Source organism: Trichechus manatus, unplaced genomic scaffold (assembly GCF_000243295.1).
Source record: "Trichechus manatus latirostris isolate Lorelei unplaced genomic scaffold, TriManLat1.0 scaffold00209, whole genome shotgun sequence".
Classification (NCBI taxonomy): domain Eukaryota; kingdom Metazoa; phylum Chordata; class Mammalia; order Sirenia; family Trichechidae; genus Trichechus; species Trichechus manatus.
In genome coordinates this window covers 2,582,412-2,645,276 of record NW_004444145.1, presented here as the reverse complement: position 1 = coordinate 2,645,276, position 62,865 = coordinate 2,582,412, and the positions used below count along the sequence as shown (strand labels likewise).

General features: G+C 40.8%; 3 protein-coding genes across 13 annotated transcripts in view; 2 read left to right on the top strand and 1 right to left on the bottom strand.

The window, feature by feature from the left end:
* Positions 1-28,709, top strand: part of TFCP2 (transcription factor CP2) — a 65,343-nt gene extending 36,634 nt beyond the window's left edge. Inside the window, exons 2-15 of one of the 3 annotated variants that reach the window (XM_004388333.2) lie at positions 12,725-12,876; positions 13,362-13,438; positions 14,905-15,010; positions 16,804-16,910; positions 17,980-18,132; positions 19,719-19,829; positions 20,086-20,174; positions 22,042-22,090; positions 22,475-22,568; positions 23,501-23,591; positions 25,283-25,395; positions 25,831-25,973; positions 27,783-27,834; positions 28,273-28,709. In XM_004388333.2, the coding sequence (XP_004388390.1) occupies positions 12,725-12,876; positions 13,362-13,438; positions 14,905-15,010; positions 16,804-16,910; positions 17,980-18,132; positions 19,719-19,829; positions 20,086-20,174; positions 22,042-22,090; positions 22,475-22,568; positions 23,501-23,591; positions 25,283-25,395; positions 25,831-25,973; positions 27,783-27,834; positions 28,273-28,310 (1,375 nt within the window). In that variant the 3' untranslated portion in view covers positions 28,311-28,709. Of the gene's footprint in view, positions 1-12,724; positions 12,877-13,361; positions 13,439-14,904; positions 15,011-16,803; positions 16,911-17,979; positions 18,133-19,718; positions 19,830-20,085; positions 20,175-22,041; positions 22,091-22,474; positions 22,569-23,500; positions 24,362-25,282; positions 25,510-25,830; positions 25,974-27,782; positions 27,835-28,272 lie in introns of those variants that run through there. The other 2 variants (XR_002825881.1, XR_002825882.1) reach the window with 2 other exon arrangements.
* A 5,749-nt stretch (positions 28,710-34,458) lies between these two features.
* CSRNP2 (cysteine and serine rich nuclear protein 2) lies at positions 34,459-50,298 on the top strand. 3 transcript variants are annotated; one of them, XM_004388331.1, is made up of 5 exons: positions 34,459-34,793; positions 39,576-39,812; positions 40,930-41,189; positions 44,564-44,860; positions 46,811-50,298. In XM_004388331.1, the coding sequence occupies exons 2-5, from the start codon at positions 39,662-39,664 to the stop codon at positions 47,732-47,734; spliced, it is 1,632 nt and encodes a 543-aa protein (XP_004388388.1). In that variant the 5' UTR covers positions 34,459-34,793; positions 39,576-39,661; the 3' UTR covers positions 47,735-50,298. The 3 variants fall into 3 exon arrangements, with proteins under 3 accessions (XP_004388388.1, XP_023598177.1, XP_023598178.1); XM_023742409.1 differs by lacking the exon at positions 34,459-34,793 and having other exon boundaries at positions 37,788-39,812; XM_023742410.1 differs by lacking the exon at positions 34,459-34,793 and having other exon boundaries at positions 37,788-39,812; positions 40,930-40,988; positions 46,811-48,437.
* Positions 45,600-59,163, bottom strand: LETMD1 (LETM1 domain containing 1). Of its 7 annotated transcripts, XR_002825880.1 has the most exons (10): positions 59,024-59,151; positions 58,298-58,449; positions 56,293-56,408; positions 55,457-55,539; positions 53,987-54,173; positions 53,768-53,869; positions 53,517-53,669; positions 53,086-53,230; positions 52,735-52,831; positions 51,772-51,812 (listed from the first exon to the last, which is right to left on the bottom strand). XR_002825880.1 is itself a non-coding variant. In XM_023742412.1 (9 exons), the coding sequence occupies exons 1-9, from the start codon at positions 59,143-59,145 to the stop codon at positions 46,787-46,789; spliced, it is 1,077 nt and encodes a 358-aa protein (XP_023598180.1). In that variant the 5' UTR covers positions 59,146-59,154; the 3' UTR covers positions 45,600-46,786. The 7 variants fall into 7 exon arrangements, 6 of the variants coding, with proteins under 6 accessions (XP_023598180.1, XP_004388386.1, XP_023598183.1 ...); XM_023742412.1 differs by lacking the exons at positions 51,772-51,812; positions 53,086-53,230 and adding an exon at positions 45,600-46,851 and having other exon boundaries at positions 59,024-59,154; XM_004388329.2 differs by lacking the exon at positions 53,086-53,230 and having other exon boundaries at positions 48,455-51,812; positions 59,024-59,163.
* Positions 59,164-62,865: the final 3,702 nt, after the last annotated feature.

Sequence of the window (62,865 nt, the reverse complement as noted above, 5' to 3'; positions counted from 1 at the left end):
TACTATTTAGTTAGTTGGTAAAGTACAGGGTCAGTGAAAAAGAGGAAGACCCTCAACGAGATGGATGGACACAGTGGCTGCAACAGTGGACTCAAGCATAACAATGATTGTGAGGATGGCTCAGGACTGTGCAGTGTTTCGTTCTGTTGTTCATAGGGTTGGAACCGACTCGACGGCACCTAACAACAACAACATCTAGTTAGTGAATTCCCCTCTCCTTCCCTCCCCACCCTTGTAACCATCAAAGAATGTTTTCTTCTGTGTTTAAACCTTTTCTTGAGTTCTCGTAATAGTGGTCTCATACAATATTTGTCCTTTTGTGAGTGACTAATTTCACTCAGCATAATGCCTTCCAGATTCATCCATGTTAGGAGATGTTTCTCAGATTCATCGTTGTTCTTTATCGTTGTGTAGTATTCCCTTGTGTGAATATACCATAATTTGTTTATCCGTTTGTCCGTTGATGGGCACCTAGATTGTTTCCATCTTTTTGCGATTGTGAACAGTGCTGCAATGAACATGGGTATGCATATATTTATTCATGTGACGGCTCTTATTTCTCTAGTATATGTTCTAAGGAGTGGGATTGCTGGATCATATGGTACTTCTATTTCTAGCTTTTAAAGGAATTGCCAAATCGATTTCCAAAGTGGTTGTACCTTGTTACAATTTTTTACCTTTATGTATGTCTGAAATATTGCCTAATAAATTTAAGGGAAATAATGTCTACCACATAATCTATTGTTGGCTAGCTTTTTTCATCTTTTTAAGTTATCATTATCAATCTGTGTCTTTTTACAGAATGTTCATGGATTTTTTTCTTACATTATTCTTGTTGTCCTCTAATTCTTATGGAAGATGACCCACAAACCAACAATGTTGCCATTCCTTCCTCCTCCCACTTGGTTACCTTCGCTTTCTTTTTTTCTGCCTCCTGCAATCCTACTCTCATTCTTTATCTGCCTTTTTCATACTTTCCATTTGTAGTTGATAGTTGATTCTCATTAAGCCTCAAGTTAGAATCTGGGAGGAGAAAAATGTGGGACTTTGGATACACAAACTAGTGTTCTTATTTTCCTTTTATCACCAATTCATGTTTTGTATGCACAGCAAGTCCTGCTTGATTCACTCATTCCTTAAGCAGATATTTTTTCATTCATTCAACAAATATATGCGTGCCTGATACATGCTAGGTTTTGTGAAGCTTGATTCTGTAGCTTTGAGTCTTCACCGTATGCTCTCATTTATAGGTGCTGTGCCTCATGCTATAGTGATTAAAAGGCAAATCAAACAGACTTCTGTCCTCCAGTTGCTTACTGTCTAGTAGAGAAGATAAGGCATGTATACAAATATGATACAGGCTAGAAACTGATGTGCCCAAAACACTTATAGATAAAGTGCTATAGGAGTTCATAAGATGGAAAACTAATTCTGCCTCCTCAAGGTGGTATCTGAAGGAACGGTTAGATATGACCATGCAGAAATGAGGAGAGTAGGCATTGTATCAGTGTAGTAACAAAGGAATTGCTGAATTATGGGGTTTGTGCATCTTTATACAAGATGAGTATCTCCCATCTTAAAAAAAAAAAAAGTCTTCTCACATCGCCCTTCAACTATTGCTGCACTTCTCTGTACTTTCAGAGCTAAAATTCTCTATCTATACTAAGTTGTTATTCCTGGTCTACTTGGAGTTTAAATGTTCTGTTTGTTTTACATCCTAGCCAATAATTTATTTAATCGGTGTTTTTCATTTTTCTCAATCTAGTGGGTATGGACTAGTGTTTTACTGTGGTTTTAATTTGCATTTTCTGATTTCTTATGAGGCAGAGTATCTTTTCATATGTTTATTGGCCATTCCTGTCTCTCCTGAGAAGTTTTTTGCCTGTTTTTCTATTGAGTTTTTTTATCTTTTTCATATTAATTTATAGGAATTTTTAATATCTTCTGGATAGTCATCTTTTGTCATGTGTGTAGCAGGTATCTTCTCCCAGTTTGTGGCTTGTCATTTTACTCTCTTTATGTGTCTTTAGTTCCAAAGTTATTAATTTAGTGTATTAGAATTTATCAGTCTGTTCCTTTATGGTCTATGATTTTTATGTCTTATCTAAGAAATTCTTTCCTACTCTTAGGGCGATAAAGATATTCTCCTATATTGTCTTTTAAAAGTTTTATAGTTTTGCTTTTCACACTTAAGCCTTTAATTCACTTAGAATTGATTTTTCTGTTGGATGTGGGTAGGCTCCCATTCCATTTTTCCCCCATTTTAGAGATCCATTTTTTTCTGGCATCATTTATGGAAAAGTTTATCCTTTCTCCACTGATAACAGCTGTCATAAATCAAATTTCTGTATAGGTGGGGTCAATTTATGAGTTCTTATTTCTGTTTCACAGGTTAATTTATCTGTGCCAATACCATGCTGTCTTAATTACTAAAGCTCTTATGTAATTCTTGATATCTATCAGGGCAAATACTCTATCTTCTTGTTCTTTAGGAGTGTCTTGGTTATTCTTGGCTTCGCTCATTCATGAAAGTTTTAGAATCAACATGTTGAATCTGTTGGCTTATTGATTGCAATTGGATCTAGAGATCAATTTGGGGAAAATTGACATCTTTATGATATTTAATCTTTGAATCCTTGAACATGATATAGTCTATATTTAGGCCTTATTTTGAATTTCACTCTCTGTGTTCCTGCTTTCAGTGCTGGTTCAGATTCTCATTTCTTTCCTGGACTGTTGGATTAGCTTTCAACTGATCTCTCTACTCTTTAGTCTGCTTTTTCAGATCTTTAGTCATAGTATAGTCGTAGTGTAGTCGTAGTATAGTAAGACCAGGAACCAAACTTAGGAATTTGAATTCTAGTGCCATCAGGTTTGAGCAAGTTATTTAACCTCTCTGTGCTTTTCTTTAAAATGGAGATAATAATAATACCTACGTCATGAGGTTGTTTCGAAGATTAAATGAGTGGAATATGTGTAAATTAACTACAACAGTGTCAGGCAAACGGTAAATGCTCAATAAATGTTAGCAATTATTACTACTGTGATTCAAGTTCTGGTAGTCCAGAGCTTGCCTTCTTAATTCCTGTGCTTTACTGAAGAGAAGATGAATTCAAGATGTATTTTGTAGATAAAAGTCATAGGACTTGCTAATGGACATCCTCATGGATGAGGGAAAAGAATCAAACTAGTTTGAGCATCTTTATGGGTGATGTTGACATTTATTGAGAAGGGGAAGACTGGGCAGGTTTGGATGAAGATTAAGAGTTCTGTTTTGGACCTGATCTATTTGATATTCCTGTGAGACATCAAAAAGGCAATGTTAGGTAGGAATTTAAATGCAATCTAGAGTTCAATATAAAAGTCTAGACCTACTAGATAAATTTGGGAGCATCAGAATAAAATAGTATTTAAGTGTCTAGGGAATTAATGAGATCACCTGGGAGTGAGGAAGAAGAAGAGCCAAGATCAAGCCATGAGGTTTTGTAGAGGAAGGGGGTTGCTACAATGGGAATGAGAAGATGCTGCCAGTGAAGTAGGAAGAAAATCAGGAAAGGGTATTCAGGATGCCAGCAAGGAGAGTGGCAAATTTAGGAGTTATAGCTGTATTGAATGCTGCTGAGAGTTGAAGTAAGATGAGCCTTAAGAAGTGACCACTGAATTTGCCTACATGGATGTCATTGGTGACCTTGATAAGCACTCTCTCCATGTAGTGGTGAAGTGAAAGCCTGAATGTAGTGGTTTAAGGAATGAATCAGAGATGAGGAAATGGAGACTCTGAGTATAGGTAGAGGATTTTAGTTCTGAAACTGCAGAGAAATGCAGCAGCAGTTGAAGGGGGATGTGGGAAGATTTTTTTTTTAAGATGGGAAATACTCAAACATGTATGCTGATGGGAATGATCCAATAGAAGGAAATTAATGGTATGTACATTGGAAAAATCAAGGGAGCAAGGTTCTTGGGAATTGATAAGTGCACAGGGAAGGATCAGCCTTTCATAGGAAGAGGAACTTTGCCTTCATTGCATCAGGAGCAAAAGAGAAGATGAGTTCAAGGGGTAGGTAGGATTGTAGATTTGCTGTTGGAAGATGCTTAAAAATGTTGTATGAGGGATTTAATGAATTAAATTGTATGTGGAGAGGCAATTGCAAGTAACATGGAAATACTCAGGAGCTCTCACAGGGGTTGTAGACAGCCAAATGCCCAGTATGAATTTAATAACAAATGATAGCATTTTCTTGGCTACTAATCCACATGTGTGACCTAGACATGTTTGCTGAGTTGCCTAATTATAAAGACCCAGATTTTCTAATGGGCATATTATTATTATATTTTTAATCATTTATTTAAACTGTGTTTATTGAGTACCTACTGTGGCAGGCCTTGTTAATACTGGAGTGACCAAGACAAATAAGGTCCTTGTACTTGTGGAGCTTACATTCTTATGGGGGGAATGGGAGGCAGAGACTGAAAATAGAGAAACAGAGAGAGAAAGAAACAAAGAAGGAAATTGGAGAAAGAAGGGTCAGGATGGGATAATAGGTTAGAGAGCCATGGGGCTAGGTGTGTTTGTAGGATCTCCTCTAGGGAGAGACCAGCGAAGGTCTCTTCAGAGGTGACATTTGAGCTGGGACTTGAATGATGAAAAAGCACCAGCCTGCAGACATTTGTGGAAATTGGGCCTTCTGGGCAGAGGGATCAGTCATTGCAAAAGCTCTGAGTTCTTTTTGAGTCCCTTTAGTGAAATCAGTTAATTGATACTATCATTCCATGAGTATGGATTGCACAGATAGTCATGTACAAGTGTTGGAGTGCACAACCTTTAGAAATATCTTTGGAGCATTGACTGGGAGCTTTTGATGATGTCTTTTTCCTCAGGAATGTTTTTTGAACAGGTGCTGTTTTATGCCTGGCATTGAGTGATGATGAAAAACAAACAAAAAACAACCAAACCCATTGCTGTCAAATCAATTCTGACCCGTGGCAACCCCATGTGTTACAGAGCAGAACTACTCCATAGGGTTTTCTTGGCTATAATCTTTACAGAAGCGGATCGCCAGGCCTTTCTTCTGTGGTGCCGCTGGGTGTGTTCGAACCACCAACCTTTAGGTTAGCAGTTGAACACAAACTGTTTGCCCTACCCAGAGACCTTTAATGATAACACAGAAGTATAAAAGTTGGATAAAATTTGCTTGTTTACTGTTTTGCCCATTGCCTAAAACACTGTCAGGTACATCGGTGTTTACAAAGTATTGTTGAATGGATGAATAAATAAACTTGGATTTATAGCTGCTATTTACTAGCTTTGTTACCTTGGGCAGGTTATTTAACATCTTAAATTACTTGGGCCTCAGTTTCTTCAACAGGAAAACGGAGAGGGAGGGAGAATTCCTCCCACCCCACAGCATTGTTATGTGGATTGAATGAGAGTTTTTGTTTAAAAACTCAATGGTGGTACTTGAGTGAGGGTGGAGGGTATCAGGTGGACCCAAGACCTGGGGTCCAGGGAAAGGAACTGCATTTTTGTTGTCTGGAATTTTAAGAAGGGAAAAGAGATGGGAAGTATAACAAGAGTTGGGACTGGAAAGATAAGCTGAGTCCAGTTTTTGAAGGGCCTCAGGAGGCCTGTTGAGGAGCTGGTACTTCATCGTGATTGCATTGGGAGGGCACTGAAGCATTATTAACAGAGAAGTGACATATTTAGATTCACTTTTTAAAAAGATTACTGTGACCGAAGATTGGTTGATAATGATAAAATCATTATCATTTCCGGAGAAGGTTTGAAGCTTAGGGAACTGGTATCTTCTGTCCTGCATAGCCTTAGAAATGCAAGTTCGTTCTCTAGCTATTTGTCTATAAAAGAAGGGGAAATAACTGTTTTGCTTTGATTGCATCATCAGGCATCTTCAGGGGATACACTGGCCATTTTAGAAAAAAGAGCTTTCATCAAAGTTGTTGTCTGAAGGAGGAGGAGGAGGAGAAATTTTCATAAACGCTATCATTATGAGCATAAAGGAGGAAGGGAAGGCTAAAGCCTGTTTACCATTTCATAGGACTAGTATTCTGGTACTTCTAGAATTTTCCCATACTTATTTTTATTAACACCTGCCTGTTTTCCTAGAGTAGTGAAAGCCTTAAAAATGGAAAGATGCTTGTCTTTCAGTGCGGGGAGGGATGGGAGACTAGGGAGATTGTCCTGCTTTGGAGCCAGGCTTGGCAGGGGGTATGCAATGGGCAAGGGAGAAGAACCGCAAAGGGTAGAGAGGTGGTGAGTGATGCCTGCCAGTGAAGAGGGAAGCACTCTGGGAGGAGGGGGATACTGGTAGACATTTTGGAACTGAAAAGACACGTTGAGGCTCAGCACTGTAAAGGACTGAGTATGGTTTCCCTTAGTCACAGAAAAAAACAAGACAAAAAAACTTCTGTTGGTGTTTCCTAGTTAGCTCATACTGTGATGGAAGGTATCAGACCTTTGAATACTGAAATGGGAGTTCTGCTTTCTATATTAAAATTGTCAGATCCCCCAAGGATATATAACCATGAATATTGTTGCAAGTTACCATTTATCACCTAAATGGGAAGAGTCGGTGATTTCAGATATTTAATAAAAAGCCTGGTACTAATGATGCCACAGGTGATGTTTTCAATTAGCAGTGTTTTAATGAGATTTGTAGGCTGGTAAGAACTAATCCTGTAATGTATGGAAAAAAACTGAGAAAGTAGGCCTAAATCTGGCAAATCTCCTGAGGTAGGGCTTTGCTGATTCAGATTTCTCTGATTAAACTTCTATTATCTTAAAAGCTCTCTGGAAATGAATTTGTATTGGACATTAGTGAGACACTTTTCAGCTTCCAAAATAAGTAAAGTCTGCAGATAGGTTTGCAATCAGAAGTTCTTGGTACCTTCCTAAGGCTAAAGAAAATAAAAAAGACATTGCTTATAGCAGTAAATAAATGTCATTTGGCAAATACTATTCAGTAGAATGGAAAAGTGGGAAACTAAAAAAAAAAAAAAAAAAAAATCCAGCTTCATTTTGGAGGAAACTTTGAAATGGACGTAATGAATGACCACCTGTTCTAATTTTAAGCCTCGGTCTCTCATAACTGTGCTGAGGAAATAGAATGACTTACACTCTAGAAGCACCTTTTCAAAGTACTTAAAGAACATTAAGCCCAATTTTGAAATCTGGAAAAAAGTCCCAGAAACAGAATTCCCAAAGAAAGACTGTCAGATAACCAATGTCTCTATCAGGGCAGCATAAAACCCAGATATGGTGTTATTTTTGTCTACTGCTCACTTGTGTTTTGGTATCATGCTCAGACAATCCATGTTCTAGGTTTGAAGTTGGACGGGAGTGGTGGGAGTAGAGTTAAGCTGCTCAGGGCAGAGTTGCATAAAACACCTACTGGAAGCATACGAGGCCCTTTCGAGTAACATCATTTTCTCTACATATTTTTAAATAATTCATTTATGCTTCCTTGAGCATTAGTAATAGTTAAGGACAGTGAATTGGAAAAAGAACAAAGGAGAAAAACGGTAGACGTTTGCAGAATAATTTATTATAATTTGTTGCTGTGCAGAGATAAAAATTAAGATGACAGTGATTTGGAAAACATCAACATCTTAATAATAAAAAGACAAACAAGCCAATTAAAAAATGGGCAAAGGATATGAACAGACACTTCATCAAAGAAGACATTCAGGCTAACAAACATGAAGAAACGCTCATGGTCATAAGCAGTTAGAGAGATGCAAATCAAAACTATAACAAGATAACCATCTCACCCCAGCGTTACTGGCAATAAAGAAAATAACAAATGTTGACGAGGTTGTGGGGAGATTGGAACTCATACACTGTTGGTGGGAATATAAAATGGTGCAACCACTATGGAAAACGGTATGGTGCTTCCTCAGAAGGATAGACATACCATATGATTGAGCAATCCTACTCCTAGGTATATACCCTAAAGAAACAAGAGCCATGACACAAGTAGACATATGCACACCCATGTTCAGTGCAGCATTATTCACAATAGCAAAAAGATGGAAACACCTAAGTGCCCATCCACAGATGAATGGATTAACAAACTGTGGAACATACACACGATGGAATACTATGCAACGATAAGGAATAATGATGAATCCACGCAACATCTCACAACATGGTTAAATTTGGAGGATATTGTGCTGAGTGAAATATTAAATCACAAACGGACAAATATTGTATGAGACCACTATTATAAAGTAACAACAAAAGGTTTACACACAGGAAAAGATAGGAGAAACATTCTTTGATGGTGACCAGGGCTGGGAGGGGGAGAGAGGGGAAATTACCAATTAGATAGAAGACACATGTTAATATCGGTGAAAGAAAAGGCAATACGGGAGAAGTTAGCACAGCATGACCAAGGCAAGGGAGGATACGGAGAGTAACACAAGAGGATAAAGGGCAACTTCAGTAACTACTATAGTTTAGACAATCCTGCGACAATAGTATTAACAAACAATAATTTATGAATGGATAAATAGATAACTCCAGCAGGTGTGGGAGGGTGTAAGGGAACACACCCACCGGCTGATACAGGTTTGGTGGTGAATATTTCTACATACATGACTGTAGGTGGGGCTCATGTAAAGCACACAAGGGGTACAGTCAGGGAAACCTCTTAGGCATAACCAAACACCTTGTGGGATGAAGTTCATAGGCTCAGAGACAAAGGACCATAGACTCAGGGGACATCTGTGTCAATTGGCACAACATAGTTCATAAAGACAGTGTTCTGTATCCTACTTTGGTGAGTAGCATCTCGGGTCTTAAAAGCTTGCAAGCGGCCATGTAAGATACAACTATTGGTCTCTTCTCGTCCAGAGCAAAGGCGAGTGAAGAAAACCAAAGACTCAAGGGAGCAATTAGTCCAAAGGACTAATGGACCACATGCACCACAGCCTGCGTGACCTTGAGACCAAAAGAACTAGATGATGCACAGATAGCGTTACCAATTGCTGTAACAGGGATCACAAGAGAGGGTCCTGTAAAAGTGGGAGAAAAAAGTAGAACAAAAAATCAAATTCACAAAAAAGACCAGACTTACTGGTTCGACAGGGACTGGAGGAACCCCTGAGACTGTGGCCCTAAGACACCCTTCTGACCTGGAACTGAAGCCATTCCCGGAGACCACATCCCTCCAAATGATAGACAAGCCCGTAAGATAAACAACGATGCTCAAGAGGAATGCACTCCTTAGAATAATCAATTATATGAGATCAAAAGGGCAATATTTGCCCAAAAGCAAAGATGAGAAGGCAGGAAGGGGTAGAAAATCAGGATGAAAGGAAATGGGGAACCCAGGGTAGAACTGGGGAGAGTACTGACACTGGGGAGTGAAACCAAGGTCATGAAACACTTTATGTACAAACTATCAAATGGGAAACTAATTTGCTCTGTAAACTTTCACCTAATGCGCATACACACACACAAAGACAATGATACTGTTCTCTGTGAGGGGACCTTATCTATAATGTTTATTGCTGTATCTCAGGCATCTAAAATAGGGCCCAGAACATAGTAGGTGCTCAAAGACTATTTGTTGAATAACTGGAAAAAAGATTTTCAAAGGATTTACTCACCCAATGTCACGCTGTGTTTCCCCCCTGTAGTTGTGATGGGTATGCACAGACCTGCGCAAACCGGCTCACCCTTTTTGGTCATGTTTCAGGATGGCTCACTGGGACCTCTTGGTCTTGGTCATCCTAGATGACGTAGAGATCAAACCTGTTACCTCGCCTTACTAACACGTCAGAAAACCAAAAACCAGACCCATTACCATCAAGTCAAATTTCTGACTGATAGCACTGCGCAGGACAGAGAGCGACTGCTCCATAGGGTTTCCAAGGCTGTAAATCTTTACGGAAGCCGACTGCCACATCTTTCTCCCATGGAGCAACTGGTGGTTTCGAACTGCGACCTTTTGGTTCGCAGCTGAGCACTTAACCACTGCGCCACCATGGCTCCTTTACTTTTTGGTTAGCAGCCGTATCACAACCACTGTGCCACCAGCGCTAAGTAGTTAAGCTGACCAATTATTCCCCGCCCCCCCATTCTGATTTAATAGGCATGGGATATTGCCTGGGAGGGAATTTTAAAAGCTCCCCAGGTGATTCTAACGTGTAGCCGTGGTTGTGAGCCACTGCTATTTATATGCCTTCCAGACAGCCCGGACTTCAGTGTAGTAGTGCGATCTACAAGCACAGCAGAAGAGGACTTGAAAACTATTTCCAGATATATTTTCTGACTTGAAAAGCAGATTCTGGATTGTAGTTTTTAAGACAGTCTTTATTATGAATGTTGAATTGTGGATTTAGGAGCATTCTTCCTTGCTTTGTACAGGAGAATTTAAAAATGAGAGGACCAAAGGGGACCCAGTAAGGATAAGTCAAAGGCAGAAAAGAGTCACTTTTCTGGCATGGGATGGGCAAGGGAAAAGAACCTCAAAGATAGAGAGGTGGTATGCAAAGTACCATCTGTGTAATTATTGGTGTGAGTCTCTGTGTTTATCTATTAAAGTAGATAATATCCCTGTTCTTAGTAGCTGAATTACACTCCGATCTGGAATACTTGGCCTTTTGTTATGTTAGTTTTTTTGAATACTGATCAAGGGATTGTAAATAAGCTTTAATTTAGTACAAAGTTCTAAGGGACAAGAAAGATTAGAATAGTGTTTTTCAAATTGCAGTTTGTGGCCAAGATTTTAAAAAATGAAATCAAATAGAAAATACGAAAATGCGTTACATGTAGTGAGAATAAGTGTTGTTTTGTGAAAGTTGTTTCAGTTTTGTAGACAAAAACATGTGTGTGTATGTGTCCTGGGTCATAATGTAAAATGGTTTTTTTAATTATGAGTGGTATTCAAAGAAGTTTGAAAGCCAGAGGACTAAGAGCATATAATTGAGAAGATGAAGGAAAAGAGCTGGTTGTCCTATCATTCCCTTTATGAGGCCAGATTGATTCTTATTTGCATTTATATTTTCTCACTCATGCATTTTTTTTTTTAGTGTGGTTTTTTTGGTTGCTTTTTTTTTGATCTGGTCATATTGTTCAAATTCTTATTACTGTTTCTTTACCTGAAGAGTGAAAATAACTATATTTTATTAGTAATGTAGTTCAAGGTTTTATAGCATTAACTCGTTTTAAAAGATAATACAAGTAAAGGTGAGTTGTCATGCTGTATCTGAAGTGTTTGTGTGTTTTGTTGTTTATTTTTCCTTAAGCACCATACAGTGGCTTTTGAAATGTACCTTTTGTTTTGCCTTTATTTTTTTTTAAAACATAGCTATTCTAAGTAAAGATGATTTAATATCTTCATTTAAATATTCACCATTACTCTAAAGTTTTACTGTAGAGCAAAGAGTTCTTTAGAAGCTTTGGAATGGGGGACTGTTTCATTGTCTATTGTTGTTTAACAAACTACCCCCAAAACTTAGTGGTTTAAAATAACAGTTTACTACTTCTTATGTATCTGTGGGTTGACTGTGCAATTCTGCTTCATATGGGGTCAGCTGAGGCTGCAGTCATCTGGAGGGCCTGGGCTGGAATGGCCTAGATGGCTCACTTACGTGTCTAATGCTGGGCTTACCTGGAATACTGGGCTCAGGGCCTTTCTTTCTCCACTTACTTCCTCCATGTCGTCTCTCTAGCAGGGTAGTCAGACTTCTTACCTGGTTGTTCCCCAAAATGCAAAAGTAAAAGCTGCCAATCCTTCTTAAAGATTAGTTCCTAGGCCAGAACTGGTACACTGCTACGTCCTTCACATTCTCCTTGTTGAAACAAATCTCAGGGCCAGCCCAGACTCAGTGTGGCAAGTGGCTAGGAAAGGGTGTAAATAGCAGGAGATGCTTGCTGGTAGTTAGAGGCCATCTTTGGAGGTAGTACCACGGGGACATTTAGCAGCTGAGTCATGAAATCTCATGCAGTTTTTATAGTGTATAAAACTTAAGGCTACATTTGGATTTTTGATGTCCCTGGGTGTTGCAAACGGTGAATGCACTCAGCTGCCAACTGAAAAGTTGCAGTTAAAGTCCACCCAGGAGTGCCTCGGGAGAAAGGCCTGGTGATCTGCTTCCACAAATGCAGCCACTGAAAACTCTATGGAGCACAGTTGTACTCTGACACACATGGGGTCTCCATGAGTGGGAAATGATTGCACAGCAACTGTTAGTTTCTAACTTCCTTTGACTCTACAGACACCTGCCTACTTGCCTCTCTTACTCAAAGGAGAGCTCATTAAATCTCCCTCTCTCCCTTCTCAAGTCACCTTCTGGTAGTCCTGAAGGGAGAAGGTTAAACCACAGTTCTGAACTAGTAGAGACTATCCAAGGGGCTACCTTGTCTCAAGAGGTTAATTTATACCTCAGGGGACCTTAAGACTGAACAACTCTTAATGGAATCCCAGTTTCATACAGGAAAGAAACCCTGTCTGTGATTCCTAGAAATATTCTCTTTGGACACTTATGGTGGTCTTGGCAGTGAATATCTGTCATCACCCACATTGGTATGGTCAGGGGGATATCATAGCAGGTAATCTGAACTGAATGGTCTGGATGATATTCCACCCAAGTGACTTAAGTTTATGGTTTTTCAAAGCAAATTATAGTTAAATTGTTTTAACAATAAATCTGCTCTTGCATCATTATCAGATGTAAATGTAAGTCATTTGTTTTATTTCAGTGATGTCCTTGCATTGCCCATTTTTAAACAAGAAGAGTCCAGTTTGCCTCCTGATAACGAGAATAAAATCCTACCTTTTCAATATGTGCTTTGTGCTGCCACCTCTCCAGCAGTGAAGCTCCATGATGAAACACTGACATATCTCAATCAAGGTTAGATGCTCCCTTTCATTGGTAGTATTGCAGACTGGCTGGATTCATGACATTTTATTAGGTACACTTAGATGTACACTCATCTTCTCTAGTGTGATCTGGAAAGCCTTACCAGAAGCCTTACTTTAGACATTTGAGTTTTAATGTCATGTTTGTCATATATTACTGGCTTATTTTGTCTACCTGCTCATTTTTAGGTTCCATCTCCCCATTTCTAATCTATGTTCCCCAGACACCCCCATTGATTACTGTCTGAGAAGTATTACCTAGCTCTGTTATTTACCAGTTGTGTAAAAATGAGATTGATAATACCTTAGATAATGTATGAAAACACTTAGCACAGCACCTACCATATAGGCTTATAAATGTTGTTGTTACTAATAAGTGTTATGCTTTTGTATATTCAAATAATTGAATTTTATTCTTTCTGAATCTTACAGAGTTAACTTGTGATGACTATAATATGTAATTACTTTTTCTTCTAGGACAGTCTTATGAAATTCGAATGCTAGACAATAGGAAACTTGGAGAACTTCCAGAAATTAATGGCAAGTTGGTGAAGGTAAAAGAAAATGAGTAAACCATCCCTCTGCACAATATGCTTTTATTGACCCTTATTGGATATTTTGGATAATATTCTTTTGCTTCTATAGAGGACTTGATTGGAATCTCTTACTTGCCATAGTTTGCTGGCATACTAGTAAACTGATGTGTTAATTCCTTGGGGTCAGAGCAAGCCCCTCTATTCACATGGATTTTTCAGAGCTGCACAAACAGAAGATTATCATTCCATGTCCAGGGTAGCCTCCTGGCTCAGTGAAGTTCTGTTTTCGAGAAGCTCCAGTGTCTCTTTGGATACTTGGTCTAGCAGCAAGGAAAACAGACGCTACTGTTGATGAATAGCAGTTCTCTTAGTCTAGACTGACAGTAATGACTTTGAGAATTCATAGCACAATTGGGACAGAGGAGTGTTTTTAGCAGCTGCAAAAGGTGGCAGGAGGGATTAATGGACACCTCCACAAAGTAAGAGTAACAAAAGCAGAGTCAATGGAAACAAGTCCTACCTGTCATCAGTGTTTACAGGTTATATGGTGAGTTAACAAGTGGGGGACTTGATGAGTTTTTCTTATGCATCTGAAGAACTTAGTTGAATATTACAAGATAATAGTAGAAGCATGTAGAAATGCTTCTCATAGGAGTCCTTTATGCCTGGTTACCATCAGGAATGATGTTTTGGCCAAGTTTTAGACAATTGTACCAGTTAAATATAAAGATTACATCTAAAAAATTATAAAATTTACCTTGAAATAGAGCTTGGTATGGTATGGGTTTTAGAGTGAAACAGGTCTTAAGAAAAATAATGTTAGATTATGTCTAGAAACCAGTTGGAGGTGACTCCTGCTGGTTTTCCTTGTCAGCACTGATTTTCAAGGGATCCTGTTATAATGTCACTTTGTTGCTTCTTCTTTTTTACAGTGCCCTTTATTGCAGTGTACAAAAAGTAATTTTTGAGAAGTGATTAGAATAATAAATGAAATTGTGATTTAAACCAGAAAATTCAAATACATTAGAGCAGAGTTTACCTTGCTGCATTTCAGAGACCACTGTTCATTTATGACCAAAAATAAGAACCATAGAGGGCTTCAAGTTTGAATAAATTTAGGAAATGCTGCATACAGTAGACTCCTCTAGACATCACATTAAAGGCCCTGAGACGTTCCATAGAAAAGAAACCAATCCAACCTTCTCCAAAATTATTTGGAAAACGACCTGCTTTTTCTGTGGTACATCTTCTTGCAAATATGATATATATTCAGGGAGCATTTTTTTTAATTGTGGTAAAAATATATATGACAAAACATTTGCCAATTCAGCAATTTTCACATGTATAATTCAGTGACATTAATTACGTTCATCATGTAGTGCAACCATTACCACTCCTTTTCTAAATTATCCCACCATCATTAACAGAAACTCAGTGCTCCCTAAGCTAAGATTTATTTCACTCACTTTGTTGCTTCTTTTTAGAGTATATTCCGTGTAGTGTTCCATGACAGACGGCTACAATACACTGAACATCAGCAGCTAGAGGGCTGGAGGTGGAACCGACCTGGAGATAGAATTCTTGACATAGGTTAGTTAAGAGAATCTGTTGCTCAGGAAACGCCTCTAACTATGAACTGAGAGTTGATTTTCTTTACTTGACGTTTACTTGATTCAGAATGCTTCAGCAACTCAGTTAGCATGAACCTGGAAGTGGTTATTGACTAAGCATAAAAAACTACTTGTAAGATACCACAATTGAAGTTGGAATTGTAAACACTTCATTTCCATAGTAGTTGCAGCCATTACTTCAGGAGGATGTTTTGTTTTGAATAGTGTGTAAAAGAGAACAGGTTTTCTCCCAATATATTGCAAGTTCCTTTATTTTACTAATGCTTGAGGGCCAGTTAATGATATGTCTTACTGAAGTGGGAGACCTGTGACTAGAATCTCTATCTTTCGGTTTGTAGTTCAGGTTTTTTTCTGTTTTGCTACATAGAGTAGAATTTGTTTTTCCTAAATCATACAGCATAAGGGAAAGATCTTCACCAACACACCCACAATCTCTCTTCATGAACATACTTTTAATCCTGGTATCTGTGTACAATACTCCAAAGTTATTATCTCCTATTGGCAAACATATTTGTTAAGCAAATCTGAGTAAGTACTGCTAGTTTTACCTACAAAAAAAAACTGTGGTTCTCATATACCCATTGCCATCAAGTCAATTCCGACTCATAGTGACCCTATAGAACAGAGTAGAACTGCCCCATAGGGTTTCCAAGGCTGTAATCTTTATGGAAGAAGACTGCCACATCTTTCTTCCACAGAGCAGCTGGTGGGTTTGAACTACCAACCTTTTGGTTAGCAACTGAACACTTAACCACTGCGCCATTAGGACTCCTTCATTCTCATGATAATATCCTGATACACATTTGATAAACTGACCTTAGAATGAGTCCAACACAACTAACACTGTGGAGTGGGACCCACTTAATGCTTTATTGTTTGAGTCACTAATAACTAATAGTAGTATAGTTATAGCACAATATGATAATAAATGATATCAGCTTGGCCTTATTTCTTTAGTTTGAATATTAATAGAAGTCAGGGAATGACATTTGAGTATCTGCCATGTGGATTGGAAAGCAGAGTTCTGCTAAAGTCCATTAATTTTTGTTTCCCTCTTGAGTATAAGATTTGCCTCTCTGTTATAGGATTATTTGGTGACTTGATAAGTAACATCAATCTTTGTGATAAATTTTGCCCACTTCTATCCTTGATACGGAGCCCTGGTGGTGTAGTGGTTAAGTGTTCGGCTGCTAACCAAAAGGTAGGCAGTTTGAATCCACCAGCCACTCCTTGGAAACCCTATGGGGCAGTTCTGCTTTGCCCTATAGGGTCGCTATGAGTCGGATCGACTCAACAGCAGTGGGTTTGGTTTCTGGGTTTTATCCTTGATACAGTGCTTTCTGTTTTTATTTGGACTCTCTGCTTCTCCTTTCTACAGTAATCCTTTTAATGTGCTTCTAGCAGTAACACTAATCATAGGACTGTAAGTGATGCACATTATAAATTATAGCTTTCATGTCACTAGAGCTAGTGTGTAGACTTAGTCAATCTTTAAGTAGAATTTTGACAAATTAAAAGGAAACTGCTTTTAATTGCCTTATTTAAAAAACCTTTTAAAGTAGAAAAAGGATACTCAGAAGGAAAGTACTTAGGTCAGTTTTAGCTCTAATCAAAACCTTTTCATTGGCAAAAAAAGAAGTGTGGTGTATGACAGACAAGACTCTTACACTCTTAGGGGCCAGGAATATAAGTGCTTTCTTATAATCCCAGTAGCCCGTAGCATTGTTCAATGATTACTGTTTTGTTTCTCAGATATCCCAATGTCTGTGGGTATAATCGATCCTAGGGCTAACCCAACTCAGCTAAATACAGTGGAGTTCCTATGGGACCCTGCAAAGAGGACATCTGTGTTTATTCAGGTAAGGCATTGCAGATGTGGTTCCAGTTATGAAGAGCATCTCTTACTACCAGCTTGTTCCTTTAAAGGATAAAACATGTTGATTATGAAATCTTTACAGGGCATCAGCCTGACTGTCAAGTCCAGGCACTTCAGCATGTACCTAAGAGCAATGAGGAGTTCTGAATTGCTCTTCCAATTATCCTATTTTATTTATTTATAGCTCTCAAAAATTCTTGCTAATGCTGTATCATATTTCATCCTTTGGATGTACCATAACTTACCTAACAATTATTTAGCATTTAGATTGTTCTAATTTTTCATTATTTTCAGTAAAATTATTTTGACTCTTTATACTTAAATTTTATTTGCATATCTGATCATGTCCTTTGGGTAGATTACTTGAAAATCCTTATTTATAATAAGGATAGTTGCCAGTTTATTGAGTGTTTACCATGAGACAGTCATTGTGTTAAGAAAACACTTTCTACACATGATTTTATTTACTAAGTTCAACAATAATCCTGTAGAGTAGAGGCTTTGAAAGTGTAGGTAACTTACCCAAGCTAGGAAGTGGTCAATCAGGCAGGGTTCCACCATTAAGGTTCACCAAGGTGTTAGACTTTATGCAGTAGCCATGCAATCCTTTTTCCCTCTATTGCCTGTGAGCTCATATTTAGTATTTTCCCAGCGTGAATGGTGCCTCCTCTTTCTAACATCTACCTTGAAGTCCAGGAAGCCTTTTCTAACAGAAATCATTTCTCTTTTATGTTAACTCTACCTTCTCTGAAATAGCTAATGTATTTAGTTCCCCACAGTAGCTTATGTTACATCATATCTGTACATTTACTTTGTTTGCATTTGTAAATTAGTTAAGTTTTTCTCATTTTCTTCATCAGACTCTAAGTTCTTTAAGATCAAAAAGACAGTAAAAGTGTTTTTGTAGCTGTTCATAATGCCTATTAATTAGTAGTAATAATACTTAGTAGTTCTTAGTAGTTAGTAGTTCTTAGTTCTCAGTAGCTCTCAAAAAATGTTGCTGGCTGGTTTGGCTGGCTGGCCTTACTGGAGCCGGTACATCTTCTTTCCAGGTGCATTGTATCAGCACAGAGTTCACTATGAGGAAACATGGTGGAGAAAAGGGAGTGCCATTCCGAGTACAAATTGACACCTTCAAGGAGAACGAGAATGGGGAATATACTGAGCACTTACACTCAGCCAGCTGCCAGATCAAAGTCTTCAAGGTATTCCTGGGCATTGTGCTGGCCCTCCAATCCTTTTTCCTCATCTCTCTATTTTAACATTAGTCACCAAGTCAGAAAGTTGACTTGTCTTTTTTCAAAAACTCTGAAAACTCAGTCTAAACTAGAGTCATTGAGCTAATTGCTGAGATGCCTGGTAATGAAGTATATATGGGGATGGTGTAGGAGAAGGGGAACTTGGGGTCGGGAGCAGAAACAGATTCTCCTTGAAAGCTCTTGGAGCCTGTTGAAGTCACAGACACTTGTAAAAGCCCACAGAAATTATGAAAAGTTGACAGTTTGATTATATTTGTGCTTGATTTTCTTCCCTTATTTTGGTCTTTATTTTATCATATGTGATAAATATGTTCTCATTGCAAAAGATTCAGCAATACAGAAGTGTTCATAGCACAATACTCAAATCTCCTTTTACCACTCCCTTTTCCCTGAATCAGCATCCCCTCCCCAGAGGTAACCACTGCCATAATTAGGTATGTGTTCTTCTAGTCTTCTCCTTACTATGCTTTTATATACACAGGTACATAGGTGTCTTAGGCTGGGTTCTCTAGAGAAGCAAAACCAGTAAAGTGTATATATATATATAGAGAGAGAGAGATTTATATCAAGGAAACAGCTCACGCAATTGTAGAGGCTAGAACACCCCAAGTCTGTGGATCAGGGTAAGAACCTCTCCCAAATCACGCAGCCACAGAAGCTGGCAAGCCCAAGATCGGCAGGTTGGAGAGCAGGGCTGCCGCTCACAGGCTGTGCAGATCGATGAATCCCAAGTTCGGCAGATAAGCTGACAGCTCAAGTCCCAAGAACTGGAGATGAGGCGAAAGGAGGCAGCCACAGGATCCAGAGAGAGCAAAAAGCCAGAACGTCTGCTTATATTCAGATGCAGGCCACACCCCCAAGGAGACTCCCTTTCATCTGATTGGTTGCTCACAGTATATTCAATCATGGGAGTGATTACATTAAAACACTGAGAATCATGGCCCAGCCAAGTTGACACACAGTCTTAACCTTCACAATAGGCATACATTTTTTACTTTGAAACATAAATAAAATTATATTTTATAAATTGTTCTGAGGCTTGTTTTTTTTTAGTTAACCATGTACTTCAGAAGGACCCCTGGTGGTACAGTGGTTTAGCACTCAGCTGCTAACCAAAAGGTCGGCGGTTCGAACCCGCCAGCTACTCTATGGGAGAAAGATGTGGCAGTTTGCTTCCATAAAGATTTACAGCCTTGGAAACCTATGGGGTGGTTCTGCTCTGTCTTGTAGGGTTGCTTTGAGTGGGAATCGACTTGACAGCAGTGGGTTTGGTTTGGGTTTGGATGTACTTCAGAGATCTTTCCATAGATAGCTATCGATGAATCTATAGACAGTCACTATAGGTCTGTCTCTTTCTTTTTCAACACTATCGATTATTTAAATTTTCCGTTTTCAGACTTACATTCAGTGATGCAGTCAGCATCCTTGTATACAAATCTTTGTTTCATATGTGGATATTTAAGTTTTTAGAAGTAATATTGCTGGGTCAAAAGTGAGTTCTTGAGTTTAAGACACAGTATTTCTCATTTCAGCCCAAAGGTGCAGACAGAAAGCAAAAAACAGATAGGGAGAAAATGGAGAAACGAACACCTCACGAAAAGGAGAAATATCAACCTTCCTATGAGACAACTATACTCACAGAGGTAAAAGGATTTCTTTTGTTGCCAATTTCAGTCATTTTTGAAGGGTATATAGTGATACTTTTCACTCTTCAAGGAAAAATCCATCACTTCCAGCCCAGTCAAAACCTAATGGACTTGGGCATATTCTCTCCTGCTTATTGGGGCCCTGATGAATTAAGATTGACTAATAAAGATGTGCTATTCAAGTAACAATGTTTTATTGGAACCATAGGGTCAAATGTGCTTTTTCATTATCTAAGTTGTCCTTTGTTTATAGTGTTCACCATGGCCTGAGATCACGTACGTCAATAATTCCCCATCACCTGGCTTCAACAGTTCCCATAGCAGTTTTTCTCTAGGGGAAGGGTAAGTCTGGGAAATGAAATTGGCTTGTGTCTGTCCCAAATATGTATTCTTTCATTATCTTTCCGTATATAAGATCTTTCCAAATCAATAAGTACTTCCATTTGTTCAATCTTTAATAGATTCATGTATTAAGTGAAGTTTGGATTGTTTTCAAAGAAGACTGAAAGAGTTTTATATAGCCCTTTCTCTCCTTTTCTTAAAATTTCCATTAGAAAATAGCATCTATGTTCAATTTTTAGTGACTTAGAGACTAAATTTTTAGGCTGTTTGCTTCTTCCTATTGCTGCTGATCTTGTGGTTATTTTACTTCCTGATCGTACTTTCCACAGAGAGTAGTGGTTGGAAATTGGAAACACAGTTGTTCAAACACTAAAATTTGTTTTGTTACTTGTTGAGAATGTTCCTAACAATTATTATGGGTCTTTGATAATTGGGGAAAGAAGTTTGAAGATGATGGTTAAAATGAAATTTTAGAATTATTTATGGGAAACATTTAATCTTGCCCTATTATCCTTTAGCATCAGAGATAACTGAAAGTTGGTACAAATGCCTACTCCAGTTTTAAAAAAAAACATAGTTGCCTTATAGTTCTAGCATTTAATACATATTCCACATAGGCCATTTTGAAGTTTGAGATAGGCTACCACATCTGTGAGTATACTGTTTGGGTGTACTGTTTGTTTTTAGATTTATTTAGGTTCTAAATTTAAGGTATTTAAAGTAGCTTCAATATTCAGAATGTAACAATTAGGAATAAAAATAGGTAGAAGTGGTAGGAGGCGTAGATATAACTAGGGCCTTGAGCTAAGTTAATTACTGAATTTGAATTTTATAGCTAAGGGGAAAAAAAGAAGGAAAAAGATCTTTTACAAGAAAAATCCCATTCACATGAATGATATAATTTACTTATAGACAATTTTAAATATTATGTAAAGGTTTAAGGGTTGTGTTTTTTAAAGTTTTCTCTTTTTCACGTAACTTCATTATTAGGCTTAAATCTCTTTCCCATAAAAGAAGTAAGCATTAGGGAAGAAGAACAATCCATAAAGCAAAAGGGAGTGTAAGGAAGAACCAAGTATGTAGAGCTGGCCCTTAGATCATAAATTAGACAGCACTAATTTTTTTTTGTTTTAATTGTGCTTTAAGTGAAAGTTTACAATTCAAGTTAGTTTCTCATACAAAAATGTATACACACATTGTTATGTGACCCTAGCTGCTCTCCCTATAATGTGACAGCACACTCCTCCTTTTTACCCCGGATTTCCCATGTCCATTCAGCCAACTCCTGACCCTCTGTCTTCCCGTCTCAACTCCAGACAGGAGCTACCTGTTTAGTCTCATATTAGACAGCACTAATTTTTGAAGCTGCTTTAAAAATAATTATTAAATGTTTTTCATTATAAAAGTGTATCATCCCATTGCATTGCATAAATTTTCCTCTAATCTTTTTTCTTATGTATGTTTATGTTGTATATTTATATATTTAATATAGTTGTAATATATTGATACAGTTTTATATTGATATTTTAGTTTACATTCTAATAAATTTCCCATTATTAAATATTCTTTATGCCATAATTTATTTAATGAGTCCCAACTTATTGAAATTCAGATTTTTTTTCAGCTCCCCCAATAATAAATAATGTTACAAATTACATAGTTCCTTTCCCTCTCCCATAAAGTCTTTAGGTCAAATTAACAAATACAGAAGTATTGGATCAAAGAGTATGAATGTTTTATGAGAGAGCACAGATCTTTTACATCTCTAGCTTAAGACTTGTTGTGAGGATGAAGAATGAGAGAATGAATTTCCCAATTCCCTAGTATGTGTCATGGACTCATTCTTTCATTTTAAATGTTTCTTTAGAAATGGTTCACCAAACCACCAGCCAGAGCCTCCCCCTCCAGTCACAGACGTAAGTCTGAAGTTGAATGTCAATTATTTGCAATGTCTAATAATACTTTGATGACTTTACAATTCAGTAGAAATGCCCAGCTTAGGGAGGATTATTCATTCATTAAGCAAACATCTATTGAGTTTTGACTATACCAGCTACTGTGCTGGGAATGGGGATATGAAATAAGTAAAGCAAGACCCTCACATTTGAGGGGCTTACAGTCCGGTAGGGATGATAAGGATGAACTCCGTTGGCTTGTTGCATGTTTAGATAAGGAGAGATAGGTGTGTAAACAACTTCCAGGCAAACTAGGCCTGAGTGTGGGTGCATGTGGGTGTGTTTGTGCTACCAAATGAGATAACAGATGAACCTATTTAGTTATCAAAAAATTCTGTCTTTCAGAACCTCTTGCCAACAAGCACACCTCAGGAAGCTCAGCAGTGGTTGCATCGAAACCGTTTTTCTACATTCACAAGACTTTTTACAAATTTCTCAGGTTAAATTTTCTTGTCCTTCCCCACCTACCCACCCACCCAGCATGGGATATTCCTTTACATTTTAGGGCCTCCTAGCATCCGTGAGAGGTTATTTTTTTGGTGAGATCTTAGTGTATTTTTCTGATGAAATTAATTCTGTACAACCCTTTAGTCTTTCTCACCAGCTACAGCTGTGCTGTGAAATACTTAAAAAGAAATACTTAGTGTAAACTCACTTTAATTGTAAAATATTTATTACATATAACACTTTTTAAAATGTATATTTCATGTAGTATTTTATCAAGGGGTCATTTAAAGGTAGTCTCAAATCTTTCCCTAGGTATCACTATATTGTATTTTACTTAACACATTCCACTTTAATTTAGCACCTTCTGTGTACCAGCGGTGGTAGGAATACAGAAATGGATAAGGCATAATTCCTGATCAAAGAGCTCATTCATCATCTAGTATTAAAAAAAATAAAATAAATGAAACCAAAATAAAACCCCCAAACAGGTTAACAAAGAGTTGTGATGTAGTTGATAAGTGGTTCTACAGAGGTGTGTACAAGATGAGGCATTCAAGGGAGGTTTTGATGTCAGGGAACATGACATGACATGCAAAGTAACTCTCAAGGAGGGATGAGGAAGAGTCTGTCTTTTAGTCAGATAGTGGAAGGAAATTTCAGACAGGAGGAAATTTCACAAAATTAGGCACTGAGGTTCAAAAATCAATATGACAAAGTCATAGGGTTAAGTGGAAAAGTTAATTGGGTGGGAATTGAGGCTGGAGAAGAGGCTGAGCCAGGTCGTGGAGAGTCTTGTATGCCATAGAAAAGATTTTGGACCATAACGTACTGGTAAAGAGGTGTCCTTGTAACAGAGCCCATTTTAATCATCATTAACAGAAAGAATCTTTGCCTTTATCACACATTTTCTTATATTTATTCCAGGGGCAGATTTATTGAAACTAACTAGAGATGATGTGATCCAAATCTGTGGCCCTGCAGATGGAATCAGACTTTTTAATGCATTAAAAGGCCGGTATGTAATTAGTGTCAAAATATTCGTGAGGTTGGATTTCAAATGGATTTAGATTCAGGAGTCTTCAAAAATACTGTTTGCACAGCTAAATACATCTTCTCAAAACATTTCTTTTAATGCTAGCTATGTATCAAATAAGCAAAGATGAAAAAATATCCTTTCTTGATCCAAGAAATTCCCCACAATATCCTATCTTCCATTCCCAGATAGTTTTTTCATTCAACAAAATATTCACTGAGTCTCTTGTCATGAGCAAGGTACTATTCTAGGCTCTGAGGACACCAGTCATAAGGATTGGTGAGCAAAACAGACAAGGTACCCAATATCATGGAGTTTCCTTTTAATGAGGAGAGAGATAAAGATATAAACAAACAAGTATTCTGGATAGTGATAAGTGCTTTGAAGGAAAACAAAACAAAGCAAAAACAAGGTTATGGGCTAGAGAGTGCCTAGAGTATAGTCAGGAGAGGATATTTAAGCTGAGCTATGAGAAGGATGAAGCTGTGGGGTCATTTGAGAGAACAATGTTCTAGGCAGAAGGAACAGCAGGTGCAAAGGACGTAAGTCAGTTTGAACTGGAGAAAAGATCATTCTTAAGTTTGGGTAGAAATTGCTTAAGTGTCTACTTGCAAATATTAGTTGTAACACAGAGTAATTTGTCGTCCTTTCCCTTTTGGGATTTACAGTTTCAAATAAGTAATATTGATGGAAAAATCATGCGGGTCAATGGTAACAGAACCAAATCAGTGACTAAATAATAAAGCAGATTGGTAAGTATTTGTGTTGGTGTACAACACAAGGGATATTAAATCAAGAGGGCTGTAATCTTGCAAAATTTTAAGGAAAGGTGAAATTCAGGGGTTGGTGACTTGGGCAGAAAGAATAGATCTTTCATTTTTTAGGGTATTGTCTAAAGAATATTTAGTAGGAAGGAATACAATGATCAGATCAAGAGGTAATTGACTGCCTAAGAACAACAGAAAGAGGGCTTAGGCTACTTAGGAGAAGGTAATGAGGGATACAGATACTCCAGTGTACTTGTTGGAGTTCTTAAGTAAAAGTTAGCTGTCTTGAACCTGACCCATGAAGCAGTGGCTCACACATTTTGACTATTTCTAACCTTTACACCAAAGGTCACAGATTCAAATGACTACAGAGGTCACATAAGTAATGTAAAGGAGTGACAGCTGAGTCTGGGCTGTACTGAAGAAAGCACACACCAGGTGAGGAGGGCAGCTGACTTCTTGTGTGAAGATGAGAGCCTCAGATTGCTAGTCTCATTTTTCAAGAAAAGCCAAAACTTCAGAAGCCTATATGATGTCTCCAGTTGGAACTAATTCAGCTTTAAAAAAAAGAAAAACAACAAACAAAAAAACACTACTGGGGAGTTAATAAAACATATTGAATGAGCTGCATTTGGCTATGAGCTGCCAAGAAGCCTATATGATGTCTCCAGTTGGAACTAATTCAGCTTTAAAAAAAAGAAAAACAACAAACAAAAAAACACCACTGGGGAGTTAATAAAACCTATTGAATGAGCTGCATTTGGCCTATGAGCTGCCAGTTGTCATCCACTGCTCTGTACTATTAATAATGTAGACATACAAGTTCTCCCTTAAGGTGTGTTTACCATGAAAACTCTGAACTAACAGGCTGGGTTTTTTTTTTTTTTTTTTTTTTTTTATCTTTAGCATGGTACGTCCAAGATTGACCATTTATGTTTGTCAGGAATCCTTGCAGTTGAGGGAGCAGCAGCAACAGCAGCAGAAGCATGAGGATGGAGACTCAAATGGTACTTTCTTCGGTAGGTCGTTCTGGACAGACCAGGACAGACATGAAGAGAGGTGAAGAGATGTCTTAAGGGCATGTGTGATGGGAATTCATCAAACAGCAGATTCAGCATTTGCTAGAAGTAATGGTAATCACTAATATTTATTGAGCTCCTAATATATGCCAGGCACTACTGTAAGCACTTCTACATGCTTTCGTTTTACAACTACTATCTAATTTTTGCAGTAGGTTTCATTGTTATCTTCAGTGTTTAGGAGAGGAGAAGGAGGCTTAAAAATGTTAACTAACTTGCCTTAGATCACACAGCTAGCAAGTAGCTGAGCCAACATTTGAATACAGGGAGTCTGACTTCTTAGTAATTCAGAAAAGTGTACGTTCCCAATGACCAGGTGACTTGTAAGAGCAGAGAAACTTTGTACTGACTGCCATTGCTCTCTCCCTTTTGCAGTGTACCATGCCATCTATCTAGAAGAACTGACAGCTGTTGAACTGACAGAAAAAATTGCTCAGCTGTTCAGCATTTCCCCTCAGCAGATCAGCCAGATCTACAAACAGGGGCCAACAGGAATCCATGTTCTCATCAGTGATGAGGTAGCTTTTTCAGTAGAGCTAAATCACCAGGTGACAATTAGTTTGTCAGGGCATGTGATGGAGCAAAAGCAGCTCGACTGGGGCAGAGTGCTCTGTTTTCTAGACCAGAAGTTTTCAAACTTTCTTCCTTGCTTACCTTCTAAAATAAATTTTAAAAACCATCCCCTTGTGCGGTTTTAGGTTGACTTAGGATTTTTTGTTGTAAGTTTAAATAGTTGCAAAAGATGTCATTTCTGGGCATATTATGACATTTAAAAATGAAACAGTTACAGCACTATTTTAATTGTATTCCATGAAACCTCAGTATAAGCGTGATTTAATACCACCATCATCCTTTAAAAAAAAATACATGAATATGCTTTTCTTCAAGTTAGAAATTTTATATCATTCCTTTGTTTCCTTGAACTTGTGTTTCCATTTACCTCTTCCATAGAATTTTTTCTTAACATAGTTTTTATGCTTAACATCTTTTATTGCTCTCCTATCATAGTTCTTTGAAACAAAAATTTGTAAGTTGAAAAATTTCTTCTGAATAGAATTATCACTGTAATTATTCTGATATAATTAAACAACATATAACAAATTTTGATAAGTAATTATTAAACATAAAGAAAATGTATTAGAAGTACATTTATTAATGAGATGGATGGGGTTGTTCTGTTCTCACGCCCCACCCACAATTAGTTCATCTATAAATGAATACTGCTTATTGACTGCTGGAATGAGATAGAGTTCAGCATCAATCCCATTCTGTTTTCCCCCCTAGATATAAATGATGTAGAACCCAATTCACATAAATTGATAGATAGGAATGGATGGAGTTGTATTATATCAGCATTGCTGGATTTTTTTCTAACTTCTGAGTTATATGCCAAAAATTACATCAGAATGTTATCAAAATAATTTTGAATCGTCTATCATTTGACAGTTTGATTAGGTCACTTTCAATTCTGGTGAAATACTTGGAATCCACGTGACTCTCACAAGGGTTTGTTACCCAGTCATTCATTAGAATCCACATTTTCGATTATATTTTGCCACCCTGGAGGCTTTTACACTCTAGGGCAGGGCACTTTAGTAAGATCCTAGGAGAGTGAGACTCGTGCCTTTATTTTGCAAAATGTAAGAAGGGGATTTGAGAAGGGAAAGTGGGGAAGGAAAACTGAAGAGATTTTAGAGAAAATGGCATATGTAAGTTGAAGACCTGGAAGTCAGTTCTCCTATGTCGGACCAGGACACCCTGGTGGTGCAGTGGTTAAGAGCTTGGCTGCTAACCAAAAGGTCTGCAGTTCGAATCCACCAGGCGCTTCTTGGAAACCCTGTGGGGCAGTTCTACTCTGTCCTGTAGGGTCGCTATGAATCGGAATCAAGTCAGTGACAACGGGTTTATGTAGGACCTGTCAGTGTCCGTGTATTCCTTGGGAAGTCTTGGGAATAACCCAGGAAAATGCATGCTCCAATTTTGAGACTACTGTTTTAGACTGCTCAGCTTGTAAAAATTAAAAAACCAAACCAGGTGGCGGGAGTGGAGGGGCGGGCCGGAAGAACACAAACAAGAACAGGCTTTTAAGAAGGCTTTTTAAAGTTGCGGGGTAGAAACTTATGATTCTACAGATATTCATAAAATAGTGTATTTAGGAACAGTAAAGACTCCCATCTATACCTCCCTGGATGTGGGCAGTCCTCAGGAATGCAGAAATAGACAGGGATTATTTTTCATTGAAATCTGATGTAATAAAAAGCCACATAGTCAACACAAATGCAGCAAGCTAAAGATTTTAATAGTCACATTTTCTTGCTTTTTTTCAGATGATACAAAACTTTCAGGAAGAAGCTTGTTTTATTCTGGACACAATGAAAGGTAATAAAATAATAAGACAAATATCTTTCTCTAAGGAGTTTAAGAGCTTCTTTCAAAATTCTTTGAGAAGAGATAGGGAAAGGATCAGCCACCAAATGAGGAAATAGAAGCTTTTTTTTTTTTTCTTTTTTTGCCATTTCAACATTTTTTTACATGACATTGATTACATTCATCATGTTGTACAACCATCACCACTATCCATTTCCAGATTTTTCCATCACCCTTAACAGAAGCTCAGTGCCCCCTAGAGGCATTTTGTTTTTATAATACATATTTATTAAACTATTCTGTGCTAAGTAACACGTATGCTGCCCTTTGTTCAGCTCTGTTATTTTTGTTTTCCCCTCCTCCCAAAAAGGTTACCATATTTTTTTTCTCATTCTGTGTTTTAAGGGTAACTGAAGATCGTTCTATTTTCTTTTTGTTTTTGTTTTACAGCGGAAACCAACGATAGCTATCATATCATACTGAAGTAGAACTGAGGCATTCCACATTCAGTGTCTGATGCTTCCTTCACCTCTTGGAAACTCCCCTCTTGCAGAGGGACATGAGTGGAGGTTTGAAGGTCTGCAGGAACCTGACCTATCTGACTGTATGTGGAGGAGTCTGGGCCATGGAGGCAGAATCCCAGCCCTCTGTGTTGGTCCAAGCTCTTGTGGCACATACAGATCACTGCTCAACATGCAGTTCTGCAGCTACTTCTTAGTTACAATTTATGGACCCTGTTGTTATTGAATATCAATAGAAACTCCACATTTAGAGTATATGTATGGCATAATGATGGTGGAAATTGTGTGATGTGTTATGGAGAGATGTTAAATTTGTGATATGAGCCATGTAATCTTTTTCTAATGTAAAGATGAACATCTATATTCCTAAGACTAGATCTTCAATCTTTTTTGCATCAGATGTACAGGCATCTCCTCTTTTTGCCACAATTGGCCCCTGAAAACCTCATCAAAGGAGAGACATACAGAGATAGAATAGAATTTTTCTTTTTGTTCCCCTGTGATCTACTAGGAGCTGTGGTGGCACAGTGGTTAAAGTGCTTGGCTGCTAACCGAAAGGTTGGTGGTTCGAACTCACTAGCTGCTCTGCTGGAGAAAAATGTGGCAGTCTGCTTCTGTAAAGATTACAGCCTTGAAAATCCTATGGGGCGGGGCAGTTCTACTCTTCCCTAGCAGGTCACTGAGTCAGAATCAACTCGACAGCATTGGGTTTGGTTTTGGTTTTTGGGTAATACTACTAACAGTAACTTTAGCCAACATCAACTCAACACTTAACTTATGCCAGGCAATGTGATACGTTCTTTAAATGGCTTCTCTTTTTTAGTCATCTTAATACCCTCTATGAAGTAAACACTATTATGACCCCTAACTGAAGATGAAGAAACTTAGACACATGGTGGCTAAGTAATTTGCAACATAATGGCAGCTAGCAGGTAGTGATGCCCAAATCCAAACCCAGGCAATCTGGTTGTTAACCACCACACAATACTGCCACCCTTTATAGCCTGTGCTTGCCATCATTTATTACTGTGGCTCTTCTGGCAAATAGGACATAACATTGCATGAGAACTGAGGAATCAACCACTGAAGGGGACAGCCACACCTAAATAATGATGAAAAAAATGAAGACCTCCAAGAAAATGAAAACCTAGATGCTTTGTAAGCATTAACAGTTATCAGATTTGCAGGATTTGAGGCAGTGAAAACTAGGGATTGTTTGTAACTCCCAAAATTCACTGCCCTTGAATGACTTTCTCAGACTATTTATTAGTGAGTTAGGCTAATCCCTGCTCTGTGTTCCCCTCTCTGTGTCCTCTCGCTATAGGAAGTTCTTTTATTCATGTAGGGTTATTTTATATATATGAGCTTCAGAAGAAATTCATTCCCATCTCATTCACACTCTAACTGTTATGTTTTTGTTCTTCCTTAAAAATGGTTGTATGCCTGTGTGTGTGTGTGTGTGTGTGTGTGTGTGTGTAAGTGTGGTCTTTTTTCACTTGTAAAGTTTTATCCAGATTATGCTGACATGAAAAAAGATAATGTTCTAAGATTCTGTATTGGCTTTGAAGTTTTGTGTGTGTGTGTTTTTAAAGCATTTGATAAAGCTTGAATGTTTTTATACAGAGATTTTTGTTCATTAAAATCAACCTGCAACATGTAATTCCTCTTGGTTTTAAACAAATTGAAAACCTTGAAACCGAAAAATTAACAAGTCAGTGACTTATTTAAAAATGACTTGGGCAACTTGACATATTAGGCTAAAATACTTTCTCAGTGAATGATTACTAGATGTCCTCATTTTAGGGGGACATTTCCAGTTGTGTTATGTTCCTAGGACTGACTAGGGGAAGGAAGCTTTCCCCTTAGCAGACTACTATTGGTGTTTTTTTTTTTTTTAAGATTGGGAAGGTTGGACTAGATGACTTTTAAAGTCTCTTCCAAATCTGTGAATCTATGATTCTTGCTTAATGGCAAATGATACATGGAATTCCACTCTTATATCATGTAAAGACTTAATAGTTAAGAGGGAGTTATTGCAGGACTCTAAGGACTGAGTACTAGTCAACTGCGTGAAATGTGGCTGTTTAGTAATATTGTTTTACCCAGTATTACTGCCCAATAAGAATGTTTGCTTACATAAATTATTTTAAGAAGCTATTGAAATGGGAGATGGTTGCATTGGCTGGAAACAGATTACAGTATACAAATAAAAGACAACCAGATCTGTGAAAGACCTGAGAAAGAGAGGTCCACATAAGGGGCAGATCCCTAGAAGTCAGGAACTGTCAGACACTGTGTTTTAGGGGCAGAGCATGATCATGATTGTCACCACTGTGAGCTGGAGGGGCACACGGCCTCTAGAGGCATCGGGAAACCTGAGGTATGTGAAAAAGGCTTGGAATAAAGGGACCAGACATTTCTGATTGATGCTTAATGAAGGAGTGTTCTCAAAACCCTTTGTATCCCCAAGTACTCCAATATAGTATTTTGTAGGGTTGCTGCAGAGATTTGGACTGTTTTGCAAACCAACATAAAGGACTGAACAATGCTTCTGCATTCAGTTTTGAAAGTAACACAAATTTGGACTGCAAATGTTTGAAGTCAGGCCCAAGCTTTTCCCTCTTCACTGTAGCTTGTTTCTCTGGCCATTGCCTAACAATTCCACATAATTTGGGACTAGAGAGCTGAAACTGAAGAGCCACTTTATCATTTTACTGAAACCTTTGTTAGTCTGCTTCCTTAGCCATGGATGGTTTTGCCGTAGGAATTTAATCTGTTACTGCCCCTTCTGGTCTGTTGGTGAGAACTCCAAGCTCAACAGGAACTGCACAGATGCCCTACCTGGCTGCATCATTTATATACTAATTCATGTAGAATAGGAGCCCTGGAGGCGCAGTGATTAAGAGCCCGGCTGCAAACCAAAAGTTGGCAGTTCGAATCCACCAGCTGTTCCTTGGAAACCCTAGGGGGCAGCAGTTCTACTCTGTCCTATAGGGTCGCTAGGAGTAGGAATCGGCTCGATGGCGACGGCTTGGTTTGGGTGTGGTTCATGTAGAATAATCATGCATCATTTTCCTGCTCCTGTAAATGTTCTATTTTCTGAGTAGTGGGATAAGGTTTTTTCTGCTAAAATACTTATTTTTAGTTTGTGATTAAAGGTTTGTTTCATTATATCAACTCTAAGGCTTAAATGAGGAGAACTCTGCAAAATGGAATGAGCTGGAAAAGGCGCTCTGTGTGACTTGAGATTAATGCCATCAGCACCTGTTTTTTCTACATCGTTAATCCTTTATTTCTCCTTCTTGCTTCTTTTAATGACCTTGTTTTTTTACTTTTGACCTTGAACTTCCATCCATTTCCATTTCTTGCCTTTTCTTTCTACATCTTGCCTCCTCACTTCCAACTCTGTGTTGTTCTCTGAGAACATAGATCTAAGCTATGATAGTAATGTTACCTTGACAATTGCAACTAGATCTAGCATTTCCATTTTCAAATTCAGATTTAAAATTGTATATGACTTAAATTTTTCAGTTGGATTCAGGTCAATTATAAGGGAACGGGCTATTTAAAATAATGCTATTGTGTCTCCATTTTGTACTGCATGGAATCTTTTGGAACACGAGTAATAACTAGTTTATCTTACGTGAATGTATGTTTTCATATATTGGATTTGCTTAAGTTGAGGTACACATTCCTCATTTTAATCACTGCAGATTGCTGTTTTCTTCTTGAGCTCTGTCTGATTTTTCATTAAGGATTTAGTTAATATCTTTCCTTAGACATCTTTATAACCTTGCTTCAGATTTTTATTCACCTTGTTGAGCTTATTAAGCTTGCCCTCTCTAAACTCATCCCTGTACTTCACCCTCTCAAACCTGATTGCTATTTTGCTTTTTAAATAGGCTCGGTGTGTTTGTGTGTATTATGCACATATATAGATAAATTTGTGCATGTCCTTTTTAAGACCTTCTTCCTTGATTCCACTCATACAGCTTTTTTGTTGTTTGTGTCGTGGGGCCATCTTTTTTCCAGATTTGCACATACTGGTCTCTTTTCTGTTAGTATAGAATTAGGACAGTAACATACAACTTCAGGGATAAATCTACAGGCTCCATATCAGAAAAGCAAATAGAATTGCTTAGAATTTCATCTTAATTCTTTTTTCTGTAAGAAGATCAGGACATAATGTCCTCTCTCCTATTTATTTTCACCTTTCTGGAGAGTGTATTCTGATTTATCTTTTGGTGGTAAGTGATAGTCGATACAGTGTACACTTTTTCGGGTCAGATAGGCCTGCATTCAAATCCCAGATCTCGCTCTTTCTGGACATGACCTTGGACAAAATAATCTCTCAAGCCTCAACTTTCTTATCTTAAAAAAAAGGAGAGATAATACTCATAGGATTGTTGGGAGTTAAAAGGAATGATATGTGTAAAACACAGTTTTAGTGCCTAACATCTATTCAGTTGCTCAGTAAACTTAGGATACTGTTGACAATAAGAGCACCTCCACATGTAGACGTATGGAGGACGTATGCAAGACCGATGTGTAAACACTGCCAAGACATGAAATCTGACATTTGGTTTTCATCTGTGGCAGCTGTTTGCAATGCCTATTCTTGGTCATATGTCTTTTTCTCCTATTCTGCTTTGACGTCTTTGCCCCCAAAAGAAACCACCCATCCGTGTTTTATGTATTCCAAGCTAGTCCACACGTACATTGCAGTGTGGTCTGGGACAAGCAGTAACATTTGGAATTGGATGTCCAGTGTTGTAATTATTAATGTTAATATTATTAGCATTTCTTCTCACTTTTCTTTGTAGTTTGTATTCTACTGCACTTGAGCTTCCTGGACAACTGCCTGACACTTGCTTTCCATAGGCTCTGCTTAGGCTGGAGCAGAATTGCAGTTATTATGGGCAAACTGTCAGCATGCTAGTAACTTACCTAGTGATTCTATCATGACAACAAAATATGGTGAATAAGTGACTGTGATAAATTGTTGTGATGTTTGTTAGAAGTCCAAATATCATAGCCATGAAGTGTCAACATTTCTATTACTCTCAGATTTTTTGACTGATTTAGAGCTTGTTGCCATATTGGATTCTGCTGTCTTCTCAAAGGATGTGCTAACCTTGGTTTGGCTATCTTCTAGTGCGGTGGCATTAACCAACAAATCTTTGGCATTGGGGTCAATGGTGCCCTAATTTCTACAACTCTAAGTGTTTAGGCATTTGAGACACTTCCTCAGCCTACTCATCATGGCCTGTTGGTTGATTCTACAGAGTGGTCAGGGGTCTTCTTTTTGTCTTCTGTGTGTCCAGGAAAAACACGTGAACAGAACCTCTTGAACATCTGAATAGAAAACATCATAAAAACAGCTAACATTTACATAGTACTGACCAGGGCTCCGAAGCAGAGAATGGGAGGGGAAAAATAGAAGGAACCGAGATGATAGGTAGGATGGCGGGACAGGGGAAAGAAGATGCACCTAGATCCTTTAAAGCCTTGTAGGTCAAGGAAGAGACATATACTACTATTCTGAGTCAGATAAGAAACCAAGGTTTTGTGGCCTCGGCTAATCACATATAATTTCTGAGTCTTCGTTTTCCCCATCTTAAAAATGCGTTCCAAAAAAAGGGGGGGCGGGCTTGCAAAGTTGTCAAGATCAGACATAATGTTTTAAAAAACGAAAGAAAGAAAATGTCTAAATCAGTCCATCACATAAGTAGACAACTCAATAAATAACAGTTATTTGTATGTTTTTCTCCATACCTCGGGCAGGCAACAGCAAGTCAGGTTGCTGAAGACTAAGAATCCATGAGGTAGCAGAAGGGGAATTATGATCTTTACGCATGGGAGTGTGGCTCCATGTCCTGGAAACAGAAAAATGGGAGCCCTGGAGAATTCGTTTAGGCATTGAAGATCTGTAGGCTGAGGGTCTCCTCTCTTCCCCTTCAAAAGGCTGCAGCGGCCTCAAACTCGCTTTCCCAGGGTCCGCTTCAGCAGAAACCCCGCCTCCCGAGCCGGTTCGCCGGCAGAGTCCCGGCATTGCACCCTTCGCCGCCTCCAACTCCCGGCATGCCGCTGGACGTGGGGTTGGCACGTAGACTCCATTTCCCAGCCTGCCCCGGGGCTCGGCCGGGACGTGCCGGCGCCTATAAGAGCCAGAGCGCTGCGACCGGAGCCTATTGTTAGCCGGAGCCGGGGCGGTTCTGGGCGGCTGCTGCCTGGGGCACTGGAGTTGCCGGAGCCGCCCGCCCCCCGCCGTCTGCCGGCTGGCCTGCCCAGCCGCCCCCACCTCCCTGCCTGCCGCCCTGGGAGCTCCCCGACCGTCGCCACGGGGCCCGGGACTCGCTCTCTCCCCCATCTTTTTCACCCGGGCTAGGGCGGCGGCGGCAGCGGGGGCGGCAGAGACCATCACGGGAGGAGGCAGCTGCGGCGGGGCCGGTAATGGGCCTGGGGGTGCGGGGCGGAGGGTGCCGCCTCGTCCTTTCTCGGGATCGGCCCTCGGGCGGCTGTGGAGGAGTGGTCAAGCCCCGAGCCGTGCGGATGGAGGGGTCAGAAATGAGGGAGGCTCGGACGGGAGCGGTCGGGGGGCGGGGAGCGAGGGCGCCGCTGGGAAGGAAGAGTCGGGAAGAGGCGTGGGAGCGAGGGGAACCGAGGACGCGGGCCGGGGCTGCGGGGGCAGCTCGAGGAAGACGATCGGCGGCTCGGAAGCCAGCAGGATTGCGGGAGAGGGTTGAGTTCGGAATGGCGTGGAGATGATGTAGGATGGAGGGAAGTGAAGGAAGGGGAGGGGGAATAGAGGAAAATGTGGGAGGAGTGGTTGGGAATTTGTGAGTAGCAGGCAGGAAGGGATGAGGAGGGCTGGGTCGGGGCTGCAGACGATTGGAATGAGCGGGAAGGTTAGCAGGAATCAAAGAGAAATGGGCCCAGACCTGAAGGGTTCAGCAGGGGTGTCCATTGAGGGAAACTGATGACATGTCCCTTCAGCTCCTGATATCTCCCATTTTTCTGGCGTTGTGTGGGAAAATGAAAGCATCACTTGCCCTGGTTCCTAGTTTGCTCTTTTTTCACAGGCCCTAAACACGCAGCTGACTGCAACCCATCCCTTTTAGTGCCACGGTCTTGATTCATCCTTTTAAAAGGGTTTAGAGTGGCAGTTTGACACACAAACCATTCTTCAGTATGAAATGTTAGAAGGTATCCCCAAGAGGTACACTGTCCCCTTGTCCTGCAGTTTTCAGTTCAAAGTAAACCCGTAGTTGATTCAGGTTTTCCTTTACTTTACATCTTGCAAATCTCCAAAGCCAGGATGTTGGTGTTTGCAGAGTTACAAATGAGTGGAGGTGAAGATTCCTGCAGCATCATGTTCCATTTCTCCCACAAAGACCTTGTGTCCCCCATATGATGGTGGTTTAGACATGGAAAGCCAAATTCCAAACTTGTGTCAGTGAATGGGTTAGAAGAGGGATGAGGGGTGTCAGTGCTTTCTTTAAATACCTAGTTTAGACAGGATGTTTTCACTTGAGTGCTTAATAAGTTCATGATCGCATGATCACAAGGACATACGGGTCCATGAAATTCCTAGTATTTGAGAATTTCAATCACAGCATCTTCTAAAAGGAGAAACAGGACAGGTCATTTTATTCAGGTTTATCATAACACTCAGCAGCCAGCCTTTTTTCCTCTAACCCAGCTATGGATGGTGGCGCTACCAATCTTACTAGAGATTTTGGCCTCTTGACCTTTAGCTGAAGGTTGGGTTCCAATCCAGTGGAGAGTCTTTCTCCTGTGAAATGTACTTTATTATTTTGGACTCATTTAAGAGAGAGGCCTACACTACCTAAACTTTGCATGTACATTCTGCATTCACAGATTTTTTTCCTGGGCAGTCCCTCCTTTGCTAGTTTCACATACGCTGTTTTCTAGTGGTTGTTAGGAATCCTCACAAGCCTGCAAAAACTCAGATCTACTACTAAAATACAGATATGCTGGTAGATGTATTTCGTTTGGTGCCAGCCAAATGTCTTCTGTATATTTGTAGATCTGAAGTATTTCATATACCTTTGGGAAATGTTCAGTTAGAAACACTTGGGAAAAGACGGTAAGGCATGTAGCCAGAAAGCGTCAGCTGACATTTCTTTTCACTGGCATTTAAAAGCTTTTATAGAGGTTTGCATCATTTTCTCCAAAATCATTTGTTGTTTGAATTGGTCATTTTGACAGTTAACTGTAAGTTATGACTTGCAACTCCAGTCTCACCTTCATTATTTCTGTATGGATTTTAAGTGAGTAGATTATAACTTAGGATAAGTGTATCTGTTGAACACAGGCATTGATCCTCTACAAATGAACAGGTGAGAGAGGTGAGATAACTGACTTTTAGTTGTAGTTTGAAAGGAGATTATTTGATGAAGTAGAAAAGTGTGGAACTTATTCTCATTGTTGCTATTGCAAAGAAAGATCTCTTCAAGCCACAGTGGAAGTGGATGAGGGGTTGCTGTTCTTGGTGCCCAGTGAACATCTTTATCTTAACAGGTCAAGTTCATACCAGAGAGTTGGACAAAGAGAGCTGGGCTGAAATTTAAAGTTGTATCAGTTGTCAGGACAGAATAGATTTTTTTTTTTTTGGTCATTGTAATGAGGTTCATGTCAGAGAAAGAGATGCTAACAGGGTGGAGAGACCTAGAACAGTGGGGTCTCCTTGAGGATTTTCCTGAGTGCCATCTAAGTTAAAGGAATAGTTAGATTATAGGTCAGTGTGCACATTATTTACACAGATAGCCATAGCTTCAGTTTATTCTCTAGCAGTTTAAGGAAAATATTTTTCTCCTAGATTCTACACCTTTTTTTTTCTTTTTTCCTTCTTTCTCACCTATCCCCATCATTGCCCAGAAACCACCATTTCAGAAATGGAAGTGAGGAAGACATAGAAAAAAGGGAGGAGGAGAATGGAAACGGCAGCCAGCAATCCCTGCTGCACGAGAGTACACAAAATGTAACCCTAAGAGAAATGATAACCCCTGGCAGCAGCTGGGTTAAGACAGTGGAGAATTTTAGCAATAAAGATGATTTTGGACCAGACCCAAGCTCCTGTGGGACTTAAAGAGAAATACTCAAATGGAATCCGCCCACTCTTGGAAGCAAAGGGAACACCTGAGCAAAGAACAAGAGTGCACATTTGCTTTTAGTCATAAATCCTTGAGTGCCTCCAGGCTGAGGAAAAAGCCACGTGCCTAGTAGCAGCAGTGACTGAAGCTCACTTAAAACTGAAGCTGTGACTTGCACAAGCCCTTTTTGAGAAAGCAGATTTTCAGCTCAGTTGGATTTCTCAGGTGGTTGATATTTCTTAAGTATGGAGGAAAATAGAACTTACATTTAATGGTCAACATTTTTATTATTTTTTTAACCCACCCACATAAATACTCAACTATAAGCCCCCTCCCCCAATAACAGAATGAAATGGGAAATTTGTTAGTTAATAGGTATCTTTAAACTCATCTGAAATCTTAACCCATAAAAATGTCCTTGGCTTTGTCTATTCTTACCGTGTCCTAGAAATGTGACCTCTAATAGCAGGATCAGTAATTTGAAGAACAGAACTGGTACTTTGTACTTGTTTTTTAAGTTTAATTACAATTCTTATCAAAATACTTGATTATTTTTTTCCTCCCTGGCCAAATTTATTTCAGGAGTGCGCTTGTCTGTGACCTAGGAAGGCTGATATTTCTTAGGTACAATTTGTTACTTGAATGGAGAATTTTGATGAGATCTGGATAGATAGATTCGGGTAGGAAATATCTTCTCTAAAGTACTTATTAGATCTGGTTGACTATGTAGAGCTGATCTAAGAGTAGGCCAATTGCTTCCGAGAAAGACAGTCGAGAAAAACAGCTCTGCAGCAGGCGTCTCTTGCCACCATAGTATATTCTGGTTAGCTGCTCTGCAGTAATGCAGCCCTGTCTTTTTGAGCAGTGTTGTTATTCCTGCTGCATAATTAGCAACTAGTGAGATCACAGTCTGGGGATATTCTGGCATTACTGAAGCAAAGCAAGGGAGGCTTCATACCTCATCACACGTGGCTCAAGCTCTGACAGCATTTCTATAGAGCAGATTCATGTCCTTCTGGAACTTAAGTCCAAAGATGGAGAAGGAAAAAAAGATTTGTACCTTGGAAGTGGACTATCTCAAGACTCCTTGGTTGTGTTAAAAAAAAAAAAAACTGTCAGCCATATTGATGTAATCAGTAAATTGTCGCTTTTGCTATTTGTTTTCTCTTGCTGGCTTTACAGAGGACAAAGATTGTAAAGCTATCTTTCATTGCACAGAGGATGATGCTAGATCAGATGAGCCCTATTTTATGGAGTGGTATGAGATTGGGAAAGATTGTGGGTTTTGAAACCGGTGCAGATTGGTATCTTCCATCCATTCTCTAGTACCAAATTTGACCTTTTTAGGAGCCTGATGAGACACTTCATACTTGTGAAGGTCTGGGTAAAGGGTTTTCCCGGCTGCCAACATCCTTAGAAATTGAGAGTCTAAAGTAGTGTTCCCTAAGGTGTGTTCCAAGGATCACTTGCCCCCTGAGATACTCTGGAAACAAAGGATTCCATAACCATTGCATTCTGTGTTTTCTCCCACCCTTTACCATGTTCATTAGCATATTTAAAGACTCTAAGAGGTTCTGCCTAAACAGTTTTCTAAACTATTTTGACACAGCTGTCCTATTTCCATGTAAAAGCTATTAATACCCTTGGAACTAGTGTATTTAAGGTATACACTTTGGGAAATGCCAAGCTACATTATCACTAGGAAAAATAATTGGGTCTAGTCTAGGTTTAGGTAAAGCCTAATTCTGCCTTTGATCCCCAGTCCCTCCTACTGGCCCCCTGGAGAGATCTGTGTGGTCAGAAGAGCAGCTACTGTTATCCCTGGGCTAATGAAGCCTAGAGCCCAGCTGGCTTAGAACCAAAGGCCTTAACTCCACTGGGAAAGGTGGTGTTGCTACTTATCTCAGTATTCTAAGAGTGGTTGAGACTGGAGGGGCTGAGGGGAAACAAAAGGTAGGAGGATGTTGGCTGGAATCAGTAGAGAAATGACCTAGTCTGGAGAGACCAGCCATCACTGCTGGCTCAGGTGCTTTCTTCAGTTAGAGCGCTGTATGTGTAGACTTGGCAGGGGCCTGTCTTAGGACAGGAATGCTGATTCCTCTTCTCCCCTGGGCAGAATCCTAATGCACCTGGCTAGCTGGTGGTGAGCAGGGGTTTTGGGGCCAACGTGGTGGGTTCCCCAAGGACACCCCTTTGAAGCCAATGGATGCATTCACGGGCTCTGGTCTCAAGAGGAAGTTTGATGAAGTGGATGTGGGCTCGTCCATTTCCAACTCAGATGATGAGATCTCCAGTAGTGACAGTGCTGACAGCTGTGACAGCCTCAATCCTCCAACAACTGCCAGCTTCACACGTGAGTGAGCTGCTCCCTCCCTGCCTGCACCTAAGCATCAGAGCCCTGGTTGTAACTCTTGAGGCAGCTTCTTCTGCCCAGCTGGGGGATTTGGCTTTAATCATAATCTTTCCTACTCTTAGCACAACCTTGTTCTTGGAAGAGTTTGTTGCTCTAGTATTGTAGACTCAAGTCTCATTTATTCTAGCTGCTTTTACTTGTGCAGAATGAGTTGAACTATGTTGAAGAAGGTGCTTGGCGCTCTACTTTTTCCCACCAGAGTCCCATAGCGTTCCAGGAAATTGTAGCTCTAGCAGGACATAAATGCTTACTGCCTGGACAATTGGGGTCTGGGGTAAATCCAGACTTCTTAATTCTTATGGTTAGTTCAATTAGTTCTTGGAAAGAACTTCCGATACTATAGGTCAGTGGTTGTCCATGGGCCAAATCTGGCCTATGGCCTGTTTTTGTAAGTAAAGTTTTATTGGAACACGGCCACATTCATTTGTTTACATACTGTCTGTGATTGCTTTCACGCTACAATGGTAGCATTGAATAGGTGCAACAGAGACCTTATGGCCTGCAAAGCCTATCATATTTACTGCCTGGCCCTTTAGAAAAAAAGTTGCTGACCCCTGCTATAGATCAATACTGTCGAATAGAATTTTCTGTTATGATAGAAATGTTCTATATCTACAGTGTCCAGTACTGTAGCCACTAGTCATATGTGGCTATTGAGCACTTGAAATATGGTTAGTATGAATAAAGAACTGAATTTTTAATTTTAATTAATATAAATTTAAATTGCCACATGTGGCTAGCAGCTGCTATATTGGACAGTATAGCTATAGGTTATGTCCTGAAAAGATTACTTAGAGCTCCTCTTCCCGGCTGATGTCTGAAAATAGATTTTGTGGTCATCTGCTTAGGTGAGGTCAGTCTAGAGGCAGTGGTTTGGACCAGTGGATTTTCAAGGTCCCTTCCAACTGTGCATTTATGATTTGAAAATTAGAAAGGTCTCTAGGAACAGGGAGCCTGTTTGGAAAAGAGGAGTTAAGAACCTAGGTGGATGAGAAAGAGCGAGGTCCCCAAACAGGCCATCTCTGGGTTAATAACACTGCTCTGCCCTCCTCCTCAGCCACATCCATCCTGAAGCGGCAGAAGCAGCTGCGGAGGAAGAATGTGCGCTTTGACCAGGTGACTGTATACTACTTTGCCCGGCGCCAGGGTTTCACCAGTGTGCCCAGCCAAGGTGGCAGCTCTCTGGGCATGGCCCAGCGCCATAACTCCGTACGCAGCTACACACTCTGTGAGTTTGCCCAAGAGCAGGAGGTGAACCATCGGGAGATTCTTCGTGAGCACCTGAAGGAGGAGAAACTCCATGCCAAGAAGATGAAGGTGCCTACGGGGTCTAGGGTCAGGTCCTTCCCATGTGCCAAGATAAAGTGGGAAACTGTCTAGGTCCATTGATTTTTTTTTTTTTTTTTTTTAATTGTGGTAAATGTATAGGTAACAAAACATTTGACATTTCAACTAGCTTCACATTAGGTCCATTGATTTTTGATTTGACAGTTATTCTTGGCATGTAGAGATTTCTACCCAGACTCCAAATCTCTCTAATGAGAAGTCTCAGATTTGGAATCAAATCTCAGTCTGAGGCTCCCTTCTTTTCATCTTTGGTGGGGAGACTACCAGAGATAGCAAAATGGCTTCCCTAGAATTTCCCACCCTTCACCCGTTCCCCCCCTCCCCAATTTTTTTAGAAGTTTAAGATATGAATACCTAGAGGCATTCACGTCTGCCACCTCTGGTGCCTGAGGAAACACAGTGTTTCAAATTCTTGTCAAATGACTGTCCACTGCCCTGATGCGTGGAACAAGTTTTGGATCTTCTACTTTCTCTGAAGGAGTCCCGCTGTTTCTATAACCTGTTGCTCCTAGGTCATAGTTTTCTAGATGCGACAACAGCATTACCAAACCGTTACTTAGAGTTGTATGGTACTGTGCCTTCATCTGATACGGCACCAACTTGACAAGTTGAGGAGGTGAAAGGGGCAGGGAGAGACCCATCTCAGATGGGTCTTTATAGCCACCGATTCGCTATTTTACCACTGTTTCGTGCTCCACAGCCATAGTTTCCGCCCAGTCCTCAAAAATTTCCCCCAGAGTTTTTGGCTCCAAATTTGGAGAGCACTGCTTTAGGCCTGGCCAAGTTGGCCCATATGAAAACAGGTGGCTGCATTATATCCAGTGTCTTGGGTGAAATTCTAATAAGACACACCCGAATGTTGTAGGGTTAGAGAAGTAGAGGCAGAGGATGTAGGCTGACCAGATCTCATTCCTTTCTCCCTTTGAGAGCTCTACGTCTGCTTCCCTCAGCCTGCTCCTAAAGCCTTACACCTGTTTTTCTAACTAGTACTATATTCAGACTTCTCTTCCTTCTGTCTGAGGAATTCATCACTGACCCCATTACCTTACTGCTGCCATGGCAACAGTTGGGCAAATAAGCTGGGCAATGGAGGCTTTCTTCCCTCTCCGTAGAAGAAACCTCCCGTCTCCTAAATCTGGTAGAAGAATGACCTGTCAAAACAGGAGACCGTCCTGTTCTGTGGCCCCCCTTTTAGGAGTTCTAGGGGCAAGGTCAGGCAAACCCAAGACTGAGTTACAGGATTCCTACTTATTAGCAGATTTAGTGGGCAGTAGCAGTGGTGGCATCTTAGACATCTTTACATGTCAAGAGAAAACCCTTACTTTGCCCTTCCCAGGTCCAGTTTACTCTTTCCGTAGAACTTTCTCCTGTCTTTAGCACTCTGTAGAGAAGTCTTATTGTTGTTGTTAGTTGCCGATTCTGACAAATGGCGATCCCATGTGTGCAGAGTAGAACTGCTCCGTAGGGTTTTCAAGGCTGTGGCCTTTTGGAAGCAGATCGCCAGGCTTTATGTCCCAGGTGCCTCTGGGTTGGTTTGAACCACCAACCTTTCAGTCAGTAGTCCAGCGCTTAACTGTTTCTGCCACCCAGGGACTCCTAGAGGGGAGGTAATTGGTCTCAAAAATATATATTTGGCAACTCTCATGTGCCATCTAATGCTTGCTTTCCTTTTGGGCTGCCATCACCAATAGCTGTTTGGTGCTCTGCAACTTTAGTTACTTATAATTTTTCTAATACTTGTATTTTTTTTTTTTTTTTTTTAATATTTTGGCCCTTTACTCACATACAATTCATTATTATGAATGGTGTGAATTGGGAATCTAACAGTATTTCTTTTCAAAAGAATATCCAGTTGTCCCAGTACCATTTAATGGCTAGAAGACTCTTCCCTCACTGATTTTAAAGGCCTCCTCTATCAAGATATATTAAATTCTCTTATCTACATGGGTTTCTTTCTGTTGCATCTCAGTCTTTTTCCTTGGAGAGGCTAGCAGGAGGGAGGGTGATTAGGAGGACGCCAACACTGGTGACATAGACAGGAGCAACCCCAAGGTCTGTGGAGAGGCCCCTGGTAGTTGGCCTGCCTGTACAGACTAGGGAACCCCAGAAATCCCATTTTACTTCTCTCCTCATTTCTCTACCACCTCCCCTGCCCCAGCCCCCTCAAAAACCCCAAACTAAAACCTGATGTGCAGCTTATTAATCCAGGTTATTGCATCACATCTCTCCCAGGAGTTGCTCCTTCACCAGCACTACTCTGTGGTTCTGATGAAATGAACCAAAGCTTCCAGTTATTGGCTTGCACACTGCTAGCAGCTTCCAAAGCCCCAGGGATTATGAGGCCTCATTTCCTTTACTTGAATTCTCCAGTGAGTTTTCAAAACTCATTGAGCCACAGATTCTCTTCAACCTGTCCTTCCATTAAGACTCCCTTTCCTGGCTCTCCAGCCATCATAGAACCCAGATTTCTGCCTGTAAGTAGTATACTCAGTATTATATATACACTCTACCTCAGATACAGCTTTTCTTTGAAATCAAGTTAAGAATTAGAAAGGAGAAAGAATACATTTCTTCCGGGCCTTAGGTTGGAAGCAGGGGCTTTGACTGCTGTTAATAATTGGCTTATTTTTCCTCCTCCCAGTAAAATGAGGCTTCTCTGTGTATGCACAGATAATTGTTCACATTGTGGGGATTCAGGCTCATTGAAGAAGACCTGGTGGCCTTGTTCTGTACTTCAGTGTGCCATTTTTCCCAGAAGGTGGTTTTGGGTTCAGTGGTACAAGTTAAAGGGTGTTTTGCAAGGTTATCTTGTAAAACACCCTTTAATTTGCATCTAAGGAAGATCCAGCCACTGATAGACCATTTCCTCTGTGTTACGAGGGCAAGGGAGCCTAAGATAAAGGAAACGAGTCTGGGAATAGAGGATAGGTTTGTGGGAATAGAGTATCTTCTGAATGGGAAGATGAGGCAGGGGAAAATTTTGGGAAACTTGGACCCAAAATCTGATGTCCCTTGTGTTGATAGGTAGTGTTAGAGTTGCATCAGGCTTCCTGTCAGACTTCCTGTTTCAGGATTTATTCTCTTGACTTGTAGTATATAATATGTTATATGTATATGTGGATATTTAAATTTAATTAAATAAAATTTAAAATTCTGTCCCTCAGTTACACTAGCCATGTTTCAGGTGCTTCATAGTTACATGTAGCTAATGGCTACTTTATTGGACAGTGCAGACATTTCCATCACCAGAGAAAATTCTTTTGGACAGTGCTGCTTTAGATATCACCATGAAGATGCTTGTGCTGATAATGCTCAAGAAGCTAACCTTACCCGTCTCTTGGCAGCTGACCAAGAATGGGACAGTGGAGTCGGTGGAGGCTGATGGCCTGACCCTGGATGATGTTTCAGATGAAGATATTGATGTGGAAAATGTGGAGGTGGATGATTACTTCTTCCTGCAGCCTCTGCCCACCAAACGGCGACGAGCCCTGCTGAGGGCTTCTGGAGTCCACCGCATTGATGCTGAAGAGAAACAGGAGCTACGAGCCATCCGCCTCTCGCGGGAAGAATGTGGTTGTGACTGTCGACTGTACTGTGACCCAGAAGCATGTGCCTGCAGCCAGGCTGGGATTAAATGCCAGGTCAGTCCAAGTTGGCCTCAGATGGTGTATCTGCACCAGGGCCAGGGGGTGTGGTGTGGGTGCCAGTGAGCATGGGAGGCTGCCCATCCAGAGGTGGGATTCCCCATAACTGTGAACACTCCCCGTTCCACAAGCCTCCTCCATCAACAGAGAAAACAAGCAGGACAGGATTCTCAGTCTGTGGGGTTATCTATTATCTTTTCTGTGTTTCACACCTCAGGTGATAGGAAGCCACTGTCAGCAAATGGAGGAATAATGATTAGTATGTTCAACATTTAATGGCTGTTCCTTAAATAGTGACTGACTCCTTGAGACAATGAGGTGGGCCTATAGATTCTATCTGCAAACACTTATTCACAGTACCACTACTTCAATTTTGTAAAAATTCAAATAGTTTTCAGGTCCTGTAATTCAGGATCATGGAGTCTCTTGAGTAGCACAAACACTTAACGTGGTTGGCTGTTAACTGGATGGTTGGAGGTTCAAGTCCACCCAGAGGCACCTCAGAAGAAAGGCCTGGCGATCTACTTCCAAAAAATAAGACACTGAAAACCCTATGGAGAATGGGGGAGGAACACCTCAGAAAAGGAGAGAGAATGGTTGCACAACTCAAAGAATGTAATCAGCGTCACTGAATTGTACATGTAGAAACTTGGTTGTTTTTGCTGTGTATATTCTCAATAACAACAAAATAAAATATAAAAAAAAAATTTTTAAGTTAAAAAAAAAAAAAACCCTATGGAGCACTGTTCTACTCTGACACACGTGGGATTGCCATGAGTCAGAACTGACTGACAGCAATTTTTTTAATTTGGATTTATACTTGGCCTGGCAGGGCTTAAATCCACAGTGTCCTGAAAGATAGAAAGCATCAGTTTGGGGGAGTCATTTCAATTAGAAGTAGCAGTATCATCCCAAAGAATGAAATTTATCTGAAGATTCTATACTCAAGATGTGTCTTAGAGAGAAGGATGCTGAGTCTTTGCAGGTGAATTTAACCTAACCAACCTTTTCTCATTTTTAGATAGGTAACATAGCTGTAGTGAATCTGGCCAAATATGCTTTTCAGACTGAAGTCCCATAATGAGTCAGTCTGTTACAGACCTGAGGACCAGCCTAAGAACTGCTGGAACTGGAGTGGAGAGTTCTACAAGTTGACACTGTAGGAAGACATTGTGTATTTGCATATGCTTATTTGCTTACTTGGGTTTTTAACGTTTTATTTTTTTGGTATGTGTGTTTTTTTCCTTTTGGGAGTCCAAAAGGAAATAAGGAAGTAGAAAGCATTTCCTTTCTAGATATTCCTGGTCTGTAAGTTAATTATCTTGGTAACTGCTTCAGAACTAAACTAGCTAGTGAGGAATAAAATACACTGGCCGTTACTTTGAACCTTCACTGTAGCACCTTAGCAAACTAAGGCAGTTTTGCTCAGTTTCCCCAGAAGGTATTGCTTTGGCTAGCAAGATCTTCCAGACCCTTTCTCATGCCTGTGATTGCAGAAGGCATTAGGCTTGGACCTCAGCCTTTTGTCCCATCTCAGTAAACCAGGTGAGTTCTGGAAAGGTCTCTGAGGCACTTAAATTTCTTCTACTCTGACAACTGTATTGTCAACATTCAGAAAGATGGCATCTCTGGACTTTTTAACTGCAAGAGCCCTTTGACAGTTTTTGTCCACCTTCTGGTTAGAAAAGGAAATAAAGCCCTAGAAAGATAAATAACTTTGTTGGAGGTCACACTACTAATAGCTGAGCTGGAACTGAAATGCAAGTGGTGTAATAATTCATCTAGTGCCGTTAGCTCACACTGCATGTTATGTTTTGAACTGGTTACTTCTCTTCTTGTAGGAAGACCTCAAATCGCAACTGCCTTTATTTGCCAGCTCATGTCTCCTATCTCCGTTGTTAGATGTGTTGGTCTCATCTTGCCTCAACTCCTTGTCTCCTCCCTCAGGTGGATCGCATGTCCTTTCCATGTGGCTGCTCCCGGGATGGCTGTGGGAACATGGCAGGGCGCATTGAATTTAATCCAATCCGGGTCCGGACTCATTACCTCCACACCATCATGAAGCTGGAGCTAGAGAGCAAGCGGCAGGTGAGCCGCCTACCAGCCCCAGATGAGGAGCCCTCACCCACTGCCAGTTGCAGCCTGCCAGGAGCACAGGGCTCTGAAACGCAGGACTTCCAGGAGTTCATTGCTGAGAATGAGACAGCTGTGATGCACCTGCAGAGTGCAGAGGAACTGGAGCGGCTCAAGGCAGAGGAAGACTCCAGCGGCTCGAGTGCCAGCCTGGACTCCAGTATCGAGAGCCTGGGTGTGTGCATCCTGGAGGAGCCCCTGGCTGTTCCTGAAGAGCTATGCCCAGGCCTCACAGCCCCCATTCTCATCCAGGCTCAGCTGCCCCCGGGCTCCTCCGTCCTGTGTTTTGCTGAGAACTCGGAACACCCAACTGCCTCAACGGTGAACAACCCATCCTACTTGAACAGTGGGCCCCTGGTCTATTATCAGGTGGAGCAGAGGCCAGTCTTGGGGGTGAAAGGAGAGCCTGGTACAGAAGAGGCCCCACCCCCTTTCCCCAAGGAGAAGGATCTTAGTGTCTTCTCTCTCCCTGTTACCTCACTGGTGGCTTGCAGCCCCACAGACCCAGCTGCCCTCTGTAAATCAGAGGTAGGGAAAACACCCACTCTAGAAGCGCTATTGCCTGAAGATTGTAACCCTGAGGATCCTGAGAATGATGACTTCCACTCCTCATGGTCCCCCTCAAGCCTCCCCTTCTGCGTGGACAATGAAGAGGGCTGTGGCGTAGAGAAGACCTCCCAGCAGAGTGAGGACCGGTCCCCTGAGGACTCTGCAGTAGAACTCCCTCTGACAGTGTGATGTGGAGTGGGGAGTTTTGCCTCTTACCCATTCTCTATTTATTCCCTTATTTTATCTAACGCCATTTCAAAACAAAACTGTAGAAGCAGCTGCTGCTCCCATGTCATTTTATTTGGGTCTGTGGGGAGCGGGTGGGAAAGGATTGTTAGTACAAGTATTTTTTAAAAGGGAAACAGAACCAAGGAGAACAGCCCCAGCTTTGATCTGGGTTTGTAGGGTCTTGGGCAGAGGAGGCTGCATAGTGCTGAATACTGAGCTTTCTGGGCCATGGGAACAAAGAACTAGGATCTCACAGGAGAAGCTGGGTAATTCAAGCAGCTATTCTTTATGTAGGGACCAGAACACAAGAATTTGAACATCATGGCAAAGCCCCTTCTCTCCTGAGCTCCAGATGGGGTAAAAACTCATTTTTCTAAGTGATTACTCTGATACCCCATTTTGGTGTATCATTATTGGAAATGTCAACTGATCGAATCTAGAGAGGGAGGGGGTAGAAGGGTGTCTGTTTCTGTATAAAACCCCCAGGATTTATAAAAATTTAACCTACCCTTCCTCCACTCCCTTTTTGGTAAATAAGTTAATATTTGATATGTTTGCTGTTCTCTGACCTGTTCCCCACAGTGGGGATTCCTGGTCTGTAACTTGAATTGTTTCTTTCACAGGTTCTTAGGTACTAGAGTTAAACTTGTCTATTTGTCCTCCCCACCCCCATCCTTTTTTTTTTTTTTTTGGCGAAAAGGAGCTAGATTGGATGCAGATGTGTAAAGAGCTTGACTCTTCTCTATGTCTAACACTAGCTCTGTGAGGCAGCTTTAGGTTGGGGCTCACACATCCCATGGGAGGATTATATGGAGCATTAACTATATCCAAAGGAGGCAGCAGGAACAGGCTGCTGTCTGGAAAGAAGACGGCTTTATTTGTGCCATGCTTGCTTTTTCAGCCAGGTTTTTTTTCCCTTTTTGAGAGATCTGAGCTTTAATGGACTGTAGGATATGGCAAATCAAAGTCAACAACTAGTTTTTGTTCTTTTTTTCTGTACCTACCCTCCTGGTCCTTCTTGGATGTACAAGGTTAGAGAATTCTCACACTATTCCAGCTCACCCCCAAGAACTACAGCTGTTTAGTGGACCCCTCTGCCTTGATGACAGAATAAAAATTGGAGGCCAAACCAATTCCTAAATGCCACATACAACCCCCTAGTTCCAGAGGACATAAGTTCTGAAAATAATCTTTGAAGTCTATAAAATGGGACTTGAATTCAGTTCTTATCTCTGTTGGGGGCGTGTATGGTTTCTGTTCCTCTTACGTCCAGTTTATATTCTAGGATCTGTTCCATCAAATACTGCTTAATTCTTTTTTATTAGCAAAGTTATCTTTGCCTCTGTTTTAAAATGGGGGCAGTAGGGAGCAAAACAGTATTATCATCCTTCATACTGTACTTCACTTCTGGTATGGTTTATTAACCAGGAAGGAAAAAAGTGAAAAACTTTCTTTTTTTTGGTTGGTGGGAATAACTGTTCCTACTTATCTTGCCCATAAAGCCTTTTCTTGTGGGATATTAAGGCCCTGGTGTCTTAAAACAACCTTCATGTATGTTGCAGCATTCCACCTATAAAATCTCTATACTCTGAGTCTGAAAGGCCTTGTACTTAATACAGATAACATCTCTTAACCCATTCTGCCCCTCTATTCCTGTTTTTGTTTTTTTGTTTAGAGGGGAGTTCTTAAGTATATAGGTCCTTATCTCTCCCCATCCCCAGGCCTCACAAAACAGAATTGAAAGACAGTCTAAGTACCTGAGATCTAGATACTATCTTGAACTGAGCTACACTCCCCCCATCTTAGCCAGGTACCCTCCAATACAAGACTGAAGCTTCACTGCGAATTCACTTTGCTCTAGGGAGAAAAGAATCTTTTTGAAAGTTTGTGTTGGAAGGGGAGTGCGAGCTCTCCACACACAGTCCCTCCTCAGGAAGGCTCCCTTCTAATCTAGGAAAGTAGATTCTAGCTGCTCGGTGAGAGACACATTAGCCTTTGGGATCAGTCCAGGAGTCTGAATCTGTAATTACTAAACCAATTCTCAACCCGCAAGATACTTGATTTTTCTGAAAAACTTTCTTAATGTAAGTCCATCCCTTCATTAACTACAGTTCTGACTCACACTGATCCCAAGCTTTTGAACGGTAAATATTAACATTTAGCAGTAACTATCTTGTCAAGCAAAGGGCCTTTTCTAAACCTAGTCCATCTCGTTTCTGGTGCTATCTGAGTTGGATAGGAGAATTATAGTTCATGGTTGCTAGGAGGCTAGCCCTCTGATCACAGAAGCAGATAGCTTCAGTTCTGTTCCGTTGGGCCTAGATAAAAGAAATGACTTTGCAACCCTTATTATTTTCCAGTTTCTTTTCTCACATACTGTATACAGGTAGTATTTTCAGTGTGAATCCAAAGCTTGTCTGGTTCTCTGAAAAAAAAATTTTTCTTTGCCTTTAGGTCCTTTACATTGTGATAATGCTGTATTTAAAGAGAATATTTAAATGTAATATTAAAGAAATATTCAAAAGGATGGTGTGTGATTCTTTACTTGGCAGGCCACAGCTCAATTACTTGTTAGAGAAAAGATGCTTCTCTAGCTCTGCATATAAAAGTAGTTAGGCCAGTTAGGGATTAATGTTAACAATAAAAACATTTTAGGATGGAAAAATACTCTTTTTGGAGCATCAAGAGCTCTTCAGCTGAAGCAGGCCTCGCTCCTGCCCTGTTGGAGCTTTGCCCTGTCTGAAGTTAATTCCATTAACTTCATTATTATATATGGAATTCTCCATTCCTATTAGGACATCTTAAGATGCCCATCAAGAGGACCAGCTTCAGATCAGTTTCTTCATAACTGCCGTCCCATCAGAAGGTTCTACTTCAACCAGTTGTCTCCCCATTAGTTAGGTTATGTCAGTCTTGTAAAAGGAGCCTTAGCAAAGTACTTAGAGTGTGCATAAGTAATTTCCAGTAACTAGTTTCAGTCAGTCTTTACTTGGGTTTAAAGACAGTGCTTCATGCATTTACAATAAGTTACTGCAAGTCACTGATGTATACATACAAATGCTGAACCTAACTTACTATCTTGATGCAGACCTCTCCTGGGCTCCCCAGGCAGGCAGTAATATAGTACCTTACGGGACGGATCCATGGCTCAAAGAAGGCAGCCACTGCCAGTTACAGTTGGATTGCTGCAACACAGTGGAGGTAGCAAAGAGTTTAAGATTCACAGGGGCTGTGCTACAGCCCAGAAATTAAGACAAGGGGAGCAAAGGCTGTAAACAATGGAGAAGGGGTCAAGTAGCACTTGTGCTTCCTTTTATCTTTTCCATTAAAATGTTCCCAGAAGTTGTTTTTTGTTTGTTTTTTAAGTTAACGTCAACTTTAAAGGTCAAAGGATTTGAAAAGGAAACGGAATGGTTAGCCCATGCCAGTGAGGACAAAATAAAGTCCCTACTTTTGGTCATATCATGAGGAGAGTATCAAACTACATGCATACATGTAAGTGCACCAGCTGAAGTAGTGCTGCTCCTACCAGCCAGAAATTATCTTTACCCTTTCCTAACCCTGCCCACCCCTCCGCCCACAAAAAAAACACGGCTGTAAAGAATATGGCAGTAGATGGGTCCCAGGTCAAATAAGAATTCCCACCTGGGGCAACTCACTTCCTAGGACCTGAACTTTACACATCACACTAAAAGCCCAGTACACGAGCTGTTGCCAACTCTGGCCAATTGTGAGGAAGTTGGGATGACACTTCACATGGGCCACCCCTGGTCAGAGGGTTTGTTTCAGCTCCAGCTAAGGGGAATGTCCGTAGCTCTCATATGGGTACCACACTGAGGGCTGTGGCACCTGCTCCCCTGCCTCCCACACAGCTAACACTGCACACAGACTCTGCTGATAAGTGCCGCTTGGTCCCACGCTGCTGTATTACATGACTGTGGGACAATGCCATCCACTCCATGGTTCACTCAGTGCCTTGTTCCAATGTAGTTGGTGGAAAACAGGACCACGTTGTGCAGCAAGAGGGACAGCTCAGCTTCTGAAAACATCAATATTAGTGGTTTGGCCAGGGAACAATCTGCCTTCTAAGTGCTTTGGAATACAGGGGCTTGATACTAGAGGCAGGACGCCAAGTGCAGGGAGGTGTGGCATTAAGAGCTTATTGTTCTCAAAGCTCTCCTGGCTTGTTCCAGCTTCTACATGCATGCTTTCCTCTCCTTCTACTATATTCTCAGATCAACCCATTCTCTATTTCTTGATTGTTGTGTGAAGGCAGCAGAAAATCCAGAGATGGTAATGGTACTAAACACTCTTGTTACCTTGGGATTCTTCTGGTAGAAGCCTGTGCTCTGGGGACATTTATTAGCTCCAAAGAGATTAGTAAGCCAATCCTAATACCCAAAGGCCTAGAAAACATCGAGACCCGACCCCGCCAAAAGTGGCAAACAGGAGACCCACAGGCCCTCACATACTGTTTTGTTTAGCCAGTAGAGTGCTTTTGTTTTGAATTTGCATGCCTTTCAACCAGTGGTTCCCAATTGTGGCAATTCTGCCCCCCAGGGGACATTTGGCAACATCTGGAGACATTTCTGGTTGTCAAAACTAGGGGTGAGAAGGTACTATCTGGCATCTAGTGGGGAGAGGTCAGGGATGCTGCTAAACATCCTATAATGCATGACCAGCCCCCCAAAACAAAATGTCAATAGTGACGAGGTTGAGAAACTCTGCTTTAGACTAGCATGTACTCACTCCCATGGTCCCACAGGCCCTACTACTCCCTCTTGTCTTGCAGAGTCTACTTCATTAACTGCCTAGCCCCTCTAGGCATGTGGGTTTGTACTGCTTCAATTAGACCCATGTTAGGTAAGGGTCTCACAAGTACTCAATAATAATAATAATCTTAGAATAGAATGCAATAATGGTTTGGATTTCAGTAGTATAACCATAGGGATCCGTCTTACCTTTTAGGCTGCAGGAAATCTGCAGCCATTCTCCCAGCCAAGTTCGACATCTGTCTTCAGCAATATGGGTAGAATTCAGGCCACGGAGATAACAAGCCTATACCACCAGAAGAGAAACGGTCCTTAATATTAACAGAGTGAGTATGCCATGGAAGAAAAATCCATAAATAATCCTAAATCTCCTTTAAGTAAGTTGTTGTTGTTGTGTGCCATCGAGTCGACTCTGACTCATAGCAACCCTACAGGACGGAGTAGACCTGCCCCATAGGGTTTCCTAGGCTGAAATCTTTACAGGAGCAGATCACCGGGTCTTTTCTCCCTTGCAGAGGCTAGTGGGTTCAAATCACTGACCTTTCAGTTAGCAGCTGAGCACTTAACCATTGGACCACCAGGGCTCCTTTTAAATAAGTTACACAAGTTAAATAAGTTACAACTTCATCCACTTTCACCATGGCAATTAGGGCAGGTTTAAGTTTCTCTTCATCGTGCTCATGAGCTGTAGGAAGAGTCCATGAACTGGGGATGGACAAGATGACAAGGAAAGAGGTCTATATAATCTAAAACAACAAGCCTAGAGTATAGTGTCTTTGGTTCTTGAAGTGCCAGAGGAAAAGAAACAAACTAAGTCTTTCCCATTAGTTGACTGAGAAAAACACATAGAAATGAGTTGAGAGAATAAACAGTTTGAGCTCTGATACAACAAACAAGATAAAAAGCCCAGCTCCCTGTAAGCTCAAAAGCCCACCAAGGGTTGACAGCTGTTGTTGCAATCAAGCTCTTACCGATTTCACTTCTTGAGAAGTCAGCTCACCAATCCCCAGCTTTGCCAAAGCTTTGTCCAGTTGATGAATCACAGTGGTATGATTCTTCAAACGGCTTCTCAACAAGAAAGGAGGCAGGTGAGGTGTGAGAAGCATGGCCTGGCTCAAGACTTTCTGTAACACAACACAGAAAGTCAGCATAATATTACTTCAAGCAAATACTTGTAGCAAGGTGAGGCTGTGTGGAAAACAGAGGGCCTCAAAGTGCTCACCAGTTGCAAAGCCTGGAGATGGTTCATGCCCAGAGGATGGTCAGAGAAACACTCTCTCAGAACTAGGATATCATTTACTGCTGGCTGAGTACCACGCTGTGCCTTGGGAGAAGGAAGACATTGGTAGATGTCAGGAAGGTCTTGACTAGCCCTCTTTCCTAGTTTAGTACAACTGGATCTAACAAGATTCTTGGTTTGTAGGGTCAACTGGGGGACTACCTTGCTGCACAGTTCTGTCAGATGCCACCGGAGTCCTGCATCAGAAATGACAGGGATAGTCCTTTCTAAACAAGTAAGGATTTCTGGATGGGACTGCTTCCGGACAGCATGATAGATATCTAAGAAATCAGCTTGTTGCTTTGGGGTCCAGAAGTGCCGGATCAGTAGTTGCCTAGGAAACAGGTACCTAAAGAAAAAGCAATCACAAAGTCACTTGCTGAAATAGGCACCTTTCAAAGACAACCAAGAAAGCATCTGGCAGACATAAATACTAGGAAGAAGAGATGAAGACATTATTTTCCTACCTCACTGTTCTTTCTGAATGAGTCTCAGACCAAAAATTAAAGACACACAGAAGCACAATTTCAAGCAGCACTACAGAGGTATGTGAAAGGAAGCAGTTGTAGAATGGCCCAGCATGCAGCTATCACATAAAATGAGATGTGAAGAACATGCTTTGGACAAAGTTGAACAGAGTTGCAGACAGAGCTCGACACTGTATGTGATGTTGACCAACTTCACACTGTGGCATAGTCCTTAATGTGTAGACAGTATAGAAGAGGTAATAGATTTGTTTAATTTGCTTGTCTACTATTTTTATAACATGGCCACAAATTCTTTGACACACCCCTTATTCAGAGATGGGGTCTGTATTCCCTTTTTTGAATCTGGGTGACTGCTCTAACCAATGGAATAGAGCAGGAGTGATTCTATGTGACCCCCAAGGCTAGGTTCTAAAAGTCCAGGCAGCTTCTGCCTTATTTGCTGGAGCACTCACTCTGGGACCCTGAACTACCACGTAAGAAGTCCCACTACCCTGAGGCTGCCACACTGAGGGGGCCAAATGTAGGTACTCTGGGGGACAGTTTCAGTCTTCCAGCCATCACTGCCAAGGCACCAGACATATGATTGACCTTGGACTAGGCCATTCACCAGCTTTACCACTGAGGGACCTCTGTCAACACCACATGGAGCAGAAAAATCAATCATCCACCTGAGTCCTGCCCAAATTCCTGACCCACAAATCATGAAAATAGTGGCTGTTTTAAGCTATTAAGCAATGGCATTACTTGTTATACAGTGATAGATAACTGCAACAACATATAATGAATATAAAATGCATTTTTTTCCTAAACAAAAATTTGTCCCAAATTAGTATGTCTCTTGGGATTGGGTTGCTGCCTCCAGGAATGATGGAGTAGGTCATCATCTTATTTCACATCACAGAGGGGCAGCTAAGAGAAAGGAAGAGTCTAGGCCACCTACAGCTGCAATGCATCTCAGTTACCCCAGTGTTACTGAGTGGTTTTTATGAACCTTGGGATAATGAGAAGATTGGAGCGGGAAGTTTGATAACTTCTGCCTAGCTTCTGAAATGGAAAGCTCTTCTTAAAATAATTTTTAATTTAAAAAAACAAAACAAAAACTACATATCTTCAAGATGCTGGGGAGGTGGAAGTCTGTACTCACATTAGCAAGAAGACCAGGTAGTTGGCAAAGGGTGGAATGGAAATGATACCTAGGAAAAGACACTTGATGACGTCTCGGCGGAACTAAGCAGAAATAAACACAGATGCAGTTTTAACCCAGTAAGTTCTTAACAAAATGGACAATCCCTCCATCCCACTGTGCAGTAAACTTCTATCACAGTCCAGAAAAAGACGAAGATTATTTCTATCTACCTGTACATGGTAAGTTCCTTGAGGACCAAACCCACTGCCATTGAGTTGATCTCAATTCATAATGACCCTATAGGACAGACTGGAACTGCCCCATAGGGTTTCCAAGGAGCAGATGGTGGATTCGAACTGCCATCTTTTTGGTTAGCAGCCATAGCACTTAACTACTGTGTCACCAGGGCTCCTCCTTGAGAACAGAGCCTCTGATTTGTTCACTTTTGTATCCCAAATAATGTCTAGTACCAGGCCTGACATTATACCAAATCCTGCAGTGATTTCTTCTTGATATGCAGAATGGATCCACCAAATGCTACTTTCTGGCTACTCTTTGGATCCTTCCAGATTTTTAGATGTTTAGAAACGAATAGGATTTTAGTGTTCACACCTTTTATTCAGAAAGTTTGCCAGAAACTCTCTGGAGCTTTGCTATGGAGGGCTACAACTCTGAATGACCCTGACTCTGACAAATAATCTGATGCCCTCAATCAGTTCAATACTTTGATCTCACGGCCAAGGGCAAAAGTTGGATCGGTGGTGAAAAAGAGAAAAAAAAAAAAAAAATTGAGATCTTGTTTAATTTTGTTTACCTCACCGTGAACTTCTGGCTATCTGCCCCCTAGGCCATACCTGTCTCAAATGCTCCATCTCCCGGTATGAAAGTTGATGAAACTTTATATTGTGCTTCAACATATTTGCCTTTATTCTTCTAGCCTTCTTGGCATCAGCCCATAACATCCGCAATCCTGCCTCATTAAAGTAGAGCACAGAGTATGATGTTATCCCAGTTTGAATCTTAACACAGCTTCCTACTCCATGTTCACCCACATGCACACATACTTGTCCCTCCCCAACCCTAATAAATGCTTCAAACTAGGTAACATGAAACTCTTAGGAGCCCAACCTGTATCTCTTTTCTCATCTCCCTCCCACCCCCACAGCATATCACCTCTCTTCCAGCCAAGATGGGCTTCTGAGATCTACTTTGCAATGGTTTCCCTTTTCTGGTTCATTAATCATTCCCTTTTTAAAAATCAAGATTCAAAGCTCCCTACAAGACCAAAAGGGCAGCTCCCGTCCAAAAGCAGGACAAGAAGGCAGGAAGGGACAGGAATTGGACAAATGGACACAGGGAACCGAGGGTAGAAAGGGGGAGCGTGCTGTCATATCATGGGGATTGCAACCAATGTCATAAAACAATATGTGTATAAATTTTTGAATGAGAAATTAACTTGAGCTGTAAACTTTCACCTAAGGCACAATTAAAAAAAAAAAAAAAGATTCAAAGCTTCCTACCCACAAGAAGTCTTGCTCAGTTAACCCTATGTATTTCCTAGCCAGATATCATTAACTCATCTCTTCTCTAGAACACCTTTATAATTACTATAACTCATCATATTTCTAAGATGTATTTTTAATCTTCATTCTATGATAATGCTTATATTTATCTAACACTTTAATTCTAAAAAATGCTTTCATATTTATGACTGAAATGACATAATGAGTAGACTGACATAAAAAAAATCCAGGAGAAAGCAGGAGTATAGATGAAATAACATTGGTGGCCAGGAGTCGATAAATTATTAAAGCGAGGTTGAGTATATGGAAGTTTATTATACTATTCTCTCTCCTTTTGTGTATGTTTAAAATTTTTCCATAGTAAAAGTTAACAAACCAACCAAAATGTTTTCAGATCCTTTTCTCATTCAATCCTAATTACAAACCTGAGGGTACACAAAGCAGGTATTCTATCTCCACTTTATAGAAAAGGATAAGCAATTTGTGCAAGTTCATGAAGCCAGTAATAATGACGATAATATTAGGAGTTTACAATGTGCTAGTTTATTGTAATTAGCATTGTAAGTATAAAGTACAATAATTACCAAAAACTCACACTTACTGAATACTTACCACAGATCAGATCCTGTCCTAAGTATTTCACATGCGTGTATTTACTGATTTGATTTATTAAATTTAAATTAATATGGCTTATTTAATTTTTACAACCATGCTGTCAATAGGCAGGTACTATTATTATCCCCATTTTACAGATAATAAAACCAAGGGACAGAGAGGTTAAGTAACTAGTCCAATCACACAGCCAGTAAGGACAAGCTGGCATTTGAACCCAGGCAGTTTGGCTCCAAAGTGGACACTTGACACTATACCATCTCCTGGTAACTGGCAGAGACATTCAGAAAACAAGTATACGTAGTGCTATTTCCACCACAGCATGCTACCTAGAATAGATTTGTGACAAGCATTAAACCACATTTCCTTATGGGCCAAGTCAACTGATACATCACAGGGCAGGTCTGTGCAGCCACAGATCCTGCTCTTGTGCATGACAAAGAATTTCTGCTATAGTCAGGGGTACGGTTAAGAAAAGTTAAATGCAAGAATATCTCCCCACCCCCAGGTGTTGTCAGAAGTTGTTTCCCATCATACCTTTCTAGAAACATCCTCAAGAAGTACTAATTTATGAGGATTAGTTTACTATTCTACCATTTAAGAAACAGAATATATCCCAGCTCTCATCCCCAAAGTAGAACCTGCAAATAATCGTACTTACTCTAACTCACCAACACTGCCCAAGAGCTAACTCAAGGGGTTTCTATTTTAGTTTTCTTTTTACCTTTCGTGAAGATTGTGTACAAGACATAGAAGCGGGGGAAATTACGATCCAAGAAACGATGGTATTTCTCATTAATCACTTTCGTCTTGGTCACCACATAAGAGATCATGCTCTTCACATCTGCCTTTGGAGAGAGATGAAGCTTTGAAGACCTACAAGGAAGATCAAGGAGACTATCTGGGAACCAGGCCTGGGAGCCCCCACACCTCCGGTCCTAATATTAAACGTTAGCCTCAAAGAATGCATGCCAAGACCTGAAACTTCTGAAATCCAAAGAAGGTCTTGGGGTCAAGGAGAGATAAGCAATCAAACCGAGGAGGGTGGATCCAGGCAGAAAAAGCCCCCGATATGAGAGGCCAGACAGGCAGGGATGTTAAGTAGTGATATGAGTCCGGAGAGAATTTGCGCGACAGGTTAAGACCTGAGAGAGATGTGAGCGAGGTAGCAGCGGTAAAACCTGAGGTGAAAAAGCGAGGCTTGAAAGTTGAGCTCAGGACACGCGGGGAATTCAGACAATGTGGGGCACTGAGAATTAGAAGCGGTCGGGAAGCCGAGTCACTGTCGGGGGCCGGGGTGCAAATCCTAAGCAGAAGAATAAAAATCCCGGGGCCGGGGCATGCGACCCTGAGAATCAGGAAGGGGGCTAAGAGACAGCATGCAAGTAAGGATGAGCCACTGGAAGAGCCTGGACGTCAAAAATGCTTTTCTTTTTTCCAGGTCCCTCACCGAGGGGCCCCCAAGACTAGGCCAGAGCAACCAAGCTGCAGCCTCCGAGAGACAAAAGGACCAGAGGTGATCGCTGAGCCCCACAGAGCGACCCGAAGCAAATACACTCTGGAGAGCGCCATCTTAACAGCGAGGGAGGGGGAGAGAAGAGGTCTTCAGGTCAAAATTCACCATAGGTGGTGTTCGTTCGAAGACGCATGCGCCTTCCCTGAGCCCTGATTGGTAGCCATAGTCGGCTTTGCTCTGGCACAGTCCAGCCGAGGAATGGACTCAAAAACTGAGTGCGGAGGAAGGATCTGGATTGGACACAACCACAACTTCCTGGTTTAAAGGCCCCCCCGGAAGAGGACTATCCCTAATGGAGAGACGGCATATGCAGTAGTGGGGTTTGTGAGCCGGAGTACGTCCTCCTTTTGAGGACCACAGTGACACCCCCCCACCCCCCGCGATTCCCTCAGGCCACAGGACTTGTCAGCACCGCCCTTTGTGTCTGCCTGACCTCGGATGTTGTTTTACCTTCGTTTCCAGATGTCAATTTGTCAGTGCCTCGGTCCATGGCGCCTCTTGGGGACTGAGAGGACCCGCGGCGCCCTCTAGTGGTGGCGGCCGAACTAGGCTGGCACCTGTCCACTTCCCAGTCATAGTCTGGCCGCGAAGGTTGGAGTACGCTTTTTCCTTCTGTTGGTGTTTCCCAAACTAAGTCGATGGGGAAAGGTCTTTCATTACGAATCTATTGAAAACTTAGCTTGGATTTCAGTTTAAATGTCACTATTCAGAAAGGTCTCAGACCGTTCTATCTAAAGTAGCACCGAAGAGGACAAATGTTTTCGCTGACATCCATCACCTGTGTGTTTTCTTTATAGCACTTATCACTTACATTGTCTATACGTTTGTTCTGAGGGCAAGCACCTTCTCTTACTACACCAAGAGTAGGTCTGGCTCCACGGGGGACACATAGTAGGTGCTCAATAAACATTTTTTAAATAAATTAATTGATAACTTACAAACCGGGAAGAATTCCCAGAAGTGGCTCTTAGCTGCCTCCAAGAATTTACAGTTATCTTAGGTAAATATGAATACCACACTTAATCTACAGGGATTAAAGAACATCCCATTTGGAACCAGGAGGTCTAGGTTCAAGTCTTAGCACTGCCATTTCCTTTAGTGTGTGAGATCTTGGACATGTCACTTTAGTTCTGAGATTACTTCCTCTATAATAGTATTTAAGGGACCCTGGTGATGCAAACGTTTAAGTGCTGGGCTGCTAACTGAAAGGTTGGTGGTTCAAACCCATCCAGCAGTTCCTTAAGAGAAAGACCTAGAGATCTGCCTCGTAAAGATCACAGCCAAGAAAACTCTATGGGGCAGTTCTACTGTGTCACATGGGGTTGCTATGAGTCGAAAACAACTTGATGGCATCTAACAACAACAATAGTAGTACCTATCTTACAAGAGTTCTGTGAAGATCCAAGAAAAAATGGTTGTGAAAACTCCCCCATCTGTGTAATGCTTTGGGTCACAGAGCTTTATATCAGCATAGACTATTTTATGATTGTACCACTCGTGCAGACACTTATAGGAAAAGTTCTGTAAGTATGGGTCTGGAGTGGTTGGGTCTTTACAAATATTAGGGAAATGAGGTGGCAGGGATGGAGTGTTGACTAAGACATGGTCTCTGGCTTCAGGCAGTTTCTTCATCCTCTAAACTACTATGCTCAGCTCTAAAATTCTAGAATGCTCCTGGAAAAAAGAAGGACAGTTTTGTGGAGGAAACGGAAGGAACTGCCTGGAGAGACAGAGTGACAGCATTCTGTGCAGTGAAAGAATATGACGGGAACACAAGAATTCCTTTCTTCCTCAAATATTTGTTTAGAGCTTCTCCCTCCCTGCCACCTCCCCCCAACACACGCACACTAAGTCTTGTTGGTTATACCTTCTAATTATTTCTTCAGTCAGCCAGCTTCCTCCCATCTTTGTCACTCCCCTAGTTCAAGCTACCAGCTGCTTGTCTAGACTGCTACAGTATCGTCCTTACTGGTTTCTCGGCCATCTATTTTTACTTCTTTCCAACCAGCTCTCTATGCTGCAGTCAGAGAGAGCTTTTAAAATTGCAAATATAAACTTGTCACTCTCCTTTATAAAACCTTTCGAATTTCCTCCGGCTCTTAGGATAAAGTTCAGACTCCTTAACCTAGCCTACAGAGCCTTACATTACTGACATCAATGGTATCAGCCTCATCTCATGGTACCACTTTCCTCTTAGGTTTCTATGCTAAGAAACATTGGCCTTTAATTCTACTGTGAGTCAAGCAACTTTATGCCTGTGAGTTTTTGCACATGTCACTCTCTCTTCTTGGAGTTTCTTCCCTCCTCTTTCCCTCTCTCCTAGCTAACTCCTACTTGTCTTTCAGGTTCCAGCTGGAATTATAACAATAGCTAACTGTCTTAGTTGGAGTTCCTGGGTGGTGCAAATGGTTAACGCACTTGGCTGCTGTCTTGGTTATCTAGTGCTGCTATAATAGAAATACCACAAGTGGATGGCTTGAACAAAAAGAAACTTACTCTCTCACAGTCTAGTAGGCTAGAAGTCCAAATTCAGGGTGTCAGCTTCAGCGGAAGTCTTTCTTTCTCTGTCAGCTCTGGAGGAAAGTCCTTGTCATCAGCCTTCCCCTGGACTAGGAGCTTCTCAGCACAGGGACCTTGGGTCCAAAGGACTCGTGCTCCTGGCACTAGTTTCTTGGTGGTATGAGGTCCCCATGTCTCTCTGCCTGCTTCTTTCTTTTCTGTCTCAAAAGAGATTGGCTTAAAACACAATCTAATCTTGTAGATTGAGTCCTGCCTCATTAACATAACTGCCACTAATCCCATCTTTTTGGGAGATGCAATTCAATCCATGACAGTTACTAACAGAAATGTTGGAGTTTTGAGTCCACCCAGAGGTGCCTTGGAAGAAAGGCCTGGTGATCTACTTCTGAAAAATCAGCCATTGAAAGCCCTGTGGATCGCATTTCTACTCTGACACACATGGGATTGCCATGAGTCCAAGTAGACTTGAGAGCAACTGCGCTTAGTTACCAGTGCTGTCATAACAAAAAATACCACAAGTGGTGGCTTTAAAGAACAGGAATTTATTGTCCTAGAGTTCTGCAAGCTGTAAGTCCTAATCAGGGACTCAACCATGTTGATTCCTTCTGTGGGCCTCTTTCCTAGTTTCTGGTAATTGCTGGCAATGCTTGGCATTCATTTGCTGCTTATAGATACATCTGCCTGCATCATCACGTGGCATCTCCCCCTGTGTCTCTCTTCCTCTGAATCTGTACTCCCTTTTATAAGACACCACTCAGAAGGGATTAGGTTTAGGACCCACCCTACTCCAGTATGACCTCTTGACATAACAAAAGAAAAACCCTATTTCCAAAGAGAATCATATTCACAGGTACAGGTGTTAGCACTTCAACGTATCTTTTGGGGGGAACACAATTCAATCCATAACACTAACATTCATTGAATATATACTCTGTGCATCATTCTTACTTGTACTTTACATATATTAACTCATCTAATCTTCACCATAACTTCAAGAGGCTTTTTGTAGTTATTGTTATCTACACTTTATCAATGAGGAAAGTAAGGTTAAGCAACCTGCTCAAGATATGAGCCAGGATTTGAATCCAGGCAAGCTGTTATTAGGACACATGAATTACTGCTGCACTATAAATAAATAGTATGGCTATAGTAAACTTATTTTTTTAATTGTGCTTTGGGTGAAGGTTTATAGAGCAAATTAGTTTCTCATTAAACCATTAATACACATGTTGTTTTGTGACATTGGTTGCCAACCC

Coding starts and splice junctions, on each gene's coding strand:
- CSRNP2 (XM_004388331.1), top strand. CDS start 39,662: ATGGATGCATTCACGGGCTCTGGTCTCAAGAGGAAGTTTGATGAAGTG. Junction 41,190..44,563: donor TCCATGCCAAGAAGATGAAG/GTGCCTACGGGG, acceptor GTCTCTTGGCAG/CTGACCAAGAATGGGACAGT. Junction 44,861..46,810: donor AGGCTGGGATTAAATGCCAG/GTCAGTCCAAGT, acceptor CTCCTCCCTCAG/GTGGATCGCATGTCCTTTCC.
- LETMD1 (XM_023742411.1), bottom strand. CDS start 59,145: ATGGCGCTCTCCAGAGTGTATTTGCTTCGGGTCGCTCTGTGGGGCTCA. Junction 56,409..58,297: donor GTACACAATCTTCACGAAAG/GTAAAAAGAAAA, acceptor TTAATGAGGCAG/GATTGCGGATGTTATGGGCT. Junction 53,870..53,986: donor TGACAGAACTGTGCAGCAAG/GTAGTCCCCCAG, acceptor CCTTCTCCCAAG/GCACAGCGTGGTACTCAGCC.